At 37.7% G+C, this 72,089-nt stretch overlaps 2 pseudogenes across 1 annotated transcript; both read left to right on the forward strand.

The window, feature by feature from the left end:
• The first annotated feature begins 22,141 nt into the window (after positions 1-22,141).
• LOC149239097 (GDSL esterase/lipase At1g74460-like) lies at positions 22,142-24,008 on the forward strand (annotated as a pseudogene). The gene is made up of 5 exons (XR_016245957.1): positions 22,142-22,465; positions 22,509-22,567; positions 22,727-22,966; positions 23,301-23,550; positions 23,658-24,008. The product of XR_016245957.1 is annotated as a GDSL esterase/lipase At1g74460-like (transcript).
• A 7,765-nt stretch (positions 24,009-31,773) lies between these two features.
• Positions 31,774-34,467, forward strand: LOC149239098 (GDSL esterase/lipase At1g74460-like; annotated as a pseudogene).
• The last annotated feature ends 37,622 nt before the right edge of the window (positions 34,468-72,089 follow it).

Below are 72,089 nucleotides of genomic sequence, written 5' to 3' on the forward strand. Positions count from 1 at the left end.
CATCCGACTGGCAATAGTTTTTGAGATTATCTTATAAATAAGATTGCATAAAGATATGGGCCTGAAGTAAGAGAAAATAGTAGAACGTTTCCACTTCGGGATGAGAGCAATATACGTTGAGTTTATATTCAAGTGGATGTTCCCCATGATCCTTGAATCCTCCAACATGTCCACGAGGTCTCTTTTAAATATGTCAAAAAAGTGTGTGAAGATTTCTACAAACCATCCATCCGGACCCAGGCTCTTGTCCCCCTTAAAGGATTTTAAAAACTTTAGGAGCTCCTCTTCAGAGACCTCTTGAAATATATTTTCATTACCATCATCATCGAACATAGTGGGATATAGGTCCATAGCCCATAAAATGCCCCCCACATCTGCCCCCTCCTTACGTTCATATGCCTTTTGAAAATGTGATACAACAACACTACTTATATCCTCCTACCACTAAAAGCATTGACCATCATCGTCATAAATTTCCCAAATGGAATTTATTTTGCGCCTATGATTTGCATACTGATGAAAGAATTTTGTGTTTTTGTCCCCCTTTTTAATCCATAGAGCCCTACTCTTCAGGCACCATGTGGACTCATAAACATAAATTATTCCCTTCTTTTTGAACTCTAATTCCTGGATACGAGTCCTGATATCAGCTGGTAGATCATCAGAAACCATCCAGGGCTGTAATGCATGCAGTTCCTCTTGAATGTCAATTATTTCTTTATCCAGGTCTTTAGCCTTCTGTTTCTACCATGTTTTAACTTCCCTTCGAAGTATATCCAGCTTATCCAAAATGTGAACCATAGGGGAAATCCCCAATACATGTTCCCGGGTCCATATCTTGTGCAGTAATGAATTAAAATCCTGATCATCCAACCATGTACAGTTGAATTTGAATGGCATCTTGTGTCTAAAATCCTTCATTCACCATTGCAAAGTAATGGGCCGGTAATCAGAGAGATGGTTATTAATTACCCCACATGAACATTGCCAAGACGCTCCACTAAACGCTCATGTAATACAAACCAATCCAGCCTCTTTGCAACATATGCCATACCCGCTCTACCATTATCCGAAGTGGGAACCATCTTCTGAGGACATATATCAACTAAGTTGTGGTCAATAATCACTTCACGAATCAAATCCGCCAGTGGGACGATTTTCCTGGAACCACCCCATACTTCATCCAAACCAACAATGCAATTAAAGTCCCCTGCAATGATAAGAGAAGTTATCTCCATAATCCCAGATGAAATCAACTTCTCCCAGAAAACCACCCTATTCCTATAGGAACCATATAAATTCAAGATGTGGATACGATCCTTAAGACCACATATATGTCCTTCTAGTAAGATCCCAACAAAACAAGAGAAAGCCTTGGCCCGAACCCAACGAGGATCCCATAATGCCATAAGTCCTCCAGATAAACTAGCAACAGCCATGGTGATGACATGCCAATCCGGAAACATTTTCCGGAAATATATAATAACATGCGAGATAAAATGCATAGTTTCCTGAAGGAGAATAATGCAAGGATGTACAAAGAGAAAAAGGTGTTTGAGAGCCAGGAACCTTGAGGCGGTCCCCAATCCCCGAATAATAAGTGATAAGATGGAAGTCATGACAAACCCTATGCAAGAATTCGTGCTCCAAGGGCCTGAGAAGTAGGTACATCAGCAATAGGAACATCAATTAAAAAAAGGTCAATGGGGGTGTTAAAAGGATTTTGTCTCACCCAATTCCAAAAATGGCGGCTGCCATAGTTATGATTATGGTAGACTATAATATTACCAGCTAAGGTGGGACTAACATGTGGAGAAGAAGACCCAGATGATTTATGAATAGTGAGAGTGCGCAAGTCCAGAGTTTTCCTCTAAAGGAGAAAATCCAAGTCATTACCCACGGAGTTGGTAGGGGAGGCCAATGGCAAGTTAGGTGAAGTACTACTATTCCAATGACCTTGAGATCGATTAGGAATATGTAAGGGTAACAGAGCAGGTATGTATGTGATATGTGATGTACAGGGTACATCATGAGGCGAAAAAAGGTTGGGGATGTCATGATAGGGAGGAGTGATTCCCGGAGGGGGGGATTGAATGTTCTAGCTTGGACAGTTACTGAGAAGTAAGACAGAATTTACAAAAGACAAAGGAGATGACAGAATGGTGATGGGCGAAAAGCCATATTTCGAGGAATCATGAACATGTTGATAGAAAGTATGAGATTCACGAAAAATACCTGATTTACATCGAGAGACCATGCCTTGATAGCGTGCAGCACCATATTGAGGCTTCGTCGGCGCACCCATACAGTTCCAACCATGATATCCACCACCAAGATAGTGAGGACAGTGAGCCAGAATATGGCTAATATGAGGACAATATGAAAATCGAAATGGTACCCCCTAGTAATCCAGTCGTTGAGTTAATCGAGTCTCCCCCCAATGTAATGTAATGAGATCAGGAAAGCCTCCCTGATTTTCCTTCTTAATTAAGATCCACACGACTCATTTATCAAGTGCCCCCAAACACTGGGGATCCACATAAACAAATTTCCAGATAGCATTTCCAATGTCCATCAGGGCCTGCTTTGTCCAAAGCTTAATTGGAAAACCAGACAATTTCACCCAAATGAGCTTATTCTATGGAGCGTTTTTCAAAGAATTAAAGCCAAGAAACCACGAATGTAATTCTAAGAAACTATGACCATCAATCCATGGAATTGCTTTGATTTTCTGCAAATCATGTTGGCTAAGAAAATGAAAACTATACCATCCCCGAAGCAACCACACAATAGTCGACATATATCCCAATAGAGATTTCCACTTCTTATCCACCCAGATTCTCATTTCTAAATCACTGCGCTCCGAAAAATGCCACTGACCAATAAGGGCACGTTTCTGCAAACTGGTAATATGGTCATTCAATTTCTCAATTTCGAAAACCAGAGCGGGTGGCAGGGAGGAAGTCTTAATAGAATGAACCTGATGCCTGGATCATCGTTCGTTTCCTACATGTGCACCACCCCACAGATCAAGGGACGCATGATCACCATCTGACATGGAAACATCTCCTAAAATAGCGTGCCAAGCATCCAGTGACTGTATGCCGCTCTGATGCCCCCTGCCAGAAGCAAGTTTCTTGTGTGACTCAACCTCCATGGTGGCCTTAATCAAATCCTCCTGGGTTGACGTGTCCGAGTCGAGTACGTCCATACCCCCCGAACCAAAAAAATACCACACAGATATGACAGGCGCAAATAATCTATGTCAGAGATTGTGGATAATGACAGCAGGTAGATAAGCACATTAATGAGGAAAAAACCAGAAATACCCGCCCAAGCGTGACACTGACAAATACACAGGCCTCTAGGTAAGGAAACATATAAGGAATAAAGTCCACTTCAAGGAAACTCCGACATAACAACTTCCAAAATAAGATAAAAAGGAGTTGTCATATTACAATAATATATTGTCAGACATGGGGTGAGATCGAGAAACCCAATTCACATGGATTACAGTCCAGATTGCAGGTGGATCAATATGGCATGATCCAAGATCAGAAATAGGAGATATAACCACCTACCACCCTGAGATATAATTATATCATCGAGATATACCGGAATCCGGCACCGGAAGAACGTTGAAAACTAGAGCCGAGTTGCAGAGAGAATAATGGAGGTGGTGAAACAGGTGGAAATGCCTAAAAATCCCCCAAACCTCAGACAAAAGGAAGAAAGGGAACTAAATACTGTCACAACAACAACAATAGTAACAACCCATACATGACAACGAGATATTGCACATATGGAAACCAAAATATTTACATGGCCGATAAATAATGAAAGAGTTAAGACACTTGCGACATAGAAAATGAAAACTAAATGAATACAGATAGGAGTTCTCCCCGAAATTTTTTGGCAGATAGTAGCTTATGAAAGATTCAGATCCTCTATCCATTAGAGTGCCTAGGTGGAGGAGTACAATTAGCAGCGTATATACGGTATAGGATGAAAATGGCTATGACAAATAACATCACATTATGAAACAATTCCAACCATATAATGATGATACAGAACCTAAGATGCATACCCGGATGACAAGGCCAAGAAACAGAGCAGAAGGAAAGGGAGAGTCAAAACAACATAAATCCACACATAATACAGATACATTCCAAGCATATAAGAGCCACATAAGGCCATACGAGCTCAAAATTGGTCAATATATCCTGCCATGGAAACTGGTAAGACAATCCCAGCTCATCTCCAGTGATTCAGCGCTCACCAAAAAGTTCAGTTATGGTGGAATTCTGCGTGTTGACCATTTCTCCAAATGCGATTAGCGACTAATCACGATGATGAGATACTTGTCATAGGTTTGATTTAATTCTCTGATAAGTGTTCCTATATTGGAATCAATCTCTAATTCATCTCTAAGCATTTTTGTGATTTGAATTTTATTTTAAAAAAAATTGGATAGATGGTTGAGTGTTAAGATTTATTTTAAACTATAATCTTATGTATTTTATATTTTTAGAAAATTAAGAAAATCTTATTTATTTTATTTTTTTAGAAAATTTAAAAAATCTAATATAAATGTCTTTTAGTTTCATTTCTCTCTTTTCATTCATTTTTAGTTTATTTGGTTCACCATTTCAATCCATTTCCTTCAACATAATATGCTAATTACTAAGTGACATGGTGAGAAATTTATATTGGAGCGAGTTCTTCGTCGAAAGCCACCATTGACATTAAAAGAATTGAAGAAAGACATTCCACCTTATTTCCTCTAATGGATCACTGCTCATATCAAGGATATGATTTTGCATTGCTACATTTTTGTTGTATTCCACAACCATCTATTACTTCACCTTGCCCGACATGGTTGGATGGGAACCATGGTTTGGTTATTGGACAACCTAGGGTACATTCTGATTGGGATATGGGTTATTGCATATGAATGAAGGAATCATGCCTTCAGTGACTATTTGGTGGATTATATAGTGGCGATTATACTACATTCTGTTGGAAAATGTAATTCCTACTTGTCTCAGTTGTGATTCTTTTTATGTAAAGGAGTCTATTCCTATTAGTTAGGAGTTGTTTCCTAAATTGGTGTGTGGTTGAGATATTTCCTAAACCAAGTGATTGTGTGTCCAAGATAGTTTCCCTATCGTAAGACAACACTTCATATATTTATTTGTAACATTATTTGATTAATGTGAATATAGATTTCCTTATGGAAATTTAACATGGTATCAAAGCCCGTAAGGGCCTAGACCTGAGCTCCTCTAGGTTGAGGGAAATAAGAGAAAGTATATTTGTATTGTTTTAGTTTTTGTTTGTCCATAAGATTATTAAAGTTCTTGAGAAGCTGATTCGAGAAAAATCAAGTTGAGTAGGTTATGACAGTGACCTGACACCCTGTTTGGTGTGTGTTGTGGGGTGTCTAAAGGTCGATCCAGGGATCAGTTTTTCAAATTGGTGAAGCCGAGTAGTAAAGAGATGCATGAGGTCGAGTTGTTGGAGGTTTCAGTGCTGGATCTAAGAGCTATAGAGTGGTTAGGTCCATCAACACTACTATGTGGCTTTTAGATCTGTGGCTGGTTATGCGGGACTGGTGCGTTGTTCATCTAACGTGGAACAAAGTGCCCATAGAATTGAAATCCTTGTGTTGCGACAAGTGAGCATTGAGCATCGTGGAGTGGTGAGCGTGGAGGTCGAGCTGCTATGAATGTGAAGCAAAGGGAGTTTTTCTTCTCGACGCCAACGTGCTCGTTTGTTAGTCCAAAGGAATCGGGCAGGCGTGTTATATTGGTGGAAACTCGTTTTAGCAGTGCTCATTGTACCTCTTGATCGAAGTGGCAGCGTGGTTCCCTGTTTATTTTAAATTGGTGGCATAAGAATTTCTATTGAGATTCATTTTAAATTGGTGGAGAGGTAATAGCCCAAACGACTATGGTAGAATTTTTGTAAGATTTTTGAGATACACAGATCTAGATCTGCAAAACAATAAACAAGCTTGCAAGAGAAGGAAGGAAGCGAGCAAGAATTGAGAAAAGAATAAAAATTGATTCTACAATATTAGTTTTAGAATAAATACATAAAAGCAACTAAGTTAAGCTTAGTTGTACATGCAATAACTAAAGCTAACTAAAGCTAAGTGTGCTTTATCTTATGTTAATGTGTACATGTGCCACATGCAAGCAATAAGTTAACTGGAGCTAATCTAGGTGCATGTACACCAACACAACTAGTCTAAGTGCATGTACACCAACACCCCCCTTAAGCATAACTTAGGTGAGTGTGATGCAAAATGAATGATTCCCGGCAACACGGCCATTTTAGGTACCCATATACAATGCATAAAAAGGAGGAAAGAGGGAAAACCTAGTGGGAAGAAAACCCCCCTCAAAATATAATGGAAAAGTAGAGAAAAGACAACTGCTAGGCAGTCCTGTCCTTCACCCCGAGACGATCTCGTAGGAATCGAAACTTTTGCTTAGTGAAAGTCTTGGTTAAGATGTCAGCAATCTGCTTGGAACTAGGACAATACTGAAGATCGATGATCCCATCATGAATGAGTTCTCTAATGAAGTGCATGTGGATCTCGATGTGTTTGGTACGCTGCCGCTGCACTGGATCTCTGCAAAACTTTAGCGTACTTTGATTATCGCACCAGATGACAGTTGGATGATGGACACTAATCCCAAGCTCAGATAGGAAATGTTGTAGCCAAATTGCCTGAATAGTGGCATTGACTGCTCCTCTATACTCGGCCTCTGCTGATGATAAAGCAATGGCAGCCTGCTTCTTACTTGACCAACAAATTGGGCTGGATCCCAAACTAAGTACATAACCGGAAGTAGACTTGCGATCAATGGTGTTGCCAGCCCAGTCTGAATCTGTGAACCCAATGAGATTCAAAGAACAATTGGCTGCATAATGAATCCCATAGGTGATTGTACCCTAGACATATCGAAGGATGCGCTTTGCAGCATTCTAGTGTAACTCATGTGGCTCCTGCATGTATCTGGAAACTGCTCCGACAGCATAGGAGAGATCAGGACGGGAGTGAGTGAGATAAAGAAGACTTCCCACAAGCTGGCGATACAATGTGCAATCAACCAATGGTGTGTCTTTGCCATTCTCAAGCTTTATCCCTGATAAGAAAGGTGTGGCTGCTGGCTTGCAGTCACTCATGTGAAATCATGCCAAAAGATCTCTGGCATATTTTGGTTGAGAAATGGTAATGCCAGAATCACGCTGATGGATCTCTAGTCCAAGGAAGAAATTTAGCAAGCCCATGTCTATCATAGAAAACCGCTTATGCAATGCAGTTTTGATGTTAGTAATGACAGAAGCTGAACTACCCGTTATCAAAAGATCATCTACGTAGAGTACTATGATCAACAAGGAGTCAATTTTCTTCAGAAAATAAACATTGGAATCAGATTTGCAGCGTACAAAATTTTGAGATAACAAATAAGAGTCCATCTTTGCGTACCATGCTCTAGGTGCCTACTTGAGGCCATAGAGAGACTTCTTTAGTTTGCGTACCAGAGATGAATTCTGCATGTATCCGGGTGGCTGCTCCATGTAGATTTCCTCCTCGAGATCACCATGAAGAAAGGCATTCTTCACATCCATATGATGCACCTCCCATCCTCTTGCTGCTGCAATGGAGAGAGCTAGCCGAATGGAATCCATTTTTGCCACTAGAGCAAAAGTCTCATCATAGTCAACACCATGTACTTGCTGAAAACCTTTTGCTACCAATCGTGCCTTATATCGACTAACTTGGCCATTTGATGCTTTCTTGGTCCGGTAAACCCACTTTCAGCTCACAAGTTTGCGTTTTGAAGGTAGCGGAACCAAATCCCAAGTCTGGTTCTCAATGAGAGAGTTATATTCCTCATCCATGGCGGCTTCCCATTCAGGATGCCCATTTTCTTCTGCATAAGTTTGTGGATCAGATCCATGCATCATATAAGCATGCATGGGCATGGATGGCTCCATAGCTAAGAGTTCTTGCGGATCTTCCTCAAACAAAGGGATAGAGGCAGGATCATCAAGGATATCACTCATGCTGCGCCATTTTTGTGTTGAAGGTGGTCGAGAATCTTCCGAACTACATGCAGAAGTATGATCTCGATGTTCAACAACTGGTGGTCTAACAGGGGTCACAGGAAAAGACTCATCTTCATCAGAATGCTGGTCTGAAGTTTCATCTGCATACTCATCAATGAGTGGTGATGAAAATTTGGTAACAAGTTCATCTACTGGTGCATGAGAAATATCTTCGTCAAACTTTACACTCCTTTCAATAAAGAGCTCTTCAGTGTGGATATCAAGCAATCTGTACCCTTTGACTTCATCAGAATATCCAACAAACATGCATGCTTTGCTTTGAGGCTCCAAAGCCTTTCTCTTCTCTAGAGGAATGCGGGCCCATGCTCGAGATCCAAAAATGCGGAAATGAATAACTTCAGGTTGCATGCCAGTCCAAGCCTCAAAAGGTGTTTTTCCAGTAACAGATTTATGAGGAGATCTGTTCTGGATGTATGAGGCACAATTAATAGCTTCGGCCCACAATTTTGACGGAAGAGATCTTGCATGCAACATGCAATTAGCCATCTCTTTCAAAGATCGATTTTTCCTTTCAACCACGCCATTTTGCTGTGGAGTGTAAGGAACTGTATGCTGCAACTGTATGCCTGCTTCATCACAAAGATTCTTGATATCTTTGTTGACATATTCCGTCCCATTATCTGTGCGGAGTATTTTGATGCGTTTTCCAGACTGATTTTCCACATGTCCTTTGAAAATCTTTAGATGTTGAAAAACTTCAGACTTGAGTTTCAAGAAGTAAACCCAAGTGAATCTCGTGTAATCATCTATAAATGACAACACATATCTTGCTTTGCTCATTGAAAGCACCGGAAATGGACCCATGAGATCACTGTGTACAAGTTCCAAAGGTGAAGAGGCTCTCCATGCATGCCCCTTCTCGAATTTTTCTTGTGGATGCTTTCCAAGAGCACATCCATTACAAACACCATCTGAAAATTCAATGGTTGGCAATCCTTTGACCATCCCTTGCTTACTAAGCTGTTGCATATATTTGAAATTCAAGTGCCCAAATCTCTCGTGCCAAATCCTACTTTCTTCATTTGCATGCGTAAGTAGCAAAATAGAATCTGATTGAGGAACAAAATCAGAAAATTTATACAGACGAGATTGATCATTTACCTTGCCAGATGCAATCTTCAAATTGGTTTGCATGTCATAAATGGTCACGGAATCTGGGGTAAATCCCACTTTCCTTCCGCTGCCTATGTGTGTCATCTGATACACTGAGAGAAGATTCACAGAAAGCCTTGGAATATGCAAGACATTTTCAAAACTTCCATCTTCGAATTGCACTCTTCCTTGTCCAGTTGCTGCAACTGCAGAATTATCCCCCATGAGAATGGGAGGACTTGAGTATGCATGTAGAGAAGAAAAGGATTCCTTTGAAGAAGCCATATGATGTGAAGCTCCTGAATCGATGATCCATTCTTGTGGTGCAGAATGAAGAGCAATCAAAGCATGCCCGTTACCTCTTGGATCTGGTGCTTTTTCTCCAAACTTCTTCTTAGCATTCTCAGGAATGTGGTCTCCAAGATTGTGTTGCTGGAGTTTCTGCGCCATAAGATCTATAGTCTTCTTCATGCATGCAGATTCAGGATGAAAACCACGGTGGCAATAATTGCACATTGATTTCCCTTTCGTTCCTTTCCTTTCCTTTGAGCCAGATGATCCATCAGGGGGTTTGGGATGTCCTCCCTTTCTTGGATCAGGATCCTTCTTCCCTTTTCCTTTCTGATGGTCTTTGGAATTTGCCTTTCCTTTTACATGCACAGTAAGTGCATGTGCTTTGGAATTTTTAAGTGTGCCCATTTTGATGAGCTTATCTTGCTCATGCATCAAAGACTGAATAAAAGAATCCAGTGAGGGCATCTTCCAAGCTGCACCAGTTGCAGATCTGACTGTGTGGAATGTAGAGACGAATACTGCATACTCTGGACCAAGTTTTGATAAAATGGAAAGAATCAACTGATTTTCTTGCTTGGATTTGTCGATCCCGCATCCTTTCAGCTAAACCAACAAGGATTTATACCTTGTGAAAAAATCTTGAATGTTCTCAAAGTTTCTCGGATCTAATGAGTTTAACTCATTTTCGAGAATGTGACCTTGCATTTCATCCTGTTTTCCAAACAATCCTTCCAAAATTTTCCATACTTCATTTGGAGTTGAACATGATTCAACATGAAATAGCAATTCTGGAGAAATAGATAAACATAGGATGCCGAAGGCCTCGTCCATGCGATTGAAATATCTTGTTTTCTCCATTGCCGATGTTGGTTCAACTTCCGTTTCCATGGTTATTCGAAATAAGCCTCTACTTCTGAGATGAAGTTGAATCTTTGGCTTCCATTCGAAATAATTATATGGAGTGAGAATTGCCGATTGTGGAAACTCCAATTTAGACTCCATTCTTTGTTGTTGCTTCAATCTTCTGAACCTGCAAATAAAATTGCTTGTGCACTGATTACAAATCCCTGTGCTCTGATACCATGTAAGATTTTTGAGATACACAGATCTAGATCTGCAAAACAATAAACAAGCTTGCAAGAGAAGGAAGGAAGCGAGCAAGAATTGAGAAAAGAATAAAAATTGATTCTACAATATTAGTTTTAGAATAAATACATAAAAGCAACTAAGTTAAGCTTAGTTGTACATGCAATAACTAAAGCTAACTAAATCTAAGTGTGCTTTATCTTATGTTAATGTGTACATGTGCCACATGCAAGCAATAAGTTAACTGGAGCTAATCTAGGTGCATGTACACCAACACAGCTAGTCTAAGTGCATGTACACCAACAATTTTCGGCCACCCACAAGGCATCTGCTTGTAGAACTGCTTGCTCTAGCTGAGCAGAGGATTCATGGTGCTTCGTTGGGGTTTTATTTTCCCTGTTTTGGTTCAGCGGATCTTGCTTTCTTTCACCAGTCAAACATCGCTAGTGGTTTTTCCAGCTCGAGAAAAAAGCAAAAACGTGAGATTTGGGTGGACAGTTCAGTGCTATTTGCATAGACAGTTCAAGATCAAGTGATATATTTCTTTTGTTCGAAGCAAAATTCTTGTGTTGTGTGTTAATTTTCCCACTGAGCAACTTAATTTTTTTCTTTTTGGTCTTGCATTTGTTGCTGTTGTGGTTGCAATGAAGAATGTTGTACCTGTTCCTGCTGCTGAAATGGGGAATCTTGCATCACATGCTAAGGAGAAAACGACCAAGCTGAGGGACAATGGTGTGTCAAAATTGATGGTGGATCGGGTTGTGTTGTATTGGCACCAAAGAAGCATGTGATCTAACTTCTTGTTGTTGAATAACATTCTTGTCTATCTGCTAAAACTAAGACAATGTTTGTTGCAGAAATTGTGCTCTATTACTAGTTTGTAATTGAATTTTTCGTTTTCCTTCATTTTTCTATGAGCCCATGGAGAGCCCATGGCTGGCTGTTTTTTTTGTGACATAAATTCTGACGGAGAAGGGCTCAACTTTTGTGACCATCAAAAAAGGTAAGGTGTTATTGACAGAACCAGGTTGAGGTAGAGGTTAAATTGACTAAGTCGAGGCAGTGATTTACAAGGAGAAAATTATAGTCCCCATTTAATGAGGCCTGGTCCTAGTAAAAGCACCCAGATGCTCCACGTACCCGATTTATGTTACTATATCAAGCCAATAAAGTTCTTTGCTTATGTTTATTACCCATTGTTTCAAGAAATCAAATTCACCATCAAAGAAAAGGTAATTTTCAACTCTTTGAGTTTGTACAAGATACATATTGAGTCTGGTCAACTCAATATGAGTGTGATTTTCTTAGAATTGACTACTCTAACAATTATCTCATAAAGAGAAACTTGAAGATTGAATGAAGATGCCCATGGTGAATAATGAAGATAAAGAGATTTCATGAAAGCATTAACATATATTTGTTGTAGTAATTGAAGTTAAGGGATGATGAACAACAAAGTGAAAGTTTGTGTGAATTAGTGTGAGTCTGTGGAACAGGCTCATGGTGTATTAAGAGTCACATACATTTACTAGTAAGCAAGTCTAGCATGTTTTGTAGTGGTATTTGTAAATGTATGTACCTGATAACTCCAAAAGTTGGAGTGTGTTATGTAAGTCTGATAAGGCATGTGTACCCCCATAAAGTTCGTGGTAATCTTAAAAGAACTTTGTATCTATAGTGTTGGTTTGTAACCACGTGCGAGAGTGAAGTGGACAAGGATTCCTATAGGCATGGTTTAGGGTCAGTCGACAAAACCATTGGCACGGTTGAGGGTAAGCCAAGAAAACCCTATGCTTCGTTAAGTTGGGTCTGTGGTGAGCCTCCGTGGCTGAATTGACTGCCTTGGTGGCAGAGTTGAGCCTTTGTGGATGTGTTGAGACTTCGTGGATGACTTGAGTGCCTTGGTGGCAGAGTTGAGCCTTGGTGGTTGTGTTGAGCCTCGGTGGCTGTGTTGGGCTTTGGTGGCTGAATTGAGCCTTGTTGGCTGGGAGCCCTTGTTGGCATGGTTGAGGGTAATCTGATAAAACCTAGAGCATGGTTATGGGTAATCCGATAAAACCCATGATGATGATGGAGGGGAATTTGTAGGTACATGTACATGTATGTAGTTATAATGGTTAACAGAAACATGTATGTGAAGGGCATCCTAGTAGATTGGTGGTTGCAGCGGTTGGAAACCATGCATTCCGATGGATGTTTTATCCTTTATATGGATATCGAGATTTTTTTTTGGTTTGACCACAACTAGACTTTGCAAATTAATATCGAGACAAGTAGTCATTAAGGGGGTGTTTTGGAAACTGTAATTCCTACTTGTCTCAGTTGTGATTCTTGTTATGTAAAGGAGTATGTTCCTATTAGTTAGGAGTTATTTCCTAGATTGGTGTGTGGTTGAGATATTATTTCAACCAAGTGATTGTGTGTCCAAGATAGTTTCCCTATCTTGAGACAACACTTCATATATTTATTTGTAACATTATTTGATTAATGTGAATATAGATTTCCTTATGGAAATTTAACACATTCATTCCTTTTTATCCATATTCCCCAATTTATAACAAACAAGGAAGATTTCAGACATTGGTTAGTGACATCGTCTTATTCAGAGTGGTTTATACTTTCTACCTCCTGTCTTTTTCTTATGGATTTTCTTTGATGATAAAAGTGTATGCCATTCCCCTATTGATTGTGAATGCATTCCTGTTGCTGATCATTTCCACTATGACGAATCAAAGTGGAAATGGGTGAGTGGTGCACTTTCAACAGTTGATAGGGATCACATAATGTTGACTCACGTATTGCATCACATAACATACACCCATGTGACTCATCATCCATTCTCCATAATTCCTCATTACCATGCCATGAACACCCATGTGAATCATAATTCTTTCTCCATAATTCCTCATTACCATGTCATGAACACCCATGTGACTCGTCATCTGTTCTCCATAATTCCTCATTACGATGCCATGGAAGCCACTAAGGATATTAAACTGATTCTGGGAAACTATTACTATTATGACAATATGCCTGTCTATAACACCTTATGGTGGGACTTTAGAGAATGTGTGTCCCCTAAAAAAGTGGGATCCTGTGGTATAGAAGCAAGTTTACATATCTAGATGGACCATGAAAATATGCTTGTCTATAACACTTTATGATGGGAGTTTAGAGAATGTGTGTATGTAGAGGCTAACTCCCCTAGAAAAAGTGGGATCTTGTGGTATTGAAGAAAGTCTACATATTCAGATGGACTATGAAAATATTCCTGTTTATAACACCTTATGGTGGGAGTTTGGTGGGAGTTTAGAGAATGTGTGTATGTTGAGGTTAAATCCCCTGGAAAAAGTAGGATCTTCTGGTTCTTGTGTTATAGAAGCATGTTTACATATTCAAATGAACGATGACAATATGCCTATCTATAACATCTTATAATGTGAGATTAGAGAATGTGTGTGTGTAGAGGCTAACTCCCTTGGAAAAAGTGATATCTTGTGATATAAAATCAAGTTTACATATTCAGATGGGGATTCCAGGTCCATCATTGATATGGATATTCCAGATCCATCATCTATGGGGTCACTAGGTGGTCCAATTTTTCACCACCCAATCTGGCCAACTATCTAGATTGCATTAAGATGTTGAAATAATCTTTTATGGACATCTCGTTCAAGCAACTGTACAAAGAATTAAATTATGTGGCTGATGGATTATCAAAGATAGGTTTGTTGTTAGATTTTGGTTCTGTACATTCTAGGCTCTGTTTTGAGGATATGGTGGTGGAAGAGGGTGATATTTCCCTATGTTGATTTGCTTGCTATTCCAGTTACAATGTTGATTTTATTTACATCTTTTATCTGTTGGATTATGTTATTCTGGCTAGGATGATTTTTGTATATGTACAACCTTTTTAGATCTTGTTTGTGTCAATTTCTGATAGAAGGGTGGGCTGATAAATCCTTTCTTATCTTGAGACCTTATGTTTATTTTTTGGGTGGAGATGGTGGATTTAATTTTGAATATAGATGGTAAATATAGATCATATATGTACTGGAATTTTGTTAATAAAATTCCAACATTTTTTTCTTATTCTGAACAAAAAAAAAAAAAGGAAAGAAAAAGAAAAGAAAAGAAAATAAGTTTACCTATTCATATAAACTACTTCTTATAAATATAATCTTCAATATATAACCTAAACAGAACGAGAAAAAACTTATACTTGGTTTGAACGAATAACACCATTCACGACTCCCTGAAATCTCAAAACCCAGTGGGCCATAACACAAGTTTGTTGGTTTAACATGTTCAAACAATGACTTTAATATTAAATATATTTTAACAATTCAGTTATCACCATTTATTCAAAACTGTGTGGGTTTTAATTATACTCATCAACTACTCAAAATTCTATTCTTTTTTTTTACAATTTTAATTGGTTTTATTAATAAAATTTAAGGTTTTAATACTAAAGTTCAATAAAATTTAAGGTTTTATTAATAAGATTTATTACAAGATTAATTTAGGTTTATTATGTGGATCTACATTTACTAGGTTTACTAATTTAACCATGGCTTACTAGATTTACTAGGTTGACCTAAGTTTACTAGGTTTACCAAGTTGACCTAAGTTCACTAGAATAAATTAAGTTGACTTAAGTTGACATACGATTTACTAGGTTGACCTAGATTTATTAGGTTGACATGTGGTTACTATGACCTCGGTTTATAGGGTTTACTAGATTTACTAGGTTTACTTGGGTTTACTAAGTTGACCTATGTTTAATAGATTACTAGGTCAACCATAGTCAACCATGTTCAACTAATCAACCATAGTCAACTAGGTCGACCTAAGTTTACATGGTCGACTAGGTTAGCATATGTTTACTAGGTTGACTTAAGTTACTATCTCAACCATCGTCAACAATTTCCAACTCACCATGGTTGAATATGGTAAACCTTGATTGACCATTTTCAACCATGATCAAACATAAACAACCATGATGAACCATAATTAATGATAATCCATCATAGTTAACTATACTTAGATGTGGAAAACCATGGTAATCCATAGTCAACTGTATGTTGACCATAATAAACCCTCCTCAACCACAGCATTCAACATATTTAGCTATAGTCAACCATCGCCTATTAATTCTCCTCATACACACATGTTGTCAACTAGAAACCACATTAATAAATTGGTTGAGATCCATCATTTTTCACCTTCCGTATGCTTATCAATAGCATTAAAAGGTGGAAAGAAATTCCTATCCAATTATTTCAACCACTTTATTAATGTGGTTGTGCTAGTTACACAATATATTCCTTTCTGACCATTGATTCCTTTATGTGTTTTATTGCATCATTTTTCATATGCTTATAGCATTAAAAAGAAGAAAACATATTTCAACCACTTTATTAATGTGGCTTTTCTAGTTACATAGCCAATTCTTTTCCTAAAATTGATTACTTTACAAATTTTATTGCTTAAGTTTGAACGACATTCAATTGGAAAAATGAGTGGGCCATTACGAAATATATGAATTCTAGCTTCAAACTGATTTTTCTCTAATTTTTTATTTACCTTTTGAATACAAATTAGCTATCAAACTCTGATTTTTAATATATACAAGAGGGGCATGCATATATTGGATGTTAGGATCTCTAGTATGTACAACCAAGCCAATGGTACCAATACAACTCCTTTAAATACTATTTTTTTCAATAATAGATGGAGTCTACTACAAAATTAAATGTAACGAGGATCTTGAGTGGTATTAGTGAGGAACTATTAAGGTCATAGCCACCAACTTCTACCCACCAAGCTATTCTCTCCTTATCAAGAACGGTTGATGGTGCGAGCCACCCCTCCAACATTCTGATATGGCCAAGCTTGCTTAACTGAAGATTGCTAAATACAAGAGTGGGATTGTTCCCATGCTCTATAGAAGGTAAGGTAATTATTTGACCCATCATTTGTATTGTCTAATTAATGAATTCAAAATCACTTTGATTTATGGTTTTAGTTCCATCCACATTTATTTTGCATTGCATTATTTTCTTGTTTACTTTTCCCATATTTTATATGGATGTATTGTTTTACTTATTTTTGTAGTGAATGTTGATTATGGAGTAGCAAGTGAATAGTGGTTTCACAATGGTTTTATTATGATGATAGGTGTTTCTCTGTAGGGTTAGGGTGGGCAGGCACTATTCACCCCAACCAATTGCAAGCCTTCGTTTTTGTCTGCCTCGATACAATCAAAATATGACACATCATGACTTTGTCATTATTTTCCAACTATGTCATGGGGACTAATGTAACAACCATCCCGACCTGCTGCAACATTTTCATTGATGTCATCATAAACATAATAATGATCTTCCTTTTGTTGTTCCTCAACACTAAGAATCCTCTGGGTTTGTCCATAAACCAAACACATTTTCTCGCCCTTCTTGTGATATGTAACATTACTACTCCATCTCTTGCAACCCACTCGCCCGTGTAAATTTCTTCAATCGAAATCCAACCGGAAACTAAATTCTCTGCACTGACAAAACCCCAAAAAATAACAGATCCCGACATGGATTGCCTCATCCCATGGCCATATGCATACAAAAAAATCTATACTTAAAAATATTTCTAAATTTTGTATCGAGCCTTGAAGCTACTTCTTTTGTAGGTGTAGGGTTTGATTTTCATTATGGATGAGGCCTCATCTGTCAAGGCTCCTCTTCCCTATGACTACTATGGTGAAGTGAATGCAGTTCTTTACTACCGAGTTGAGTTTGCCAAGCTCTTCTTGCCATGTGACCACTATGTCCATTCTGCCAATGGTTTATTCAAGAAGCATGTCCAATCCTAGCTCTGTGATAACTACAAGGACGATCCTGTTACGATTTACTGTGTGATCGATGATGTGGTTCTTTTATAAGAATGTGATTGGGACACCCATTGAAGAGCCTCCACTGGCCACGACCAACACCACTCCATCAAAGGTTTCACGGGCTGCTCCTCCGCTAAAATTCTGGCCACCAAGTAGGGTTTTGATGTCAGTGATAAATATCTCAATAAATCTGCTTTTCCCCTCAGTCTCTTTGATCCCTAATGTGAGAATCCCCTTATATGGGGAGCTTGATGATTCTCTTGATTGCATCGTATTAGGTCGTATGAAATCTGATCTTGTGGATTCTTGGCTCTATACATTGTCCTCAACTCTTCAAGGAATCCTTGTCCCCACTCCAAACTTGGGGCTTGTCACATTCTTGGCCCTAGGCAAGGTACTAACCATTCCCCTAAGTGTTTTCTCAAACACCCAAATGCGATTTTAGTGTACACACTTCCATTTTCTATGAGACGAAGGTTTTTTATTTTTCAAATGCCCAAATGTGGTTCAAATGTACCCACTTCAATTTTTTCATTCAACTGACTGCTCAAGTCTATTTTGGTTACAACAGCAACATTATCAACTTTGTGGTAAGCATTCGTAAGTAATATTTGAACAACTGTTTGAGCTGACGAAGCAAGAAGGAAGCACAAAAAAACATGCAGATGATTAAGAAGAAGAAAAGCCTATTTCGAGACAAGGCACTCCTAATCAAAATCAACCAATTCATCCATGCTTAGATGTAAATGATGTAGGAAACTCGAATCCATCACAAGGAAAACAACACTATACATAAGAAATTCGACATATTCCTTCCTCATCATTGTTGATGCTTCCACATAACATACCAATTTGTGGTATTGAGCAAGATACTATCTGGAATCATAGCTTTGGAAGCAAAGCATCCCATGTATGTTTCAAATCTTGGCTTAGTATTATACAATTAGAAAATATTTCTATAGCTCATTTTGAATTTTAACTTTGAAGCTAGTGAATCTTAGGGAGTTGGCTTGAGCACAAGTCCATACTTCTTAGGCCTCCACATTCTTAACATGGTTTGATAGGTTTTCACCGGCCCTTGTGTGGTCATTTCAATATGCATGATAGTTCATTTTTCGACCAATGTAATATGTTACTATTAACGAGCTTAGATCTTTTAGTGTTGGGGTGTTCAAAAAAATGTCTGGTAAAGTATGAGTTGATTTTAACTAAGCCATAGGTTTCTTAGTAATAGTGTAGTTAAACATATCCACCCCTTGAGAGATCCATATCCACATTGCAGATGGTGCAATTGTTGACTAATGTGTTCGGTGCCTATCAATGAGTTTGGATAATTAACCATTGGGGAGTTCAAACTACTAGAATATGTTGTCATTGATGGCAAGGGCAAAGAAGATTATGGGAGATTGTTGCAAATGTTGTTAAAGGAGGTTTTCATTGATGTCAAGTATCGATATGTTGTCACTGTCAAAGGTGTTGTTGACATAAGGAGGACATTGGACAAATATTGAAAACGGTGTTGTAATTAGGTCATTAATTTATCAGGTGTCAATGGTGTAGTATCTAGATCAAAGGTGATGGCAAAAGCAAAAGTGATTCAAAGAAGTATGAAGAACAACTCAAGCATGGAAAAGTTAAAGATGGTTAAGGTGCAGATACTTTGAAGCCATTTCTAGTGGAGAAGATAACCACAAATGCAGTCATAACCCATTTAGATGGAAAGAGCTCTGAAAGAGATTTCAAGTGGTGTATAGAAGTTCCAGAATCACGTCTTGGATCACAAATTATTCCCAATCAAAGTCAGGTACCCCAAAAGTCAAACTTGCAGAGTTAAAGTTATAATAGGCCGAGTTAATATTTATACTCAAGGGTTTTATAATTAAAGATATTCTCAATTTTTAGAAATGAAAACTTAACTAGTTTTTTCCTAAAACAAAAAGTATTTTTTTCCTAAATAAAAAAATGAAATACTTCTTTATTAAATATTAAAGACTCTTCTTGCTCCATATTCATGCTCCAAAATTTTTCTCAAAATATATTGTACAAGTCGCCCACCTTGCCAAAAATTCTCATCTCATTAGTTTATCCACCCTACCATATCTCAAGGATACTTATATTTGCCTATAACCCTTAAGATATAAATATTATATGAAAAAATGTACATTTTTTTTTTTTGAATTTGATACTTCCTGCAACCAAAAAATTATGTACTTCTCAAAGAAAGACAATGTAAGATCCACAATTTAGACCTCTCTTCACACATTCTCTATATAAATGCTACATTATTTTAACTCCCTAACCATAATGTGTTCCTCATGACCACCTCTCATCTAGTAATGATGCACAATGTCACATGTTACTAGATATAATTCATATGTTTTAATATTCACCCACCCACCTTGTACGTACTCTTTCCTTAATGTTTTACTCACCCACTTTCCAACTAATTTCCCCTCCAATATTTAAAATCACATATAGGGATGCACATTATATTATGTTTTTTTAGTTAAATATAATCTCTTTAAGTAGAAAATGAATGTTTCCCTTAATTTAAATGTTTTTAATATATTATTACTTCAATTTTCTCTACTTGCTGCTCTTGTAATTATAAAGTAAATCTAGATTTACTCATAAATATTTGTCTATTTAAATGAATGTATTTTCATCTATATCAATAATATTATCACTTAACTAAATTTGCCTGCAAGCATGCACATGCGTGCACACACACACATTATATGAACATGATGTATACCTTTATGTTAGATTAGGGAATTGAACCAATAACAAGGGTGACTACATGGTTGCTACAACACTTGTACACACATATATCTAAATGGAAAAAGAACCAATATTTTGTGAGTTAGGCCATGTTCATTCCATCCTATTTTATGATTTGAGAGAGACTTATAGTCCCCCAAAAAATAATGGTATTCTTCCCTTGTTGTGTGATCCTTAGTTCCTAGCATAGCCTCACAATGTCATGTGACCTCGCAGGTTGGGATATGCTTGCCACTTCGCATATACACATAAATGGAGATTCTAATGGGTAGGAATTATCTCCACTTCATCTAATTGCATACATGTAATGCCTTCTTCCTATAGTGTTTAACCATATGTAGCTAAGCTTACAATATTATCTCTTATTCCTAAACACACATAAGAGCATAGAGGATTATCTAAATAATCAAAGCAACCGATAATCATATCTTCCATCATATAATTTAAATTGAGGTATCCATTCCCCTAATCTCAACTTGATTTTAAATATTTTAGCTTATTCTTAAACTCTATATGCTTATGACCACTCCTTATCACACATGTAAATCATCAATATAATTTTACATATCACACTCATTAAATCGTCAATGTCATCTCAACATTGAATGTAATGCAATCACTCATGTTATATATAATGTCCATCATTACAAAATCATAAATCTATATAAAATTGATATAAATTTTAGATCATAACAAAATTATAAATCTGTATAAAAAATAATAATTATTCAATAACATCCATGTAAATCTCACTAATCTCACTCTGTTCTTGAGTTATCCATAATTAACCCAATGCGTCATTCATATAAAAGCCTCATTCATATAAAATGATGACATAGAATAATAATAATTTTTAAAAACAAAAATTTGGAAAAAATTTAAAAAATATTTTTTGAAAAGTAATATACTTATTAAATATATAAATAATTATATTCAAATTATATAATAAATAACCATTTTCCTTATAAAGAATAATTAATATCAAATATTTATTAAAAATAATATAATTTAAAAAAATAAACCTACCCCTCTGCATAATCCATAACATAATTATTGATGACTTGCAAATTAAGCAAACATATTAATGGAGAAAACAGATTCAAAAATTAGGCTCTATCGACAAATTAGATATATTGAACATAACAACGACATGAAAAAACGTAATAACTAATAAAATATAGTGTATAAATATTAATTAAACACATTTATATATTACAAAATCAATAATATCATGTAATTTGATATACAAATAAGATGAAAATAACGTAATAACTAATAAAATAAAGTATATAAATATTAATTAAACACATTTACATATTACAAAGTCAATAATATCATGTAATTTGATATACAAATATATCCCCATATATAGACTGAGTTTCAGAGTTGTTTTTTAAAATTGTTATATATAGAACATAACTGCCAAAAAGATTTTGTTTCACCAACCAATTTTGTTACGTTTCACCGTAAAATATCAGGGCAAAGGTGATTGCACCATCAAGCTGGAAGAACGATGGCCTTGTTGCTTTGGCGATGATTGTTAGGGAAAGAGTTGCGAGCGATGGTATCCATGAACATACATTTCCAAAAACCATAATCCACGAAACCCATTCAGCTAATCTACCCACGAGTTTCAGAGTTGTTAGTTGGAGGTTTCGCTCTTCAACGGTCTGGTGTATCCACCAATTCTACCGTCATAATCTTTGGTTTTTAGATTTCCTCGTTCAATTTTCTTCCATTACTTGTCATATTTGTCCTTGACTCTATGTATTGGACAACAATACCAAAATTATTGTTTTGTACTATAAATACCGGGGGCTGGGAGATTTACTTCAAACAGAGCAACAGCTGCAGTAGAGCACTTCGTGTCTAAGGGAACAATGGAGAGAATTGGGATCGAGGAGCTAAGTGCATGTTTCATGGCAATTATGATGGTGACGACGTTATACGTTGGCGCAAGCGCAGCAGAAACAGAGATAAAGCCTGTATCCTTTATATTTGGAGACTCTTTGTCAGATGTTGCAAACAACAATCACCTGCAGAGGAGTCTAGCGAAGTCCAATTATCCATGGTATGGAATTGACTTCGGTAACGGATTGCCCACAGGAAGATACACCAATGGCCGAACCATTTGTGATATAGTTGGTGTTTTTTACTTCCCCCTTCCACAATTCAATTGTTTCTTCTTTGAATAATTATTTGTATATTGGGCATTTTCTAGGTATTGATGGATTGGGTGTTGCTAATTTTGCAGCTGAGAAAACAGGTTTGCCAATCCCAGCGCCGATCCTGGGAACGTCGTGTTGAAACTAGGTAGGTGGAGGCGGCATTCTTAACGAAAGAGGATCTCTTTTTGTAATAACTATTCCATACCCACTTCTCTGGTTTTCTTTTTTGTTAATTTTCTTTTTTTCCCATGCTAACTGTATACCCATTTAGATTCAACGACTGTGGCTGTGGAAGCAAATAGAGATGTTTCAAGGCACCAAGATGATCATTGCCAATAAAACCGGGTAAGAAAAAGCGGAGAAATTCTTTAATGAATCCATTTATTTAATGTCCATTGGAAGCAACGACTACATCAACAATTTTTTGCTCCCCGTCCAGGCTGATTCCTGGCAATTTGCTCCCGATGATTTCATAAATTATCTTATTTCCACGTTACGCCAACAACTCACGGTGAGTGTTTCTCAACTATAAATTTGACTATCATAATTTATTGTTTTTTGTCAAGTGATCTGTGATTTTTCAAATTTGATTTGTGGATCGAAGAGCATTTCATGTGTCAAAATCAACTAAAGGACATCTGATTTATCAAAATCAACCTAACATAAACCACACCCACTCTAATCTAACTTTTTACACCAGTTTCTTGCCTGAGGCACAACTACCCCTGGGAAATTTGATTGAATGACCTTATTATAAAAAGGCCCATCCTCAACAGGTTAGGCTAATAAAACTTCATAGTAAAGGTATGGTTAATAATTAATCTTTTATATATAAAATGGTGCAGACACTGCATCAATTAGGCGTACGCAAGTTGCTCTTCACAGGATTGGGACCTCTGGGTTGCATTCCACTGCAGCGGGTACTGACAACAGATGGTAGTTGCCAACAGAATCTCAACGAGTATGCCGTCAAGTTTAATGCTGCCACTGGAAACCTCATCGCAGATCTAAATTCAAAACTGCCAGGAGCTCGCTTTGTCTTTGCCGATGGTTACACTTTCTTCACCAAACTTATAGAAAATCCCCAAGCTTATGGTGAGGATTCAATACATTTAACGCTATCATCAAATTATAGTATGTTTCATGCGTTTATTTTGGATTGGTGATTTGGGTTTTTTATTAACGAGAATTTACGTCTGCAGGGTTCGAAAATGGTGATACTCCTTGCTGCAGTTTTGGAAGATACCGGCCCACATTAAGTTGCGTGGCTGCTGCAAAGCTGTGTCCAGACACAACGAAATATTTGTTTTGGGATGAATACCATCCTAGTGATGCTGCCAATTTAGTTATTGCACAGAGTCTGATTTCTGCTATTCAAATGAATCATGGGAATTCTGCTCATTCACCATCTCCATCGCCATTTCGATCTCCATCTCTTTCTCCATCAGCATTTTGAAAATAAATTTGTCTACATCTTCATTTTTGAGAGTACATGAATTTGTGTTGGTCTGCTACATATAGATGCAGGTTACAAAGATCGCAGCTGCCCTCTAGACCCCCTTGTAGCGCAAATATTACGGGTGGCGTTGCCGCCACATTACGAATTGGGGTCCAATGCGGTGATACCTCTGAATAAAGAAGATAATCAGGCTCCACACCCAACACAATATGCAGTCCACAATCAAATGCTAGACAAAGCACACAACAAAAAGCATCATTTAAGAACTACACTCTATAACAAAGCTTCAAATTTAATTATTGTTGAGCCCATGCAGTTCTAATGTTGAACCATGCACTGATATTACCATGTAATTAAACTTTAACTCGTTATCATACTACATAGAGTCCCAACCTTTATCTCCAAAGATCCAGTATAGAAACTTCACTTTGATACCACTCTATAACACTCCTCTCCTTAGACTTCCCCAAGACCTAGTGGGAGGAGTTACTTTAATCTAACCTAACCTCCATAGTTTCTTCATGGAAATGGGGTTACAAAATTTCCTTGCTCCCCAAAGTTAGAAAAATCAAATTTTGGACAACACCGGTCCATCCATCTTGCCAAGAGATTTTCGATGATATAAATTTTACCTTGATCTAAACCCTAGATGAAAGGATATGCCATTTTAAAGTATCACCATTTAAACTCTGCCACATAGGCAAGACTTGCCACATGGATCCGACGTGGCACCTACGTGACAACACCACCTCACTCAGGTGGTACCACATCCCTCAAGTGGTACGACATCACTCCCACGCACTAAAAATGACATAAATTAGCCTTAATCACTATCTAACACGTCACATCACCCATGGGCCCACAATTCCATGCCCATTTCCCACTGAGTGAATCGTGTTAGTTCTTCATTATGGATTTTCAGAATTCTAATCTTTTCTTGAACTCACACTTATAAAAAGTTATAGACCCTTGGAACTTCGCACTAGTTCTTATCGACGCACACCCTTAGACTAGCCCATATATGGGTTGTCCATCCTTTTACTCTCACTCTAGTCTAGGATTTCCTAGACCTCTAGACTAGTCTGATTTAAATTCGGCCTGCACCACCTTTAGTGGTAAGAGCACCACCCCAGACTTCTATCCAACCTTACCTATGATGGAGTCTGACCTAAACTCTGCATAACATTAACCTCAAAGGGCCCCACAACATATATACCTTTTCCAGTGCAAGTAACCTCATTACAGGCTAAGTTTGACCCATCTGAAGTGTAGACCCTCAATGTTGTATCACACACCGTTCCTCTTGAAATCCCAAACTTGTTCGGACTAGCCTAAGTTTGAAATCCAAATACAAGTGATTTATTCATTAACATGCTAGAGTGATTCTTTGGGTTTTCTTCGAGTGCTCCATGGATTTAACTAGGGATTCTTCCTGAATTAAAGTGTTACTCATAACAATATATTATATATTAATAATACCTTCAATTAGATGATAAGTATGCAGGAATGGAAGCCCCAGTACACACTAGTCTTATGATCATAAAACATAGCCAAAATAAGAGTAATAAGACTATCAACATGCCTATGCCCTGACATAGGTATTATCGAGCGCATCACTGAGACTTAACTGTAAGTCTTGATATGAAAACACCCCCTCAATCACATAATGAACTCAACAAGCATCATCAGAACCATTGATGTTACATGCCATACGAGTATTTCTCAAATACTTACACCAATCCATAATAACAAGTAACCACATGTGATAAACATAACATATCAACAATGAATATCACACACAATGACAACAACAAAACCCAACCAATAAATTAATATGTTATGTAATTTACCCATGTACTCAAGAAAACACCAACAATCTTAGGGATTTGAAAATCCTCCTCAAAACATGAGAACAAGCACACTTATATCTTATTGAAAAAAAACCAAGAATAATAAAATTCCTCCATGAGTATTGCTGATACATTCATTTCCATTTACAACAATATTACAAATTTTGTCTAATAAGAACACACTGAAAATACAAATAAGCAACTTATCTTATGAAGTGAATGAATGGAAACCGAGGAACGGACTTCCACTCTCCACCCAACCATAGGTCAACTTCATTGCAATATTTCTTTTAGTTTACCACCCGAGAGTTGCATTTAGAGTCTAAGGAGTAAGTGCTCAACGGAATTAAAAACCATTGCCAATTAATTGATCACACAAGAGTCCAGAGACCACCCCATCTTCACTTAATTAATTTAGGACTATATCATTCAATGCCTCCACTAGTTCACCTAGGAATCCAGAGCACACTTATGTCTATCCCATAGATATAAAAAGCACACAGAGTTTACCCTTTTCCAACCAAGGATCCAAAGTAGACTTGAGTTTCCACTTGCTCAACCCGGTAGGACTCCAGAACACACAATGTCTCAACCTTGTTTCTTTCTTCAACCATGCTTCTCAGCGTGCTCGTGATCTAGTTCCAACACATGTTCCAACATTATTCCTTTGATTTTTCAAGTTTTCTTGCATTTCCCTATATGTCTAACATGACATATGGCACCCAAAGAACACTACTCGTATCTGTGATTATAGAGATGTTAACCATGCTTGTTTTGTTTGTTTGTTTTTTTGGGTGTGGGTAGCTCTTCACATATCATAGTGTCATCTCTCAGCTCATGCGAATTACCATCTCCGGTGAATATCCTGTTGAAGAATCTAGGGCAAATGTAGTTAATGAGATTCTTATTATCATGATAACTATTTGTGAGGTATTTAATTTTTGTTTATTAGCATATTATTTTACATTAGAGTGTGTCTTCTTTAGTTCATATAAGAGCTACCAAAACAAAGAGACAAGAACATAAGATGTTGGCTTTCTGCCAAGGCCAAAACCTTTCCCTCTTGGAGAGGAAAACCCGACAAAATTATTCTTATAGAGATTCCAATTGACGAATACCAAGACCATGACCCTTGACCTGTTATGCCACTCCAAGACCAACACACCAATCCTCTTCTTTGTCACTCCTGAGATCATCAACATTGTTGCACCATTGAGGGCATCACTACCGCACCACAGAGATATTTAGTTTTGTTGCACCATGACTAATTCTTCCTCGAGAGCTTCATCGATGCTACACCATGACTACTCCTTCATCGAGATATTCATTCATAGGTGTGTCTGTGTGTGTGTGTGTGTGTGTGTGTATATATATATATATATATATATATATGATAGTTGTACCGATGTCTTCATCATGATCCTGATTCCATGTCTTCATTAATGCACTTAAATCTTCATTATGACCTTGTCTTCATTAGGTTTATTACCGAGACCATGGTTGTCATTATGCTGAGATCTTGACGGCGTTTAGTATGTTAAGAATGCATTACTTATGAGATCACAATTGTGTCGAGATAGTGAGTGTATCTTCTACATCCAATATGTCAAGAAAGTGATTGGCACTGTGGTTTTTATTATCCCATCTATATTGAGACAATGACTGCATTCTTGCACCAATATCACCATCATAGTTAGGCCATGATTGTCACCATTGAGAAGGATGAGACTGTAATCTGCTCACTGAAATTATCCAAGAGATAGTGTCCTCCTGTAATGCGGATTAGATCCATGTACCCATTCTAGTGAATCCGAGTTACTTATCTCAAATGTTTGCACTCCTGTACTTGTCCGAGATTACAGAGGATCCGAGATTCTATCTTGTACAAAGATCAGTAGGGTTGTATAATAGTTATGTCTCCATAATAAGCCGAAGTGATAGTGAATCGTTGTGTAATTTTATTTGAGCCGACATGATTTCTCTTTATATCGTTTTGTTGGCTGACTTGTTCAAGAGGATTTTGCTTGTCTTGGAGGGTCGATCTAGACACTAGGTTGACACATATACATTAAATATATGTTCAAGAAGATCTCTTTAACATTTTCTTTGACTGTTTGACTTTCCTATAGCACTTCAACATGTGCTGGAACTATGTAATGAGCAAGAAACTCATTTTATATTTTACAAAAATAATATTTCTTTTCTTTTACAAGTACAAAGATCAAAATTACATTTATGAAGACCAAGCCTAGTTACATTTTCTTCAACATATCCTCCTTCTTCCTTTCTCGTCGACTCTTTTTTCTCCATCAACCCCCTCACGACCATTGCATGTTGATGACACCATGCAAATCATGAGAAAAGACAGAGGGGGTATGGGTTTGTCCTCCATTTAGGAAGCCCATACTCCACCTCCCTGCTTGTCATGTAGACCATTAAAACGCAGTGGGAAGGCTGGTGGCCATTAATGAACAACCTTGTCTTAACCAATTTCCCAAGCAAATCCTCCTCAAAACTTTTGAATCTGTGTCCACTCCTCTCATCAAGTCATTATGTTTGCATTTACACAATATTTACATGAATTACAATGCATAAAGATAATTATAAGAGGGATTAACAAAAAGGGTTGTCACAAAAACACTTTGTAAAAAGTAAAGATTCTTTGAGGTTCGTTTGAAAAGATTGAAATGGAGGTGGTAATTTTTTAACAGAGAGATATTTTTTTTAGTGCCAATAGCTTCAATACATAATAAAAGACTTGCAAAATCATTGTAAAGAAAAGGATATTTTTTTTTTGGCAATAATCAAAAGATGGCATTTCCTCATCTAAAATGGAATATCATATCAATGTAATTATACAAGATAAATACGAAGGTTTAATATATTTTGTGTTAGTGTTATTTTGATGTTTGCAATACTACAATTCTAAAAGTCAAGACATTTTAACCACTCGCTTAGTGTGCATGATTGATAGTACCTGACACTCGAAGGTGACATAAAAATGAAGCAAACCTAAGATAAAAGAATTAATGCAAGTGAGCGATTACAAGTGAGTGTGATAAATATGTCGAGGAAATTGTTTCCAATATGCCTGTCAAGAATAAAAGGATTTGCAAGAGTATAACCATGAACTTCAAATCAAATTAAAGCAATTGAGTGGGACTTACAATAGAAATAAAACATCATTGATCACATAGTTGATATACTACAGTTGGAAAATGATATTTGAAGTGATCAAGGTATGAAGGAACGATTCATTGATTGATGCACTTTAAATAAAGTGAAGAGAAAAGTAATATTAACTTGATGATATGCTAGATGCAACATCTACAACTTAGATAGATTCAATTTGTGATAGAGGACCTCATACAGAAAGCTAATGCAATTTGTGATATAGATGAACTCATCGAAAATATTGATGCAAGTTGTGACATAGAGGAGTTATTAGAGAATATTGATATAACAAATGATACAAAGTATCTTATGCAAAAGTATATTGCAACATGTGAAATAGATGAAATCTTGCAAATGGTTTATGCTAATTGTGATACAAAAGACCTAACGGAGTTATAAAAAAAGAATGAAAATGAATCACAATCACACAATGATTGCACTAATAATAGAAAAAGAAAATGTGAAGACGCGGAAGAACAACATCAAGAGCTTCCCAAATGTTTCTTACACCTTGGAAAGAGATACCATTCAACATAAGTTGACATGGTTTGGGGTATGATGAAGGAAACAACTTGCATATTATGGATTACTCCAAGCCGGTTAAGTTTGTAAGCACAAGATTTATTGAAGATGCCTAAAATCTTGAAAATAAAAGCCAACATTGTTAAAGAGTTGGTCACACTGAGAGTTAGTGTTTTGATCTCCATTCTTGCCTTCATTGTGGGAAGACAAATCACTAATCAAATAAATATCAAAAGAAGAATCTTATTAAGAAGATAGATAATTATGAATGAATAAATTGTTGGAGATGGAATCCATAGGTGAAGCAACTACATCAGTCTTACCACCTTGTCAATAGATAGGTAAAGACACAAAAAAAAGAAGCAATGGAAAAGATAACAAGCTATTAAACAATTATTCCAAATGATTTTGGACATGATCTAAATCCAATTCTAGGTGTCCTCTAAATTCAAGGATGGTACTCTCCACACCTCAAAGGGGGGAGAGAAATGAAAAAATAAACTCTCCTACACCTTTAAAATGGGGAGTAAATTGATGAAACAATGAAGGTTAGTGGACAACAAAAAACCACTGGATTATTCAAAGTAGATTGGTTATTGGTCATCTAAAATCCATCACATTGTTCAAAATAGATTGGTTAGTGGTCATCCAATACCCACCACATTATTCAAAGTAGATTGGTTCGTGGTCATCTAAAAATGACTACATTATTCAAAGCGGATTTACAGCTTGGACCAAACACTCTATGGTGTTCATGTACTACTTCGGTTCTACATAACATGCTAGCTTCTTCACCATACCTTGACATCATTGACTCCATCTATATTCTCTCATCCATGTATCTACATAACCTCTCTCTCACTTTATCTCTAGCCCTTGTTAATCCATATCTTGACTTGGCCTTCTAACGTCATTTGCACTTGCTGGAATCACACTTTGAGTCCAAACCTAATGCTCCCCTTCTGCCACTTCATTGCAATGAGCATCTCAATCTGGTTTTTGTCTACATCGACTTTAATCCTTTCCTCTGCATCTGCTTGCTAAAACAATGATTCCAAATCATCTCAGGTTGGGTCATCCATGCATTGCTTTTGGCTTTGTAGCATGACCAAAAAGTACATTTTTTTCTTCACCGTATAGCAGTTTCTCATTTTTGGCCCTTAGTTTTTCTTTGATGCGAGCGGTTATTAAAAAAAAAGAGAAATAAATACATGAAAACACATCATAAAAATAACATACAAACACCATAATTTAACAAAAAAAACTCTTATTGGAAAAACAACTTTGAATAAAAAATATACAATTCCTAACCTAAAAGCATCTTACAACGATTTGTTGCATAACATAAAAATACTATAAACAAAACCATAAATTACCAAAACTAAATTAATTTTATAACTAAATAAAATTCACTCGAACTACCTACCAACACATTTAGAACTTTCAATAAACTTATCTTAATTTTTATTTATTTATTTTTATTTTTTATAAAATAAATAAATTTCTCATATTCCAACTCACTTCATATCAAATATCCATCCATATGTATATCAGAGTTTCCTAACCATGTCTTAAATAAAAAGTTTTTTAAATGTTTAATCTAAAAATGAACTACATTAAATGGTCATCCAAACTAATGATGTAATTAAAAATTAACTACATTAAATGATAGACCAAACAACTAATAATATAATTAAACTGAAAGACACTCTCATAAACCATATGAATGACAAAAATTATTAAAAAAAAAAAAAAAAAAAAAAAATCAGAGTTGCTACCAAAACAGAGTTGAAGATATCGCCAATCCTTCAATGCACACGTCTCTTATTTTTAGTAAGTGCAACCAACCCTGCGTCTGCAACAATCCCTTCCATGTTTATAATGGCTTGCGAGAAACTACGAAACCCCACATACCCAAAATAAAACGTACTTCCATGTTTATAATTTACTTGTAACAAACTACGAAACCCTATATATCAAAAAACAGAGGCCAACAGTCCTCAACAACATTACATATTATCTGTGATCGCCACACATCTGATGTAGAACTGCTAACCGTGAATTTCAGTTTTAGGGAGTGAATAACTCGCTCTCGAACAGTCCGGTGTATCTACCCACTCTACCACTCAACAATGGATGATTTTAGTATTTACTGGTTCATCACTTCTCATATTTTCCCCTTATGTGCCGAACTACAATACCAAAATTATTCGCTTATATTATAAATACTGGGGACCGCGGGATCCCGTTGGGGCAGAGCATTAGGTGTCTCCGAGAACAATTGGAGCAGAGCACTTTGTGTATTAAAAAACAATGCATAGGTTTGGGCCTGAGACACCCATTGCAGGTTTCATGGCGATCTTGATGGTGGTGGCGTTATACGTTGGGGCAGGTGCAGCAGAAAGAGAGATAAAGCCTGTATCCTTTATTTTCGGGGATACTTTGTCAGATGTTGCAAATAACAATCACCTGCAGAGGAGTCTGGCGAAGGCCAATTATCCATGGTATGGCATTGACTATGCCAAGGGAACAGCTACTGGCAGATATAGTTGGTATTTCTTATTTCCCTCTTTGAGAATTCAACTGGTTTACCCGGGAATATAAATACAATTTGTATAGGGGAATTATAGTTGGTATTTCTTATTTCCCTCTTTCAGAATTCAACTGGTTTGCCCGCGAATATAAATACAATTTGTACAGGGGAATGTGTATAGAGGTATTTTTGCTGAATTTATTTTGATTATAGATTTTGGAAATATTTTGGATTTTTTTTATCTTGCAATGAAAAATCCTTCTCATTTATATTAATAAAAATCAAAATCAATAGTATATTTACATAGTATTTCATATTTTTTATAAAAATTTTCTAGTGTCATCTTATACTGTTTTTATTTCTACTATTCTTCCTATGATTCTTATCATCAGTATATTCTATAAACTCTGATTCTTTCAACTACTGTCTAAAAAAATAAAACTATCTATCTCATATCAATAAGACAGCAGGGATCTCCTCTATCAATTTTCCTGTTGTTACTTACATTTTTTCAAAAAGAACCAGAGTCTATCAAAACATAAAGCTCTATGAAAGAACCAGAGTCTATCAAAACATAAAGCTCTATGAAAAGTTTATGCTGCCAGCATTTGTCATGGCTTCTTGTTCCTACGCAGAGAAGAAAAACTTATTTGGTTCTTTATCTATTCCTCTCTTAGATAGTAAATCTGCTGTTCAGTTTTTCGCCCTGTAAATGTGATCGAAATTGATATGATGATAGATACTTACAAACTTCCTGATGCCTTTCATCAAATTGTTTAATATGAGAAAATTGAAACTATTGTATCTTTTCACCCAGTCAATGATTCTCTTTGCAGCTCCATAAATCTGAATGTGTTCCATACTTAATTATTTTGCCTGAATCACTACTCCCCACATAGCTATGACCTCTGCTTTACTGTTCGTGCTCTGTCCCCTTGCCACTATTAACAATTACTAAGATCTTAGAATTTACTATCAATAAATAGGTTAAACCTTCAGATATCTTTATATGGATGACCAATTCTGAAAATATTCCAAAATTTAATAGTAATAATTCCAAAATCTGCAATCGACCTCAATTCAGCAACCTCACCTTCCCTAATTGTTTAATTTCAAAATATTCCCAAATCTACCATAGACATAAAGATGCTGGTTATTTTCAAGAGGAGTTGTCTACTGAGGTGGAGGAATTGCCCGGATGGCCAAAAATCATCGCTGGAATCTAGGGAAAAAAAATTTAAAAATCTTGTAGAGATACTCTTTGAATCATGTTTTTGATGGTGGAAATGGATTCAACAGCATCAAAAACATCTAAGACACCTAAAATTTTGAAATTTAACAACTATAACTTGGATTAACAAAAATCTTTGCCAAATTTTCTTTAAATATGACCGAAATTTTCATAACTCTCGGACAACTCGTCCCCCTCGTTAGACTACGCGTTTTCAAGATATTCATGAATTGGGTGTTGCTAATTTTGTAGCTGGGAAAACACGTTTGCCAATCCCGGCGGCGTACCTGGATCCATCCACTGATGAGAACACTGTTGAAACGAGGTGTCAACTATGCTTCGGGTGGAGGCGGCATTCTTAACGAAACAGGATCTCTTTTTCTAATAACTTCTCTGCGAGTGGTCAAATGGTCGTCTTATTTTTTTAAAGTTAATTTCATTATCTGACCTGCTAACTGAATGCCACGTGTAGATACAGCGACTGTGTATGTGGAGGCAAATAGAGATGTTTCTAAGGCACTAAGATTACTGTCGCCAAGAAAATCGGGCATGAGCCGGCAGAGAAATTCTTTAATGGATCCATCTATTTAATAGGCATCGGAAGCAATAATTACATTAATAATTATTTGATTCCCGCCCTGGGTGATTCTTGGGAATACAGTCCGGATGATTTCATTGATTATCTTGTCAACAGATGACAACAGATGGTAGTTGCCAACAGAATCTCAACGAATATGCCGTCAAGTTTAACGCTGCTGTGAAAAACCTCATCGCTGATCTAAATTCAAAACTGCCAGCAGCTGGCTTTATCTTTACAGATGGTTACGATTTCTTTATGAAGCTCATAGAGAATCCCCAAGCTTATGGTGAGAGTCAAAAACCTTTAATACGTAGCAATTTGCTATTCAAATAACATGTTTCATGAGGTTGGTTTTGGATTGGGGAGTGAGTGTATTAACGAGACTTTATGGATGCAGGGTTTGATAATTCTGATACTCCTTGCTGCAGTATTGGAGGATACCGGCCCACATTAACATGCGTGTCTGCTGCAAAGCTGTGTCCAGACAGAAACAGATATTTGTTCTGGGATGAATATCATCCTACTGACGCTGCAAATGTATTGATTACAGAGAATCTTCTGTCTACCGTAATTTTTTTCTCTGCCAATTCTACTCACTCACTTGCACCATCTCCATCTCCATCGCCATCGCTATCGCTATCTCCGTCTCCGTCTCCATCTTGACAGTACATTTGTCTCCGTTTTATTCATACAGATATATATATTACAAAAACTGGCACGGGCTACCCATGCCAGAGGAAAGTGTTAGTTAACTTAGTTTGTATTATTGACTTACAGTCAAACTTTCAGCTTCTAATTATAGAATTTTAGTACTATTGTTTTCTGGCAAACGGGGGGCTTCTGGCAAACGGGGCCGCCACTCTTCCCACGTCATCAAGTCATCAATGTCAGTGGGCGAAAATCGGTGAGTGTGGGTGAAAAATAAATGACCCACTGTTCCCACGTCATCAAGTCATCAATGTCAGTGGGCGAAAATTGGTGAGTGTTGGTGAAAAATAAATGAGAGCCTAGTTGAATCTATGTATAAATCTATGCGTGTCAATGTAATGATTAAGCTTTTCTATAGAGTCTTTAGTGTTTCTGTCATGGTATCAGAGTTTAGGTGAGCTTCAGTGATGGTATCAGAGCTTAGGTGAGCTTCAGGAACAGAACTCGTTGTGAGGAGAGGCCGAGTGGTATCCTCTGCATGAGGCCAATTGTTGTGCTCTCGCTGAACGATCATGCGAAGAGCCTGAGACAGCGTGAAGGAATTGTTGTGTGAGAGCTGAGTGTTAGCCGAAATCTGTGAGGCTTTGTTGTGTTGCTATGTTGTGCTTGCTGTCCATAATCTTTGTTGGTGATTTTTTTTTTTTTTGTTTCTGCCGAGTGGTGAGAACAATTGAGTGTGCGCTGTTTTGAGTTGTGAGACAGTGTGCCTTGTTGTTGGCGCTGATTGGTGAGAGTTGTTCGGCGCGGGAAGGTCGTTGTGAGAGGTGCAGCATGGTTGTGTGAGCATGTGTTGAGGGTTGTGTGAGCCTTTGCCCACGTGGAGCTCAACCAGAGGTAGTGATGAAGGCTAAGGTGAGTGCCAAGAGGAAGCATTGTTAAAACGAACGTGTGAGGCCTGGCGACAGTGTGGCTAGGATCTAGTAGAGATCTGTTGGGTGAAAAGCATCGAGGTGAGCTCAAAGAGTTGAGGGCTAGGGGGTGAGACGCTGACACAACGTGTAGCGTGGCCGTGGGTGCTTGTGTCGCTGCTAGGGCCAGTGGCCCTGTGTGATTGAGTGGTGAGTAGGAGCCGTTGAGGCTTGTGAGCATTGAGAGGGCCGAGATTTGTGAGGGTTGTGAGGCTGGAAGCAGAGTAAGTCTATCCAGTGTAATCTCTTTGTTCTCTGATGATGTGTTAAGTGTTATTGAGTGTGGAAGGCCAATTAAAGGCCAATTGAATGCATTCTTTAATCTAGGGAGAGTGTTGTTAGTGAGCACCTATGTAGAGAGCCCCTTAGAAGGTCATTCGCTTGATTGGAGTATAATGAGTGAGATAATGTTCGATATTGATATTTTTGATGATGCATTTTTAGAGAGCCCATTTGGAAGTATTTTTGGACCTGGTAATATTTTTTATTCACGGAGTATTTTTGAGTCACAAGAATTATTAGATCAACAGAACGATTTTTTTGATGACCATAAATATCCAGAGGTGGAGTCCATTCCACATGAGAGCAAAATTTACTTGTCCCTGAACCCAACTACTAGTATTGTGATTGGATCCGCTTCTAAGATGGCTGTGATAGTGGAGGATACTACTATGGATGTTGTTCAGAGGCGGCTCATGTTCGAAGATGAGTGCATTTTGGTGGCTCCTCATGGAAAGTGGGGAGAACATGAATTAGATTACCTTGTTTGGGATCTTGTATTGCATCCCAATCCAGAAGAGGTTGTTGATGTTAAGTACGTAAGCAAGGAGCAGAGGAAGTTCATAAGGAAAGCCAGAAAGATGAAGATGAAACTAGGCCAGCGAATGAACAAGCATGGACCCTTTAGCAAGAAGGTAAAAATGAAATGTTTTGTTGTAAGCCTAGCTGAGACTGAGACTTAGACCAGCAAGCAAGTTAAATTTTAGATCGTCGTGATTAAGGGGAGATGTTAGAACTTAATCACCACTGCGGAAAACGGCACTCCCACTGTTCCCATGTCATCAAGTCATCAATATCAATGAGCAAAAATCGATGAATGTTGGTGAAAAATAAATGACAGCCTAGTTCAATCTATGTATAAATTTGTGTGTGAATGTAATGATTAAACTCTTCTAAAGAGTCTTCACGTTTTTGTCAGCTTGAGCACCTTGTTGATCTTAACAATACAAGAAAGGATACGCATCGCAATTTTAAACTCTGGATTTTTTATCTTAACAATACAAGAAAGGTTATGCATCGCAATTTTAAACTCTGAAAATCCAGAATATAGAGTAATTGCTAGCAAACCGTACAGGGTGCAATAGCTTCAATACCACCTCTGGAAATTTAATCGATCAAATGGCTATAGGCAGTAGCATTAGTTTAAACTTGCAAGCTACGTTAGGGTGATTCATTGCCTTTCCATTCTATTTATTTAATATAATATTAAATTATTTCCAGATAATAAACTAATAAAAGTAATCGAGCGATCATTAAACTCAATTCTATGACGCTTATTGCGGTGCTCCAGCAATAGATTTTCTAAAGTCTTATTTCAAAATTAGATGGGTGTAATGCAATATTTAATATAAAAAATAAATATTTATTTTTTAATATTATTAAAAAAATTATTTTTCACATATTTCATTGTATCAATATAAAAGTTTTATTACAATTTTGTACAATATAATGCATGTTTATAATTACCTCATATATTTTATGTTAAGATTTATAGAAATGGTTACAATATTCATAATAGTGATTTTTTATTCTTAACTTTTACAAGAAAATTATCCCAAAATAAAATCTTTTACTCATATTTAGATAAATAACATATTTACCATCATTTACTTGCCACTATATTTTAAGCAAGCGTTTGCATAAAAAATGGATGGGAATAAGATGAAAGTTGTGTTTAAGTGAGACTAAAATCTTTTACCCATATTTAAGTAAATAACATGTTTATCATCATTTACTTCCCGCTATATTTTAAGCAAGTGTTTGCATAACAAGTGGATAGGAATAAGATGAAAGTTGTCTTTAAGTGAGACTTTGTGGAGTTTTTTGGGGCACTTCAATTGCACAGAGTTCACGAGTCAAACTTGCGAATATAGACAAATTAGATGGGAAAACTTGTGATTTCAATGAATGGGAAAACTTCTGATTTCAATGAATTCTTGTCAGATTCTAGACAAATTAGATCAGAAACCTTTTAATGACAACTCGAATAAGATACATATAAATATACTTCCCACCAGTTATTTCCAACTATTATTTATGTTTTCATCACATTTATGTAGGAGTAAAACTAAATGTGTAATGTAGACTTACTAGTGGTTACTATCCACCAAAATATATACTTCCCACCAGTTATTTCCAACTATTATTTATGTTTTCATCACATTTATGTAGGAGTAAAACTATGAATATGTAATGTAGACTTACTAGTGGTTACTATCCACCAAAATTTGTAAGTCTTTGTACTGGAGCAAACAATTAATTTAGTAGTTCTTGCCAAAACAAGATTATAATATTTTACTTTTCTATTAATCACTATTAATTTAATATTTAAAAAGATTTGACTTTTTTATTAATCACTATTAATTTAATATTGATCAATATAAAATTTAATATTTTATACTTACAAAATTACTTTAATTATTTTACTTCCTATTATAAAAATAACTTTACTATTAAAAAATCTCATATATATATATATATATATATATATATATTTTTTTTTTTTTCATTATTTCGAAATTTTAAAACAAAATCTCTTTATTCTACGTTTTTAATATTGCCTTCCTTTCTTTCCTTTTTTTTTTAATTCAGCGTCAGAATTTCCCTTTTTTTATATATTTATTTAAAAATGTCCTCGAGATTTTGATTTAGTAGATTTGGAATATATTTTTGTGGTGGTTAGGGGTGAAATTACGGAATTTTAAACAAATTTTCTTCTCTATTCCAACGACCATCTAATCATTTCGTTTTTTTTTATTATGGGTTTGATTTAATTCTCTTCCTATATTGGAATCAGTCTCTAATTCATCTCTAGGCATTCTTGTAATTTGAATTTTATTTTAAAAAAAATTGGATGGATGGTTGAGTGTTAAGATTTATTTTAAACTATAATTTTATGTATTTTATTCTTTAGAAAATTTAAAAGATTTTATTTATATATTTCTTTGAAATTTAAAAAATCTAATATAAATGCCTTTTAGTTTCATTTTTTTTGGGTTCATTCTTAGTTTTTTCGGTTTACCATTTTATTTCATTTCATTTTATTTCTTTTAACATAATATTTTAATTACAAAGTGGCCTTGTAAGAGGATGACCTTGCTTGGTGAGAAATTTATACTAGAGCCGATTTTTCGTCGAAAGCCACTGTTGACATTAAAAGAATTGAAGAAATCCATTCCACCTCATTGCTTCTAATGGATCAATGCTCATATCAAGGATATGATTTTGAATTGCTACATTTTTGTTGTATTCCACAACCACCTATTACTTCACAGCGCCCGACATGGTTGGATGGGAACCATGGTTTGGTTATTAGACAACCCATGGTGCATTCTGATTGGGATATGGGTTATAGTATATGAATGCAGGCATCATGCCTTTAGTGACTATTTGGTGGATGATGAAGTAGGGATTATACTACATTCTATTGGAAAATGTAATTATTACTTGTCTCGGTTGGGATTTTTGCTATGTAAAAGAGTTTGTTCCTATTAGTTAGGAGTTGCTTTTTAAATTGGTGTGTGGTTGAGATATTCTCTCAACCAAGTGATTATGTGTCCAAGATAGTTTCCCTATCTTGAGACAACACTTCATATATTTATTTGTAACATTAGTTGATTAATGTGAATATAGATTTCCTTATGGAAATTTAACATGGTATCAAAGTCGTTAAGGGCCTGGACCTCAGCCCCTCCTGGGCTCAAGGAAATAAGAGAGTATATTTGTATTGTTTTAGTTTTTGTTTGTCCATTAGACTATTAAAGTTCTTGAGAAATTGATTCGAGAGAAATCAAGTCGAGTAGGATAGATTAACTTGATGATATACTAGATGCAACATCTACAACTCAGATAGATTCAATTTGTGACAGAAAGAACCTCATACAAAAAATTAATGCAATCTACCAATTCTACTCACTCACCATCTCCATCGTTATCTCTATCTCCATCGCCATCGCTATCTCCGTCTCCATCTCCATCTTGATAGTACATTTGTCTCTATTTTATTCATGCATATATATATATATATATATATATATATATATATATATGTTACAAAAACCGGCACGGGCCACCCATGCCAGAGGAAAGTGTTAGTTACCTTAGTTTGTACTATTGACTTACAGTCAAGTGAAGGAGATATACGATTGAAACGACGGAAGATCCAATATTTAAGAATCATATCTAAGATGACTGGAAAAGTTGAAACAAGACCAGATATGATTTGTTCATTATGGGCAAATCCTATTGTTTTCTGACATTTTTTGCAAGGAAGTAATGGTGGCTTGACTACTATCGTTTTCTGACATTTTTTGCGAGGAAGTAACGATTTTTTTGAAGGAATTAATGGTGGCTTGAGTACTATTGTTTTCTGGCATTTTTTGCAAGGAAGTAACGACTTTTTTGCAAGTAATGGTGGCTTGAGTACTATTGTTTTCTAACATTTTTTGCAAGGAAGTAATGGTGGCTTGACTACTATCGTTTTCTGACATTTTTTTGCGAGGAAGTAACGTTTTTCTTTAAGGAAGTAATGGTGGCTTGAGTACTATTGTTTTCTAGCATTTTTTGCAAGGAAGTAACGATTTTTTTGCAAGGAAGTAATGGTGGCTTGAGTACTATTGTTTTCTGACATTTTTTTGAAGGAAGTAATAGTGGCTTGACTACTATTTTTTTCTGACATTTTTTGTAAGGAAGTAACGATGGCTTAAGCACCTTGTTGATCTTAACAATACAAGAAAGGATGTTCATCGCAATTTTAAACTCTGAAAATCCAGAATATAGAGTAATTGCTATCAAACAGTACAGGGTGCAATAGCTTCAATACCATATTTGGAAATTTAGTTGATCAAATGGCTATAGGCAGTAGCATTAGTTTAAACCAATGTTGTGAAAAGCACGAGCGGGATTAAATCGGCGCGGGGAACGAATAATAAAAAATCGGAAAAATCGGGAAAAAAATTGGAGAAAAGCGGGAAAAAATCGTTTGGTACAAAAATATTCATTTTTTTTCATTTTTTTTTCAATTTTTTTAATATCTAAACCATCTACAACATAAAATAAATACATCGACACATAAATATGATTAAAAAACTAATATATAAGATGTTTAATATCATTTCTAGCGCTAAAATCACACATAACATTGAATCATGTCCTGAATAGTAAGTCCTGACTCCTGAGTCCCAACTCAGCCTCAAAATATCAACAAAAAATATGATAATGTATCTCATCATGTCATAACGTCATATACAATAAAATGATGTCTAATCCTATTGATTTCCTCTGCCCCTCTTGCGAGAAAATGCCACAGCTTTCCCTTTCCCTCTAGATGTAGATGTCGGTGCCTGTGCTGGTGGAGATGGCAGTGGAGTTTGATGTGCTCTAGAAGCTGAAGAACTAGAAGTAGGAGCTATAGGAGGTAGACCACGTCCTCTAATGGTGGCAGGGGTAGCCCGAGCAGGTGGTGTCACCTGGAAACATTACAATCTCCCAATCCTGAAATCCTGAAAAACTGATAAGTCTGCTGGATTTTAAATGAAATCTAAAATTCTACTTTCTCCATATGAAATCCAATGAGGCTGGAACCACTCTCAAACATCCTGAGTCATTTCATGGTAATGTTAAAAATTTAAGTAAAAGGATGAGAATGAAGATTAAGGAGGATTACCATGAATAACATATCCATACTAGGGCCTAGACTTGATGATTAAGCTGCCCCACTCAAAAATTATTTGTTTCTTTCAAAAAAATTGCATGAAAAAACCCAAATGACCAAATGAAAAACCAAAAAAAAATTTATAAAATCATGCTGTCCCGGCAACCCAGTGCTTTTTTCAAAAAAATCGTGCTTTTTTCGAAAAAGCGCCCTTTTTTGAAAAAAGCACGCTTTTTTCAGAAAAAATCGACAAAAAAATAGCCGATTTTTTCGTGCAAAAAGCGCGATTAAATCGGCGTGGGGAAAAAAGCGCGATTTAATCACGCTTTTCACAACACTGGTTTAAACTGGTAGGCTATGTTAGGGTGATTCATTGCCTTCCATTCTATTTATTTAATATAGTATTAAATTATTTCCAGATAATAAACTAATAAAAGTAATCGAGCGATCATTAAACTCACTTCTATGATGCTTAGTTCAGGATACTTAGTGCTCAAGCAATAGATTTTCTAAAAAGTCCTAATTAAAAAGTCTTATTTAAAAATTACTCGATAAATTGTTGTAATACAACATATAATATTTAATATAAACGTTAAATATTTATTTTTTAATATTATTAAAAATTAATTTTCAAATATTTCATTGCATCAATATAAAGGTTTTATTACAATTTTGCACAATATAATGCATGTTTATAATTACCTCATATATTTTATGTCATAATTTATAGACATGATTATAATATTTATAATAGTGAATTTTTATTCTTAATTTTCACAAGAAAATTATTCAAAAATAAAATCTTTTACTCATATTTAGATAAATAACATATTTACCATCACTTAATTCCCACTATATTTTAAGCGAGTGTTTGCATAAAAAATGAAGAGGAATAAGATGAAAGTTGTGTTTAAGTGAGAGAAAAATCTTTTACCCATATTTAAGTAAATAACATATTTACCATCACTTACTTCTCACTATATTTTAAGAAGTGTTTGCATAATAAATGGATAGGAATAAGATGAAAGTTGTCTTTAAGTGAGACTTTGTGGAGTTTCATGCTGAAAGGAATTCGTGAAAAAAATTGTGGTCAGATCTTGATTTGTGTTGTTTAAACTGGTTTTTGGGGCACTTCAATTGTGCAAAGTTCACTAATTATTTCAATGAATCCCTACTAGATTATAGACAAATTAGATCGGTTTGAGTTCACCAATCAAACTTGTGATTTCAATTTCATTGAATCCCAACGATTTCAATGAATCCGTGCCAGATTATAGACAAATTAGATCAGTTTGAGTTCACCAATCAAACTTGTGATTTCAATGAATTCCTGCCAGATTCTAAACAAATTAGATCGGAAAGTCACACTACAACTCAAATAAGATGCATATAAATATACTTCCCACCAATTACTTCCAACCATTATTTATGTTTTCATCACATTTATGTAGAAGTAAAACTATAAATTGTAGACTTACTAGTGGTTACTACTCACCAAAATTTATAAGCCTTTGTACTGGAGAAAACAATTAATTTATTAGTTCTTGCCAAAGCAAAATTATAAAATTTGACTTTTCTATTCATCACTATTAATTTAATATTGATCAATATAAAATATAATATTTTATGTCTAAAATACAAAACAATTAATTTATTAGTTCTTGCCAAAACAAAAATATAAAAATGGACTTTTCTATTAATTTAATATTCATCAATATAAAAATAATATTTTATCCCTAAAAACTTACATTAATTACTCTACAAATAACTCTACTATTAAAAAAACCATATACATATATAAAATTAAATTTTTTCCACATATTTCAAATTTTAAAACAAAATCCCTTCATTAATTTTTTCCACGTATTTCAAAATTTTAAAACATATGAGAATTTCCCATTTTTTAATATATTTATTTAAAAATATCCTAAAGTTGAGATTTTGATTTAGTAGATTTGGAATATATTTTTGTCGATAGTTAGGGATGAAATTAGGGATTTTTTTAACAAATTTTTAAGTTTCAGAATGGCCTCGCCTTCCACGTCTGCAATCAGGTAGCCTGCAAGATGTTAATTTTGCACATATGGCCATCCATTTTCTTGATTCGTCCTAGTGAAAAAGCGACCCACACATAATAGTCTGTATAGCCCGTTTAGGTGTCCATGCGTGCATTTGCTAAATGGTGGCTAGTCTGATATGTTTCCTCTGCTCTATTCCAACGATCATCTAATCATTTCTTTTTTATTATGGGTTTGATTTAATTATCTAATAGGTGTTCCTATATTGGAATGAGTGTCTAATTCATCTCTAGGCATGCTTGAAATTTGAATTTTATTTAAAAAAAAATTAGATGGATAGTTGAGTGTTGAGATTTATTTTAAACTATAATATTAGGTATTTTATTCTTTAGAAAATTAAAAAATCTTATCTATTTTATTTTTAGAAAATTTAAAAAATCTAATATAAATATTTTTTAGTTTCATTTCTCTTTTTTTCGTTCATTCTTAGTCTTTTCGGTTCACCATTTCATTCCATTTTCTTTGACATAATATGCTAATTACAAAGTGGCTTGGTGAGAGCATGACTTGGTGAGAAGTGAAATTTACACTGGAATGAGTTCTTCGTTGAAAGCCACCATTGACATTAAAAAAATTGAAGAAAGTTATTCCACCTCATTGCTTCTAATGGATCACTGCTCATATCAACAATATGATTTTGCATTGCTACATTTGTTGTATTCCACAACCACCCGTTGACATTAAAAGAATTGAAGAAAGTCATTCTACCTTATTGCTTCTAATGGATCATTGCTCATATCAACGATATGATTTTGCATTGCTACATTTTTGTTGTATTTCACAACCACCTATTACTTCACATCGCCTGACATGGTTGGATGGGAACCATGGTTTGGTTATTGGAGAATCCAGGGTGCATTCTGATTGGGATATGGGTTATAGCATATAAATGCAGGCATCGTGCCTTTTATGACTATTTAGTGGATGATAAAATGGGGATTATACTACATTCGATTGGAAAATGTAATTCCTATTTGTCTCACTTGTGATTCTTTCTATGTAAAGGAGTTTGTTCCTATTTTTTATTTTTTTTGTAAACTTGGTGGTGTTTCCTCTATTTATATTAGTTGTTCAAAATCAGATCTTCCATTTGCTACAGGTGGCTTACCTGCCTGAAGGAAACCAGATAGCCACTTGTCTGCCTTAAACATTGTCCAAAATTTGAAAAGGTCTTTCTATATCCATCTAGCAACATTGTCTTTACTGTCTATACTACTGTTCAAATTAAACAAGTAAAATATTTTCATCAAAATTTTATCAGAAATGTACTGGACCTCTGCTTCAATCCTCGTCTAAGGATATAACTGGGGTTGGTGCTTTGGCACTGGAGCCAAGCATGTCATTCCTCTTCATGTCTTGTAGTGTTTGCTCAATTCTTCCCAAAGCCAAGTTGTTTCTATAAGTTTGTATCTAGATTGTTACAATTTCCCTGAGGAGTTCTGCCCTGACAGGATCCTTTTCCTTGGCGTCCTCCTTTACCTCTAGTCCTCTACTGGCTACTTGTTCCCAATTAAGGGTCATGACCCATGCCACCACATTCTTCATGACCCAATACTGTTGTATTGTCTGTCTAAAGAGGGAGTGTTGTCCTCGAGAGTTCCCTGGATCTGGAACCATACTCTCCCAATCCTCCATGGGGATGTCTTGGTTCCTTATATCGTTTAATTCTCACTCCCATCCAGCAATTTGGGCTCTGATGTCTGGCGGGTTCCCTACCATGTAGGCATCAATGAGGGATTTCATATGTTCACAACTTGACTTTCTCCCTTTCCTCCTTGCTCTTTGTTCGAGCCGCTCGCTCCCTCTGGCATCTTTTTGTTTCTCTTGCCCTTCCTGGTCGCCATGTTGCCTGCGTGCCTACTACTGACTACTTTTTGTTCACAGTCTTCCTCACTTTGTAGGGCATGGTGTGAGGTGAGACCTATCACATAACCATTACGATTATCAGTTTGATAATAATAAAACAAAACAATTTCCACTTTACCTGTGTCCCTTTTGCTATCCATTACAGTGCCAAAACTTGTGCTCTTCGAGATTTCTTTTATAATTTTCCCAATCCTCTCAAAACTATGGGTTCTTTCCATTCTTACTGCTCTTGAAGTTTTTCCCTCATGGCAACAAACGTCACGCAAACAGCTCGTTTGGGGCATCCGCTCAGGTTCGCCACCAGGGTAGGTTGGTTTGTTGTTTCTCGCATTGCAGGGAATCTTGGTCATGGATATGTTTTCCCTCAGAATGTTGACCCTATGTTTTTCCTCCCTTAGAGGTCTTATGTTTCCTTGTTTCCCTCTTTTCTCAGTTCTACTTGCTCTTCGAGGTTTTTCCTTTTTTTCTTTTGGCTTTCTCTCAACGTTTCCAATGGGGATCATTATAGTCTCACTCTTCCTTGTTTTGTTTTGAGAATTTGCCATGGTGGAAACCTTTCCCTTCCTGGAATTTATTCCCTCCCTTCCTAGCTTACTCCCCAGGATTTTCATAGCCCATTCTACAATTTTTGGCCAACCAGGATCCCAGGAGTTCCTGGGTGCCTCCTATGAAGTAGGAAAGTGTTCCCTCTGCGGACAGAGGCAACCCCTCTAGCCCTAGAGTGGGTCTAGTCACAGCAAAAACAAAACAAAAATTGATTCCCTTAAATAGTCATCGTTGGAGGCCTACCTCAAACCGGTGGTTGATGATGTTCCGTTGCACTGCTCCAGCTTCCGTTTCTTTCTCCTCATTGAGCAATCAACCTAAAATATCACAAGAAAACAACAGAGCATGTAACTAAGAACAACAATGATCTATTTACTTATAAAGTCAAGAAATCATAAGTTATCAAGTAAATTGTACACAAGATATAGGAAATCATCATCGACTGTATTAAAATGAATCAAGAGCAAAGCTTATAACCAAGTCTTGAAGTCGCAAGCCTTCTCGGAGGGTCCAGCCAGTATGTTTCTTCAAGCATTCACTCTCAGGAATGGGTCCCCCAAATAGACAATATCTCTCTCTCACTCACAAACTTTAATACAAAGTTAAGGCACTCCACAACCTCTTACCAAACTATTAGCAATTCCACACTTGTCATACTCACACCAAAGCTATCTACTAAACTCAAAAGAACTAGCAGATCATAGCAATGGTGAGTGATTTTATAAGAAAAGGAGTCTCCATGAAATGAGGGAGAGGGAGCTTATCCTCAAGGGAGGTTGCACAAAAGACGAAACCACCATCCCAAAGGAGGAAGGGCAACCCAAACTGACCCCACAACTAGCTCTAGAGACATCCACAAGGCCAACTGTTTGAACAAATTCACCCAATCTAGATTGTCTCTAGTCGTGAACTAAGTCTCAGCGACGACATCACAAGGAGGCAATGCATGCAGGCCAATTGTCACAAAAAATAGTTGGGAGCCTCACTCCGTGCCCTAAAATTCGACTGTCGCGGGAAACAGGTGTACACCTACGATGGTGTCACGATGAGTCTGTTTATGACCAGGGATCGTCGCGTATATTAATGGCTTACTCACGACGAGGTAGAAACGTAGGGAATAAGGGTTAACTTGCAACATTAGAGAGCATTTGCTTAATCTTATTACATGAGTGGGAAGAAATGAACATGTTTATTTGATACATAACACAACAGAGGGACTGAGATGAGGACAGTGACAAATTACTCTGTAACAGATGCCCCCTAAAGCATGAAGCCCAAGAGAGTGGGAGGGGTGAAATGCTTTACGAAACCATAATCGAACTAGAACACCACCTTAAAGAACCTGCAGACGCAAGTACAACTGATATCTCAGATAGTGAAATACATGTAGTCTAGGCATGGGTGCAACCATCCAAAAGACATATAAATCTTGGTATATGGTATGGACGTAGCCACCCAGTTGACAAGACCATATATAATGATAAAGGCATAGTCGTAGCCATCCACGAAGACTCAGGTATGGTTGCATCCATCCAATCAAAGAGTCATGTATGTAATCACGAACCAATCCATGCAGCCCGAACATATGTAATCTTAGTCCAGGGTCTTGAAACCCTAATCAATCTTAGTACAAATTCTAGCATGCGAACAAATGTGTTGAAGTCGAGCATGATAGAAAGTCTCTTTATTACCGGTTGTCGGGCGGATAAATCGTTCTTGCGGACAAGACCGATCTCCCTAGTATCTAATGATATCTAGTGACAAGCAAGACAATCAAATTCTATCTTTTTCTAAATATTGCGATTTATAAATAAAATCCAATTGATGTTTTAGACCCTACCTCAAGTCCCATGCCAATTTGTGGAAGCCACGCTCCGTTTGTCCAAATGAGCTCCCTTTTAAAGAATCTGCAAACACAAACAGGCACACATATCAAATAACACCTGCATAGCCAATATAATAAAGCATATTTATCATGATGATCAAGGAATTCATGAAATAAACCATATAAGACAATTTATTGAGAAAAACGAATTTGATTGTATTAACTTTAATCAAAGAAGAACTTTACAACCTTGGTGCATTGATGTTGTACAAGCTCCTCCCAAGGTCCAGCAAGAATCTCCTCTACTTTGACAAATTTCACTCTCTTCCCAAAGAAGCCAAAAGGTATGTAATCTCTCCTCTCAAGCTTAACTAGGAAGTTTCAATTCCAACAACATTTACCCTAAAAAATGTTCAGCTTTCAACCTCCCTAGCAACCAGCCCAATGCCTCAATTTATAGTGCAGAGGAGGGAAATTACCAGGTCCACCTTCAAAGGGATAAGCTCCTTTCATCAAAGGGTTAGCTTCTTTAGTTATGGGATGCATGAACCACCTAGGAGCGAACCAACCATGTCAAGATTCCTTCTAGAAGCGTCCAGAATTAACCCAAAGTGAGTTTTTAAGAATAAACTTGTGCCTTTTTTACTTTTACAGGGGTCCGCCCCCACTCCTTTAGAGACAGAGCGGGCAGGTGTGCAGGTAACATGACCAAGGGGTGCGGGACCGCAGGTAATGGTAAGAGAAAGTGCGGAACCAGAGTTTTATAGATTTTCAAAGACTTTCTCTCATTTTTAAGACTTGACATGAAGAGCTGAGGTTTGAGACTTGCAAAGGAGGATAGTATGAGAGGTGATAGACTCACACCGACTGCAGAAAGTCATGGTGACAATATTTTGTGTAACAGATTGCCCCCTAAAGTGCGAAGTCTGTAGTAGATGAGGATTTCATTCATCATCTAAGAAGAGTGAAGTACTTTATCATTTCGAGGATCAGCTTGTGGAGAGCCTGGTTGGAACCTGTAAAAACATTCAATGCAAAATATATATATGAGATCATATCATCGTTGAGGTAGGCATTCTCATACTTAGATCAAAACTGACTAGAAAACTAACTAAAGTGCTATGATATAGGAATGATCTTGTAATACATCACAAGTATATATACATGTAGACACAGTATGGGCGCAACCATCTGTTTATGAATAGTCCATTGTATAATGAATACAAAATTCCTTGCAGCCTAGATGATGGAAACTAGATCCAGGGTCTTGATTTCTACTTCCCGAAATAGTACGATTCTATCCATGTGAATGAATGTGTCGAAGTCGAACATGGAAGAAACCACTTGATTACCAGTCAATGATGTAAACTATTAACAAGGGTGAGAGAAACCACCATTAATGTCAATGACTCTCAAAGCACTCAGTACAATCCATGAAATGTGAATAGATGTGTTGATGTCGAACATGTCACAGAATCCTTTGATCGAAGATCAATGATGCAACCTATCGTCAAATGCGAGAAACCTGCCATTGAGGCATGCAGATCCCAAGGTATTGACGATTTCTAGATCATCTTTCTAGATAATGAGCTGAAGTCGATAGAAAGCGATCCGTCGTAGGCAAGCCCACCACACGAAATCATAGATCAAGCTTGAAGAAATATAGTTGCAAGGACTGACTCAGGGATGGCCAAGATGGATGACAGATATTTTGCAGATGAATGGTTTATTTGCACTGACCTCTTGAACATATAACGACGCTGCAGATGGTTTGGTGACAATTGACCCAAAGCTAATACCTAGAAACCGGCTGAAGACTTTCAATATGGTTTTATTAACTGTTAGGCAAAGGATTTCCCAACCCAGGTGAACAAAAAGTGTCGTGTTCAAGAGTGGTTAAATGTTTTCCTGAGACATAAAGTATGACAAACAGGTTCATTTTTCTCTCTTTTCCCCCACCATTTCTGGCAAGTATCTCTTTATTTTTGACAAACTTGAGGAGGATAACATTTTCTTGGTTATAAGCTCATCCTTCAGATGAGTCCAACTTAGTTTAAATTCGAACCCTAAGAAGGAGTGGTTCGTTCCTGTTTGCAATTGAATAGTTCCTTTGTAGTTTAAATTTTAACGAGTCTAGTATAGGAGAAACTCGACATTTTTCAATTTTAGGGAGTCTGAAAAAAACTTAAGAAAACTCCATGGTTGTCCTTTTTCATAAATTTGTGTCCCCCAAGCTCGAAAAAGTATAAAATAATACTTGAGAGAACCACTTGACCATTACGATCAAGGAGTACTTTTCATAATTAGTAGCCCTGATCTAAGAAAGTAAAAAAGCGATCAAAGACACGTTGTTTTATTACCAATATCGAACTTGAAATGACAAAAGTACGGCAATCTTTTCATGTTTATGTGGTCAGAAAAGAGCTGTAAGTGGACCGTCCTTTTAATTCCATTTTAACGAGCTTAAAAAGAAAAACTCAGCAATCTTTTCATATTGTATAAGTCAGAAAAGAGCTTAAAGAGGACTCGTCCTAGAGGAACGAGTGGTATAAAGGGTAGCAGTTGGTTCCGGTGATGGTGGAACTGCTCAAAACATGTAATGGTTAAGAGGCTGGCTAACAAAACCACTCATAGATGCGGTCCCTCTAGAAGGGTAAACAACCAAGTGAAAGCATATGATCAGCCAAAGAGATGGTGGTGATGGAATGAAAACAACCAAGGCACATCTAATAGAATTTAGTAGATCAAAAAAGCAATCACGAGATGTAAAACAGGTATGGGTTCATTTTTACACAAGCTTGAACCATAGAGAACTTTGCTTGGATTCGGTTTCATGTTTACACAAGCTTGAAACGAAAAACTATGCTTGTTATAAGTTTGCATGCCCCCAGCATAATGACGCAAAACGAGGTACATGCCCCCCAAGCTTCATTGCATTCAACCAGGTGGATGAAATGAAGGTTTACTTTCAAGATCTTGGAAAGACTCGAGGGAGTTGTTTCATTCTTAGTGAGGTTGACACAGGAAAACAAGTATCCTCAAAACCCTTGTTTCATTTTTTAAACGAGCTTGACACAAGATAAGGAACTATGCTCATGGCTCCTTGTTTCATTTTTTAACGAGCTTGACACAAGACAAGGAACTATGCTCATGACTACTCTCTACAATCTACCTAACAAGGAACTATGCTCAAGTCTACTCTCTACAATCTACCTAACAAGGAACTATGCTCTAACATCCTTCATCCAATTTTTAACGAGCTTGACACAAGACAAGGAACTATGCTCTAAAATCCTTGATTCATTTTTTAATGAGCTTGACACAAGACAAGGAACTATGCTCTAAAATCCTTGATTCATTTTTTAACGAGCATGACACAAGACAAGGAACTATGCTCTAAAATCCTTGATTCATTTTTTAACGAGCATGACACAAGAGAGGGAACTATGCTCTAAAATCCTTAATTCATTTTTTAATGAGCATGACACAAGACAAGGAACTATGCTCTAAAATCCTTGATTCATTTTTTAACGAGCATGACACAAGACAAGGAACTATGCTCTAAAATCCTTGATTCATTTTTTAACGAGCATGACACAAGACAAGGAACTATGCTCTAAAATCTACTCTCTACAATCTACCTATATAACCTACTGATTCATTTTTTTAATGAGGTTGACACAGGAAAAGAACTGTCCTCATACCTGATTCTTTTTTTTTAACGAGGTTGACTCAGTAACAAGAACTATCCTCTGACCAACTGATTCATTTTTTAACGAGGTTGACACAGGAAAAGAACTGTCCTCATACCTGATTCTTTTTTGAATGAGCTTGACTCAGTAACAGGAACTATCCTCTGACCAACTAATTCATTTTTTAACGAGGTTGACACAGGAAAAGAACTGTCCTCATACCTGATTCATTTTTTAACGAGGTTGACTCAGTAACAGGAACTATCCTCGAACCAACTGATTCATTTTTTAACAAGGTTGACACAGGAAAAGAACTGTCCTCATACCTGATTCATTTTTTAATGAGGTTGACTCAATAATAGGAACTATCCTCGAACCAACTGATTCATTTTTTAACAAGGTTGACATAGGAAAAGAACTATCCTCATACCTGATTCATTTTTTAACGAGGTTGACTCAATAACAGTAACTATCCTCGAACCAACTGATTCATTTTTTAACGAGGTTGACACAGGAAAAGAACTGTCCTCATACTCACTGATTCATTTTTTAACGAGGTCAACACAGTAAAAGGAAATTTCCTCGAACTCACTGATAATGGCTTCCAACTGGAAGAAAGACATGTCAATGGACACACCTTGATCATGGCTTCCAAAAGGTCTTCATCAGACGGAAGAATAGTTCTCTGGAAGGAACACATGTCAAGGGACTCAAAAGGGATAAGAACATCGTGTTCAAGTAATCCCATAGAGTTTTCCATGTCAATTACTGGATCTAAATTAAAGGAAGATGAGCAAATAGTGAGAGGCTCACGTACATCAGTGACTGAAAACATGGGACCAGTTGCCACATAATTAACCCATGGGGGGGTAGATACCACTTTAGAATCAGGAACATTTAGGGGTGTCATATTATTGGTAGTTGAAACAAGACTAGGGAATGAAAGCTGGTCTACAGTCACAATATTTCCATTGTGAGGGAAAGACATCATGCGAAAGAGTGTCGATACGACAAATTTCATTGCATAAACATAGTCTCGCCCAAGGAGTAAATTGAAATCCAAGGGACCTCGAACTACCATAAGATCAATACGGACAGTTTTACCTTCCAAGGTAACAAAAAACTTATGAAGGATCCCTAAAGGTTCACTAATGGTTCTGTTAAAAGCTTTCAGATTCTGTGTAATAGGTGCAAGCTGAGGGGAACCCAAAGCTTTCCAAGAAGTTGAGGATAAAATACTCACAAAGGAACCTTCATCTACCTGTGTGCGGTGTATGTCCCTACCACCAACCTTGACAATGATTTGGAAATGGATGGAGGAAGGGAGATGAGGTTCTGTCAATCTATTCCAATCAAAGGAAAATACCTCAGTACTTGGAGGGGGTTTTGTAGAAATAGGTGAGATGCCCCCCGGCATAGAAGAATCTGATGTAACAAAAAGAACCTGAGCGGTATGAAGTTCACTCTCTAAAGGGAGAGTGGGATTGACCGAATGTGAAATTGAATTGACCACTTGATCAACTAATGGATCATCAACCTGAGCGATATGAGTTTCACTCTCCAATGGAAGAGTGGGATCGACTGTACTTGAAATTAGATCAATCACTCCGTCAGTTGACGGTAGGTTGGGAGAAAGTTCACGGTAACCAGTTGGAAATTGTGGCTATGCAACAGTAAGGTTTTCCAACAATTTTGAGGCTTCATCCATGTGAGGGCAAATGTGAGTTTGATGGCTCCCTTTGCATAGCTTACAAGGAAACCTAACTTTACCCTTTTTCCCAGGAACCTGACTATCACTGGTTGATGGATCAATGGAAAGTTGATGAGATTTTTCTAACCATACTTCCAAGACCTTTGGGATACCAGGACAATTGATAAGGAAGTGGTCACCCTTACAAAGCTTGCAAGGGTATTTGGGTTTATGATGCATGTTGGAGGTTTCCTCAACACAACTAACACTTACAGCCATGGTTGGTTGGTTGACTTCTTTCTTATCTTGCTTCTTCTTCTTCTTCTTCTTCTTCCCTTTCTTCTTCTTCTTAGCTACCTGGTTACTAGCGTCAAGGCTTTTACCAAGCGAAGAGGAAGAAATGGAGGAAGAAATATTAGGCGAAGAAGGTAAAGGGTCAACATAAGGTTGGTGATGTTGAGATGGTGAAATTTGTTGAGATGAAGCATTCGGTTGAGTTGGAACAATTGGAGTATTTGGGGCCAACGAAGTTGAAAATAACCATATCGGTAAACCTATTGTAAATCCAGGTAATGAAAAAGTAGCCATATAAGGAGGACCAACATTTCCAAAGTAAGGAAAAGTACTAGGATTCTCATTAAGAGGGGTTCCTTGGTTGGTAAATTCTGGAACAATTGCCATTATATTCAACTTCAGTGAATTTTATTAACAATTTAAAACTAAAATTAACAATTCACAATTCACACCTAACAATTAAAATTCACAATTCACACCTAACAATTAAAATTCACAATTCACACCTAAGGTCTCTAAAAGTAAAAACAAACAAATTAACATGCGCTATCAAATCTAGGAGTCAAACCACACACAAACAGTAACTTTCCATACTGAAAACACTAGTTGGTGATGAAATCCAACGTCACAGAATTCAATATAGAAATGGCGGTTGGAACAGTTACCTCGACAACCTGCTTAATGAAATAGATTGGCACAAGTTTCTCCACTAAACCGTCTCGAGTGAAGAGAACCCCCCAGAGAGTCCAAGTGAGTCTAGTCGACGTCTGCTCTAGGTATAGTGGGATCTTCCCTCTACCATCACCTTAGGAAAGAATCCTATAGATTATGGCCACTAAGGTTACCAATAGAAACAAATATACCTGAGGGAATAGTCTACGATCCGATACACACGCAAGGGCAGAGTAACAAAGCTCAATCCCCTTGAAGGCTCCTTGACATAATCCAAGGTTTACCAACAAGTGACTCCAGGCTCCTCGAAAATGGTCAATCTGAGGTTTACTGTTTTTAATACGTGTATATCTACTATCGTTCCCAATGAGGAAGGATTGATTACCCCACTGGTTCATATATGATCTCGTGCTTGACTCCTTTAAGAGGAGCTTCCCAGAGCATAGATGTAACAATTGGAATTTATCTCCTACCGCAAGATCGACTACTTGTTTGTTTTACTGTCTTGGAGAGTTAACTAAAACCTAGTTGTTTGTTTTACTGTCTTGGAGAGTTAACTAAAACCTATTCCAAGACACTAGCCTAAGCTAGATTGGTGGAAAGAGACCTAGAAATGTAAAAATTACTAGATGAATTTTAATTAAGTGTTGTGTTATTTAGGATGTTACTACTCAAAAGGGTAAACGGATATGAAACCAATGGTGTTATGACCCAACCAAAAACTGAATGCAATCGAATATGATAATGTAATCTTTTCAATTCGATGAATCCTAACTAAAGTAAGGAGAGAGTTTCCATTCACTTCCAACAATGCAAAAAATTGATCACTAAGAGAAAATATAACAAATTCTCTAATGCACTAATTTCATCAAGAAAAATTAATGCAAATCAATTCCAAAACATTTTATTTTTTTGTGTGTTAAAAACAAGCATAAAAATATGTAAATTCAAATCAAAGAAAACTGATCTAAATCTACGATTGATTTTTCAGAATGTAAACTATGCAATTGTAATCTACGCACAATTCACTTGAAAATTATGCAAATGTAATCTATGCACATTTTTCATTCGTATTCTGAAAATGAGAATTCTAAGTATGCAAATGTGATCTATGCAAGAGAATTCTCAAACACAAGATGATTCTAATGTAATCTAAGATCCAATCAAGTGCAGGTCAAGAAAATTGGGTGAGAGTTCCATAGATCAAAAAATAAAAACACTCAAAGGCGATTAACACTCATACACAATTTAGGCCCCCCCCCCCCCCCTCCGACGAATGAGGGGGAAATTTTTTTGCAAAAACAAAAGCAAAAAGATGCAAAATTGTGAAAATACTAAGACAAACCTCCAAGTAATGACCAAAGGAAATCAAAATTAAGAATTTCTCAAAAAAAAGACTCAAAACACCCAATTAACTTAATGGAGATTGATGAGATGAGGAATTTGCTGAAAGAAACTCATAAACAAGGATTTTTGACAGAACACATGCAGATCTGGGTAGAGGCTAGAAAACATAAACAAATCCTAAGCTTAACTGGATGAATAGATTTTAAGTTTTTCAAAAATTTGACAGGGTCCACAGGCTCCCGGTATAACCAGGTGCAGTACTACTCTGTGTAGTAAAGCAACAGTGCGGGGATGTCCGCACTGTGTTACAAACAGAACGTGCAGTCCTCTTTCAAAAGTGTGAAAAACAAAAACAATTCAAAATGTAAAGAAACTACCCAATCCCACACACATCAAGCAAAAACCAAAAACAGAGAAACAGTTTCTCAAGTCAAAGTAAAAGCAAAGGCAAAAACCAAAAATTCAAGTCTCCAGCGGAGTCGCCATTTTGTCAGGCGGATAAATCGTTCTTGCGGACAAGACCGATCTCCCTAGTATCTAATGATATCTAGTGACAAGCAAGACAAAAAAATTCTATCTTTCTCTAAATATTGCGATTTATAAATAAAACCCAATAGATGTTTTAGACCCTACCTCAAGTCCAATGCCAGTTTGTGGAAGCCACGCTCCGTTCTTCCAAATGAGCTCCCTTTTAAAGAATCTGCAAACACAAACAAACACACATATCAAATAACACCTGCATAGCCAATATAATAAAGCATATTTATCATGATGATCAAGGAATTCGTGAAATAAACCATATAAGACAATTTATTGAGAAAAATGAATCTGATTGTATTAACTTTAATCAAAGAAGAACTTTACAACCTTGGTGCCTTGATGCTGTACAGGCTCCTCCCAGGGTCCAGCAAGAATCTCTTCTACTTTGACAAGTTTCACTCTCTTCCCAAAGAAGCCAAAAGGTATGTAATCTCTCCTCTCAAGCTTAACTACGAAGTCTCAATTCCAACAACATTTACCCTCAAAAATGTTTAGCTTTCAACCTCCCTAGCAACTAGCCCAGTGCCTCAATTTATAGTGTAGAGGAGGGAAGTTACCAGGTCCACCTTCAAATGGATAGAGTCCTCCTTCAAAGGGATAAGCTCCTTTCATCAAGGGGTTAGCTCCTTTAGTTATGGGATGCATGAACCACCTAGGAGCGAACTAACCACGTCAAGATTCCTTCTAGAAGCGTCCAGAATTAACCCAAAGTGAGTTTTTAAGAATAAACTTGCGCCTTTTTTACTTTTACAGGGGTCCGCACCCACTCCTTTAGAGACAGAGCGGGCAAGTCCATAGGTAACATGACCAAGGGGTGCGGGACCGCAGGTAATGGTAAGAGAAAGTGCAGAACCAGAGTTTTATAGATTTTCAAAGACTTTCTCTCATTTTTAAGACTTGACATGAAGAGCTGAGGTTTGAGACTTGCAAAGGAGGACAGTATGAGTGGTGATAGACTCACACTGACTGCAGAAAGTCATGGTGACAATATTTTGTGTAACATTGGTCAATGATGAAAACCATTAACAAGCGCGAGAGAAACCACCAATAATGTCAATGTCTCTCAAGGTACTGTCTAGTACAATCCACTAAGTGTGAAAAATGCGCTGAAGTCGAACACTTGTGGAATCACCCAATCGTAGACCAAATGATGAAAGTCTGTCGTCAGGTGCGAAGAACTTGCCATTGAGGCATGCAAGCTCCAAGGTACCGAAGGGGATCTCTAGACCAATCTCCTGGATAATGAGTTGGTGTCGACAGGAGACGATCCGTCGTAGGAGGGCCATAATGTTCCCCCCATCAACGATGCGAGATAAGGAACAAGTGGTAGATGGTGAAATAGAGTATCAGAGGAGGAGGTAAGGGTGTGAACTGTAGAAGGATTATACTCTTGAACATATTGGTGACATGACTCCGAAATGTGGCAGCATTTTGGTATTAAGGGATCAGAGGTCTGATGAAGACAACATGGATCAGATGGAATGAGGCAAAATAGCAACCCAAAACCCTGGAAATCTAATAACGATGTGAGGATATCCCAACCTGAAAAGAAGCAAAAGTGTCAATGTCCAAGAGTGACTAGCTGCCGTAGAGAACCAATGATGACTTCCAAATTTTCCCCCACCATTGCTGGCGAGTACCCAAATTATTTTTGAAAAACAAGCTTGAAGGGGATAGCATATGCTTGTAATATAAGTTCTACCTTTGGACGAATCCAACCTAGTAATAATTTAACGAGCCCTAGGGAGGAGAAGCTCGAGTCTCGCCATGATGACGAGTCCAATGTTTTCAGGGTTTAACAAGTCTGACATAGGGAAAACTCGGAGTCTTTTTCATGTTTAGAGAGTTTGAAAAAGACATGGAAAAGAAAACTCCAAGGGGGTCCTTTTTCGTAAATTTGTGTCCCTCGAGCCCAAAAAAGTATAAAATAATACTCGAGAGAACCGCTTGACCATTACAATCAAGGAGTACTTTTCATAATTAGTGGCCCCGGTCCGAAAAAGTAGAAAAGCGATCGAAGACATGTTGTTTCATAACCAGTATCGAACTCGAAACGACAAAAGTCCGACGATCTTTTCATGTTTATATGCTCATAAAAGAGCTGAAAGTGGACCGCCTTTTATTCCATTTAACGAGTTAAAAGGGAAAACTCAACAACCTTTTCGTCTTTTGTAAGTCGGAGAAGGGCTTAAAGAGGACTTTTAGAAAAAATGGACGAAGCATATATGGATCATTACATGTATCAACCATCCCTGTTTCTGCACAAAAACCACATCATAAGATCCATTTGATACAAATACATTATATACATGGAAATTAGGTAAAAATCCGTAAACAAAACTTAAAATAAACGATGAAACCCTAAAACCTATAGTGCAAAACCTTAAAATTTTGGAAAAAACACTATAAAAGGGGTCCATGGTAATTCATTTTTTACATTTACCCTTTGAGTTTTTACCTTTGGTGATTTTGAGTGCAAACCTGCGTGAAGTTCAGAGCTCGATTCCAGCTTCAGTGATCGACCATATCGCCCATGACTCCTACCAGCTAAGTAAACCATCTTTTGCACTGCATTTCCATGGGTTTTTAAGTCAATTTCATGTTTCATAGGTGGTTTTTGGTGGATTTTTAGTTCCAAATCCGCCTCTCAGTCGTCGCGGAAATCCCTCACAGGTTAGCGATGACCGAGCATGCTAACACACACCACCATTGGGATCGTCGCTAGAGACAGTTATACTCTCGTGACGATCAAGGAAGAAATGAACTCCGATCCCGAGCCGTCGCTACTGTTTGAAAAACAATCACGACGGCGCCGTAAAGATTGAAATTTTTATAAATTACACATTTAAGCTTATGGACAAGATTCTAATTATTTTTTCCTTCAATGCAGGGAAATAATGACATTCGTATGGCAAGAGAGAACCCACGATGATAATGATGAACAGGCATTTAACAATCCTGAGTGCAGAAGAGCCCTACACGATTGTGGATTATTGAAATTTTTCCTTACACCACACCTTCGGGCATAGCCAGACTTGCTCGAGCTGCTGATCCACTCATGGAACCCAACAGAGGGGAAGTTCGTCATCTGTGGCAAGGACATTAAGCTTGACATGACAGATATATATTTCTTGACTGGTTTGTCTCATCGTGGCGAGAGACCAATCATGGAAGGCGTACGGGCTGGTGGTGAGACTCTTGATATGCCGATAGCGCAGGTGTGTTCAGGGGCGCGCAAATCATCCACTAGCAAGAAACTGCAAATCGCAATAGTGGTGGATTTGACCCTTCGCTCAGTACTGTTTATGGTTACGAGAGTAGCGGGCTCTTAAGCACAGCATGAGGCAACAAAGACCCATCTACGGCTGGCCCTTGATTGCCTCAGTCCGACCATGTATAATTGGGCTGATGCAGTGTCTATTAACATGAAGAGGCAGCTTACTAAGTGCCGACGAGGGGAGACCAAACAGTTTGGATTTGGATCCATTCTGATACCGTTCATGCTGGAGCGGGTGCCATCACTTCAGCTACAAGATATGGACCTGTATATGCCTAGACCACGAGAGACTCGCATCACCCGATGGGCACATGTGATTCCATGAGAGGGTGGTGGTCAGCCAGTATCATGGGGATTGTTGTTTCGGGAGTGGCTGAACTGTCAGAAGGTCATCATCGAGGATTAGCTGTAGGCGGGCATAGATTTTTGAGGAGACCCTGACATGCTGCTCCCACCGGGCGAGCAGTGGGATGAGGGATGTAAAACACTTGGTCAAACACCACATTATTTATGTGTTTTGTTTTTTAACATGTTTTTTGATTTTCTCATGCATATGTCTTAATTATCGTTTCTATGTTACTTGCATATGTGGGACTAGAGAGACCCATGGGACTAGCTCCTGAGGCATGGAGGGAGGGCAACAGAGAGCTGGCTCTGGTTCTCCTTGGTGGTAATGCAGAGGAGGAGATTGCCCGTAACCTGGAGGGCCTGATTGATGGGATCCCTGATCACAAGGGGATCGAGGAGGTCCCGGTGGAGTATCAGAGACATACAGTCGGTGTGACACCTAGGATACACAAGCTCTTGAGATGAGTTGCGCGGGTGGTGGTCTGCTATAGGGAGAATAACCCACCATTGTAGATGGTGAGCCCTAGTATTGCAGCAATAATGCTACAACTCTTGGAACTCCCTTCTTTAATTTTATCAACCCGGTAGTTCGTAACAAACTTGGAAGCGACGGTGCTGTATGCACAAGTACTAGCTCTTGTTGCAGCTGTCACTTGGTCAGCTGGCACAAGTCCGCTAGGAGCTTAAGCCAACTTCTATGAGCTCTTAGAAGAAGCTTTTTAACTGATGGATGAAAGCTAACTCAAAGGAAGCTAATCTAATTGCGGAAAGAAACTGAAAGCCAAAAAGAAACGCAAACCCTAACAAACCCTAACTCTACCAGCTAGTCCTACTGATGCAAAGGAGAGAATGCAAACTACTGGAAGGGATGCCATTACTTCTATGAAGGTAAAATACATGTGTCTAGACTACCTCTACCTGAAGAAAACATCTTTTTGTATTTTTGAATAAGTTATTAGAATTGTCATGCATATGCCTTTGACCATTTTTTACTGTGCAGAGGTGGATTAGCGAGAGGAAATTCTTGGAGGAGGTTGGGAAGATTTGGAGAGGGCCTAAGGGGTCCCTAACACCCTTCCAGAGAGTTTCACAAAGTTTGGCTATCAAGAAACCTCATTCGTGAGCTTCTACAGGAAATCTGCAAGGGTTTTACAGGATGTTTCAGGAATTTCTACAGGATGTTCAGAAATTTCTACAGGATGTTTAAAAATTGGATTTTGGAGGATGGGTGAGTGAGGGAAGATGCATGAATGGATATGGAGGTAGGATAGGGGTCTGAAGTGACCCAGGGACTAGTGGATGGAGTGGTGAGAGGGTGTAGAAGGCTGACTTGGCTTAAAGAAGGCTAAGACAATGATGGAGCAATAAGGTAGGGTTACGTGGGCAAAAGGACGGGTGTGAGACGAGGAACCTAGCTAGGAGATGGAACAGCTGGCTCTGATGAAGCTTAGGCGGATGAGAGAGTGGTAGAGATGCCCTGCACAGTGTATATTTAATCGAATCAACAAAGTCTTACAAATAATCAAAGTCCTAGCTAATCTAATCTAACTGTCAATAAAACGAATGAACATCAACTTTATTTGGAAAGAAAACCATGTACATCAATCATGCAAAGAAACATTTCAGATATCTGAACCCATAACTAACTTCTGCAAATGAAAACAGTACACTAAGGATTGCACGGTCAAGCAAACTAGTGTTTTTGTTGGGGCAGCACTGTTTCTTCAATTCCAGCCCCGGATCCAATAAGGATGAGGTGAAACTGAGAGTGTTGTTGACCCTTTTCTTGGAGCTTTTTTCTTGTTATTATCCTACCAATCTATTCTAAACATAAGAAGCTACTTTAACCATCAAAAGCAATCTAAATAACAAAGCAAGATTTAAATCTAAATAGCAGATTTTATTCTAAGAATGTAGCAAAAACACATAAAGATAAACAAAGGAGGTACTGGGCACCTGAGATGGGCCCAACCCCAAGAGCTACAACCTCCTAAGAGAGATTTATAGCTGGTGCAAAGCTGGATTCATCTTTATTGATCAAAAGAAATGTTATATTACAAAAACTTTCCACAAGGATAACTTGAAAATGTGCTGAAAGCAAAGCTAATCTACTGCCTAAAAATCGAACTACAAAATGACTACAAAATGAATACAAAATGACTAACTACTGGCTAACCAAAATGAGGCCCTAAGCCTTCTTATTTATACAAATTGAGGACCCCAACAGTCCTCGTAAACTTTAGGAACTCGGCTGCCAAAACTTGTAGTTAACAACACTTTTACTAGCACTTGCTCGGCTGCCCTTGTGATGATTGATTTGGTGGCCCTTGAAGTCTGAGCTGATGGTGGAGAATTCGAGGTAAGGGCCCATAAATGAAGGGGACAGCTTCCTACAAATCCTCTCCCTTGTTCTCCCACGAATTTGGCTACCAAGTGCTCATTAAAACCTTTGATTTTGTCTCCAAATTGACCAAAAAGACTACACAAAGCACACATTAGACTTGTTGGCATAATGACTAACCCAATTCACTCTATTAGCATAAATATAATCAAAAACATGCAATAAACTAATGAGAATGGTGGATTAAGTCAAATTAGGAGGTTGAATGAGCCCATATAATTATCCATTTTTGGAGCTCATCATCACCCCCTACTGAAAGTGTTGCTCATCCTCTGAGCAACCAATCTATCTTCTCATCTTTGATGGCCTTGGTGGCCTCCCTATCATGCTTAGCTTCTGAAGTGATGTCCTCTTCTCGGTCATGAAACCATGTTTTTCTCTCTGCTTCTTCCCACTGCCTGCTCCTTTTCCTAGAGAATTCTCAGCTTTGGTATGATTGTGCAAGTATATTCAATCAGATGGTGGCAATGGTGGTGAAAGGAGATGAAAAAAGTGGAGGATGAAAGAAAAGAGTGGTTGCATGCCTCCTCAACAAACATCAAGCTTCAAATCCCTCTCCATAATCGATTCTGGCCTGCCCAAAGGCTCTAGAGGATGTTTCTTGTGGAAATACAGAACTTCCTGTAGAAAGTCCTGTAGCTTCCTGTAGAAGGTTGAACCATGACTAGATTGTGTCCGAACCCTGAAAAAATGAGTTTTCATGGAGGGGATGGATGTGAGGATGCCTGGGAACTTGGTAGGGACCCTTCTGCTTCTGTTGGGAGGCCCCCTTTCCGCATGGTGTTCCTGCAACCTGCAACAATTTCCAGGGATTAAACTTGTTTTTTCCTCTCTATTTCTTCCTTCTTTTTCTTTTTGTTTTTCCTCTTGCTTTTCCTGTGGCTTTTTTCAATTCGTTGATTGCATGTTGTACCATAGGCCTCAGGAATCAACTGAGTCACCACAATAATTTCAGGTTTGATGTCCAATCCTTGATGTTTTGTTCTCAGCAACATTTCATTCTCCAATGCACGAACTTGATCAAGTATATACACAACCTGTCCACCAGTATCTGGCATTCCTAAAACATTTGCTTGGCCAAAATAACCCTGAGGTGAGAGAATCGCAACATTAAAGACCATAGGAGTCCTTCCTAGAAATGTTTCTAAAGTTGATGGATCAGGGGCCTTTAGATTCTCCAAGAGCAAATGAATCATATCCAAGACATGTTCTGCATTGTCTCCCCATCCTTTTTCCAATCCCATTTCTTGTAATTTGTATTCAAACTCTGTATGTGGTGTATTCTTGGGGAACTTTTTAAGATATTCCTCTGCCTTTACCAAGACTGAGCGTAGCTTGGAAAAACTTTGTATTCTCTCATTCAGCATCAGCTTCTGGCCTCTGTAGCTGTGTGCTCGAAGGAAATCCAGCAAGGGCTGCATGCTTTCTCTATCATGGAATAATCTTGAGGACAAATGCTGATTGAGAAATTGAACTCCACTACCAATGGAAGATGGCCGTGTTGGGCGAGGAAAAGATTCATTGAAGGGCTCAAGGTCTAGCTTCGATGCATATTTATCCTTGACACTTTCATCCACAAGGTGCTCCTTGAATTCCAAATATTCAGCCACAGAAAGCTGTTCAGCAGCAAGTTCATCAACATTGACACGGACATAATCCCACACACCAGGCCTTGGCCGTACTGCAAGAACAATCCATGGTGGAAGAATGATGGCCTCCTGTGTGGACCTTAACACATCTCCAAATAGCCCATCTTTGAGCGTTTGAAGTTCATCATTCTCTCCCAGTACCTCTGTTAGTCCATCTAATAAATGATGAGGCTGCAAAATCTTCTTCCCTTGTGCTACATATCTCTCTTCAGGCTCCAAATTTGATGAAGAAAAACTCGGGCTTTCCTACTCTGGATGGCTTTGCTATACTTTCCTGTAGGACGTCTTCCTGTAGAAACGCCTGTAGAGTGCCCCTGCGCCTCTGAGTGAGCCCGATACGCTGGAGAATTGTGAACCGGGCCACAAAGCTCAATGGAGGACGATGGGTTAATCATTTTGTCGAAGCAGAGGATGCATACTTCAGTTGAAAATGTTGCAAGTGCAAGTCAACAGCAGTCTGTGAGTTTCAGCTGAGCGTTCGTTAATTGCTGTGTGATTTGTGGTGAGGTGGCAAAAACATGTGCTGGCCATGCAGACGGAAGTGCTGCCACAAATTATCATATTTCCTACCTGTGATCACTCCATCAATCACGCTGAAGTTTAACTGGTCATCACTACATGTTTTCTGATTTCCCCCTGAGATGGCTGAGCGCACGTGTCTTATTCACCCACCGAGCGCTGTTGAACTGGATGAGGGTGGCCAGTTAGCTGGCCACCAATTTTTGTAATCCCAACCATCTCATTGCTCATGTTGTTTCCGAATTACATTCATGCAATCAGAGGAATGAGTTTTAGTCACGTACCTGAAGTCAAATGGTTGCTGTGAGGTGTTTTTTGCTACTGCATGCATCTGCTTTGGTGGTTGCATGATGGATCCTTTGTGCTATAAGCTCTTTGCTATCTTATGTGTGGTTATTTTGCTTGTGCAGGTATCCTCTATCCGGATCTAAGCTGCAGGAGTTCGTTTCCACGTTCAGATCTGCACCCTCAAGCTGCTGCTGCTGAATTTTCTCAAGACCGAAACTTGTTTTCTCCATTGCTCCGGAACGATAGATCAGATCGATCTGAAACTTGCTGAGCATGTTTCTATCATCATTATGCACCTCCCATAGCAAAATTGCGATCAATGGATGCACAGATTCCTGGAAAAATGGAAAATGGCTAAATATTTCAGAGATCAATTTCTCAAAAACCGTGCATCAGAATCGGCTGAAACTGCTTGGGTAGGCTACTATCACCCATGTGCATCTCCCCATGAAACAAGTTTTGAAACAGATGCACGGATATGGAGAAAATGAAAAAATGGCTGATGGTGATGGAGGCTGATTTCTTGGAAACCATGCATCGGAATGGGCCGAAACTGCTCGGGCATGTTGCCATCATCCCTATACAATTCCCTATAAAATGATTTTTCAAATGGATGCATGGTTTTCAAGTTAGGGCAAAAACAAATTCTGTTCTATGTATTTTTTCTTCAAAGCATTCTGCAAGTTCTTGCATGGAAAGAAAAGCTAAGCTTGGGCTTTGATGCAGGCATGGAGATAATGGAGTAGGAGTTTTAAGATTGCAGGAGGACTTCTGAATCCTTGTGGAAGCTATCGTGTTCGCCAAACCACCTTTTTGCAATCCATTTTTAGCTTCTTGCAATTTCTACAGGAACTTCCTGTAGAAAACACAGTTTTCATAAAAGAAGCATAATGAGGTGGAAAAAATGATGGAAAAGGGTGAGGAATGGAAACATGGATGCTTGCAGGCATAACCAATAGATTCCAAGCTTTAGATTCCCTTCCAAAATCGAATCTGGCTTGCCTGAAGGTTCTACAGGATGTTTCCTGTAGAAATATAGAACTTCCTGTAGAAGGCACAAAAACTCCTTTGTATTTGTTTTGAGTGACCCTCCTGATCTACAATGTCCTTCTTGCAACCTGCAATTATCTAATGGAAATTAGGTTTATTTTTATTTTTATTTTTCTCTTTTTTTTATTGAAAAACAACTAGGGCGCCTCATGGAGGTTTTCACCCTAATTGCCTGCCTTGGGCGCCTCCAAGGGAGGTTTTCACCTAGAGATCTTATTCTCTTTTCTCTTTTTTCCCAACCCATTGACCACCTCATGGAGGTTTTCAATCAATGAGCCAATCTAAGGCGCCTCCGAGGAGGTTTTCACCTTAGATTTTCTTCTTATTTTTTTTTTTTTTTTTTTTTTTTTTTTTTCTCTCTACCCTACCCTACTTGAAAAACAAAATCATTTTCAAGTGTAAGAATACTTCCAATGGAGCCATGTGCACATCGAGATTAGAGACAAGATGATGTGAAGGCTCGAAATGCATGCTTTGATAGGTATCCAGATTTCAGTGACCAAATGATCTGACTTTGAAGGGATCAAACATAGCCGAGGAAGATAGTACCGCTGCAACTTAGTGACCATCTAAAACCATATCTGAATATAGCTCTGATATCCTTGGTCCTTTTGCTGATCTGGATCATTCTTCATGTCACCTTCTATCATGACCTTCTCATCTTGCTTTTTTTGCTGATCTTTCTCTTGAGTACATGGAGGATTTGATGGTAACCATGAGGGAACTCTCTCGATCTCTGATTCTGATCTCTTCTCTTCATCAAGTGCAACCCATGGTTCTTTGATTTCCTCTTTTGAATCTTATTTTGCCTTTGGTTCTTCAATGTTGTCAATGTAATCCCTGCTTTGCAACACTCTTCCTGAGCTATGGTGAAGATCATTGAGCTCAAGAGCAGTCATTTAGACATGTTGTGTCTCAACATTGCAATTTTGCTGAGCTACTCCAATGGACAAGTTTGGAAATGATGGTATGGGTAGCTGAGTGGGGGTGTATATTTGAGATGGATGTGGATGGGGTTGTGGTTGGGCAGGCATTTGGGGTTGCCTTGGTGGAGCAGGAGGCAATGGTTGTGGATGAGCAGGTGGTGGAGGAAAAGAAGCGGGAGGAGTGTTGTATTGGGGCCTCCACCCCTGATGAGGTGCATTCCACTGAGGCTGTGTCTGAGCATAAGAGTGAAACGAATGAGCAGCTGGTTGGGCATAATATGGATCTATGAAGGAACAAGGAGGAGGTGTGAACCAGGAAGGATGAGCAGGGGGACCCCAAGAAGGCATGAAAGTGGCTTGATAGGGGTCATCATAGGTCTCGGATGTCCCTTACAGTTCCTGCTGATATGATCTAGGTTCATGTGGCCTCCTTTGGTTCATATAGTAGAGTGATTCAGTGGCTCCTTTGGTTCTCTGATATGCAACTTTAATTCCGGGCAAGGAAGGGCACTGATTCGTAGGATGGTATTCTTCACAGATGAGACACACTTCTAGGGAGTGCATTAGACATTCATTCCTAGGATGCTTTCTAGTGCACCTGGGACAAAATATGACCAAAGCACTCTTGGCTTCCTCTTGCTTCTTTTGGATCCACAGGGTATCCAATTGCATGGCAAGAAATTGCCTCATATCACTCTTGAAATCTTTCATCTGATCTTCAAATTCGTCTTTGGACAAGGGACTGCTCCCAACATTTCTGCTTGTAGCCATTTGCTCCAGAGGAATGGTTTCTTCTTCTTCTTCCCTTGAGGTTCTTCAAATATGTCTTGCTGTCCACCTAAGGGTTCTTTAATCACAACCATCGAAGAAGAGAGAATGTTGGTTGTGTGAAACAGTGGGGGTGTTGTGCAATCATTTTTCTAACTTATCTCTACTCCTACAAGGCATGCAATGAAATCTTTTTGGTTGATTTTTGCTTTTTTCTACTTCTACCTGCAAAACTGAAATAGATTGAACTGCAACTAACTATCTTGCTAAAATGAAAATGCAGAATTGAAATGAAAGCAGGAAAGGACGAATCTATTTTGCTCAAATGAAATTGCAGGAGTGAAATGCTAGTCTACGCTTGCGGAATTGAAATACTAATCTATGCTTGTAGAAATGAAATTGCGGAATTGAAATGCTAATCTATGAAAGCGGGAAAGGCTAATCTACTTTTGCATAAACGAAATTGCATAATGGAAATGAAATAAACTACTTAGCAGAAGATTGTAGTTGAAAATAGAAGAAAAGTGGCAATCACCAATACTCTGACGCTTCCGCGGCAATGGCGCCAAAAAGATGGTGAGCCCCAGTATTGCAGAAATAATGCTGCAACTCCTGAAACTCCCTTCTTTAATTTTATCAACCCGGTAGTTCGTAACAAACTTGGAAGCGACGGTGCTGTATGCACAAGTACTAGCTCTTGTCGCAGCTGTCACTTGGTCCGCTGGCACAAGTCCGCTAGGACCTTAAGCCAACTTCTATGAGCTCTTAGAAGAAGCTTTTTAACTGATGGATGAAAGCTAACTCAATGGAAGCTAATCTACTTGCGGAAAAAAACTGAAAGCCAAAAAGAAATGAAAACCCTAGCAAACCCTAATTCTACCAGCTAGTCCTGCTAATGCAAAGGAGAGAATGCAAACTACTGGAAGGGATGCCATTACTTCTATGAAGGTAAAATACATGTGTCTAGACTACCTCTACCTGAAGAAAACATTTTTTTGTAATTTTGAATAAGTTATTAGAATTATCATGCATATGCCTTTGACCGTTTTTTACTGTGCAGAGGTGGATTGGCGAGAGGAAATGTTTGGAGGAGGTCGGGAAGGTTCGGAGAGGGCCTAAGGGGTCCCTAACACCCTTCCAGAGAGTTTCAAAAAGTTTGGCTATCAAGAAACCTCATTCGTGAGCTTCTACAGGAAGTCTGCAGGGGTTCTACAGGATGTTTTAGGAATTTCTACAGGATGTTCAGAAATTTCTACAGGATGTTTAAAAATTGGATTTTGGAGGATGGGTGAGTGAGGGAAGATGCATGAATGGATATGGAGGTAGGATAGGGGTCTGAAGTGACCCAGGGACTGGTGGATGGAGTGGTGAGAGGGTGTAGAAGGCTGACTTGGCTTAAAGAAGGCTAAGACAATGATGGAGCAAGAAGGTAGGGTTACGTGGGCAAAAGGACGTGTGTGAGGCGAGGAACCTAGCTAGGAGATGGAACAGCTGGCTCTGATGAAGCTTAGGCGGATGAGAGTGTGGCAGAAATGCCTTGCACAGTGTACATTTAACCGAATCAACAAAGTCTTACAAATAATCAAAGTCCTAGCTAATCTAATCTAACTGTTAATAAAACAAATGAACAACAACTTTATTTGGAAAGAAAACCATATACATCAATCATGCAAAGAAACATTTCAGAGATCTGAACCCATAACTAACTTCTGCAAATGAAAACAGTACACTAAGGATTGCATGGTCAAGCAAACTAGTGTTTTTGTTGGGGCAGCACTGTTTCTTCAATTCCAGCCCCGGATCCAACAAGGATGAGGTGAAACTCAGAGTGTTTTTGATCCTTTTCTTGGAGCTTTTTTCCTGTTATTATCCTACCAATCTATTCTAAACATAAGAAGCTACTTTAACCATCAAAAGCAATCTAAATAACAAAGCAAGATTTAAATCTAAATAACAGATTTTATTCTAAGAATGTAGCAAAAACACATAAAGATAAACAAAGGAGGTACTGGGCACTTGAGATGGGCCCAACCCCAAGAGCTACAGCCTCCTAAGAGAGATTTAGAGCTGGTGCAAAGCTGGATTCATCTTTATTGATCAAAAGAAATGTTACATTCCAAAAACTGTCCACAAGGAGAACTTGAAAATGTGTTGAAAGCAAAGCTAATCTACTGCCTAAAAATCGAACTACAAAATGACTACAAAATGAATGCAAAATGACTAACTACTAGCTAACCAAAATGAGGCCCTAAGCCTTCTTATTTATACAAATTTAGGACCCCAACAGTCCTCCTAAACTTTAGGAACTCGGCTACCAAAACTTGTAGTTAACAACACTTTTACTAGCACTTGCTCGGCTGCCCTTGTGATGATTGATTTAGTGGCCCTTGAAGTCCGAGCTGATGGTGGAGAATTCAAGGTAAGGGCCCATAAATGAAGGGGAAACCTTCCTACAAATCCTCTCCCTTTTTCTCCCACGAATTTAGCTGCCAAGTGCTCATTAAAACCTTTGATTTTGTCTCCAAATTGACCAAAAAGACTACACAAAGCACACATTAGACTTGTTGGCATAATGACTAACCCAATTCACTCTATTAGCATAAATATAATAAAAAACATGCAATAAACTAATGAGAATGGTGGATTAAGTCAAATTAGGAGGTTGAATGAGCCCATATAATTATCCATTTTTGGGGCTCATCAATAGACACCTAGGTTTTACTTCCTGCTATTTTTGAGAGACATGTGTCTCAGATGTATTATGAACATAGGCTCTATTTTTTGACATACACACTTATTTTTTGAGCGCCTCGGTGCGCCATACGATATATATATATATATATATATATATATATATATATATATATATATATATATATATATATATATATATATATATATATATATATATATATATATATATATATTTCTATATGCAATCTATGGTTTATTACTGTGTCTAAATGCTTTCATACAATGTTTGATTACATGTTGCGTAATTGTTTGTCTAATACATGAGTTGCTAATGCATCAGTTAATGTGTTTAATCTTCTTGGAATGTGTTGACATGTGATAAAATCAAAATTTATTTCCAATAATTTGACACGTAAATGCAACCTTAAAATCCAATGATCTCTGATGGAATAATGCCTGTTAAGTTGGTGGACAACAAGTTGAGAATCCAGATTCACAACCAATGCACGAATATCGAGGTTAACAACATCGGTTAGTATTTCAATGACAACTTTATATTCAGCGACATTGTTTGTGGTACAACAAAGACAAACACCTTGAAGGTCTACTAACTCACCGTGAGGATAGTAGATCACCCATGCCGCAGAGGAAAGGTTCCGGGTACTACGGCATGCACCATCAGCTAAACCAATGTAAGGTGTACTAGACATCTGCACAAGAAATAGAAAAACACAATAAGTGGCAATTATGCCTACACAGCAAGCCATACATGCAAACACACACTGAAAACACATGTATGTACATAGAAGATGCATAAAATTCATGCATAATATTTCTTAAGATAAAGCCCATTCCAGGGCTTATCTAGAGGATTCCCTTCATAATCAATCAGCTCATAGGCCCCTTTTTGCAAAACATGTTTCACAATGTAAGGCCCATGCCACATAGGCTCGAATTTTCCTGCCCCTAGCTTATCATTTGCTTGATCATAGAGCAGGACTAGGTCTCCTTCAATGAAAGAACGAGGGTTGACAGCTTGGTCGAAGTGAGTTTTCACTCTCTTCTTTTGTGCTTCAATGACTAAAGAGGCTAGTCGACATGTCTCATCTAACCGCTCTAGGTAAAGAAGATGTTCTTCTATCGGAGTAGTGTTTGGGAGAAATTTGATGGCTAATTTAAGAGAAGGGATCTCACATTCAATCGGAAGAGTAGCCTCCAGACCATAAACCAATTGAAACGGGGTGAATCCGGTGGCATCCTTCACTGAAGTTCGATAGGCCCATAAGGTAGAAAACAACATCAAATGCCAGTTAGACTTGTGCATGCTGATGAAGCGTTGAAGCATCATGACCAAAATTTTGTTGACAGCTTCTACTTGGCCATTAGCCTGAGGATAATATGACGTTGAACTATCATGATGCAAGCCTAGCTGGGTTGTTAACTCAGTCATCATATGATTACGGAAATGAGAACCGTGATCAGTGATAATAGCCTGAGGGACTACGAATCGAGAAATTACATGATTGAATAAAAATTGAGTCACTATCTTACCGTCATTAGATAATGTAGGCATCGCCTTGGCCCATTTCGTGAAATAATCGACGGCAATGATGATATACCCATGCCCCCCAGCCGAGCGAAGGTTACAGGTCATATAATCAATGCCCCATTTAGCAAAAGGGTCGACAGTAATGACAGGGTGTAAAGGAGAGGGAGGCGCACACATCTTCCATTGGTAGATTTGGCACGCATGACAAGAGCAGACGACGAGAATGAAATCCTTAAAAATAGATGGCCAAAAATAACTAGTGCGGAGGATCTTTTTGGCAGTAGCATACCCGAACATATGACCACCATAGGCGCCAGAGTGGCAGTCATTATAAACTCATTCAACTTCCTCGAACATCAGACAACGGTGGAGAACAGAGTCAACACGGAGACGGTATAGCATGTCCCCGATAATGCGATAACACTGAGAATGATGGTGAATATGTCGCCGAGCATCCTTGGACAAATCGAGACAAAAGGAGGACGTCTGAAGGTAGACAATAATATCCCCATACCAGGGATCGAGGGTGCTAATCAAGAATAGAGACTCGTCCGGAATATGGTCCTCTAATCGAGAGGGTGCGGTAGCAGATGGTAGCAAGCAGAGCAATTTGGCGAAAACGAGGGATTTCTTAGACTTGGCCATAGTAAACTCCAACTCAAACTCTTGAAGGATGACAATCCGTTTCGAGTTTTTGCCCCTCAGCAACTGATGTGAG

This window comes from Pinus tabuliformis, chromosome 8, assembly GCF_031772625.1.
Source record: "Pinus tabuliformis cultivar Carrire ecotype Pingquan chromosome 8, CPIR1, whole genome shotgun sequence".
Classification (NCBI taxonomy): Eukaryota; Viridiplantae; Streptophyta; class Pinopsida; order Pinales; family Pinaceae; genus Pinus; species Pinus tabuliformis.